Here is a 56,669-nt window from a genome sequence, read left to right on the forward strand (position 1 = left end):
CTTCCTCTGAGATCTTTGAACAAAGGTTGGGTGGTCATTTTTCAAGGGTGTTTTCGCTGTATATTTCTGCATGGCAAAGGGTTAGAGTTAGGGATGTTATCAGACAAGGGAAATTGGACGTATAATCCGATGGCAATCTGAACACAATCATGGGGTTTAACGTTATTGCGTGATAGACTTCCACACGCAATTTCGGGCAATGGGAAATCAGTCTGAACGCAATCATGGGGTTTAATGTTATTGCATGAGAGGTGATCACATGCAATTTCGGGCAATGGCAAGCTATTTTCGGGCAATGGGAAGTCAGTTCAAATGCAATTCGAATTCACATGAATGCGTTCTGGCCCCACTTTCTTTTCATTTGAAATTAAGAGACATTCCTCCCGTGTGATAAACTCATAGGTGACCCTAGCAATCCCTTCCAGTTCTCTGCTTCTATCATTCTACTTAGCCCTATCAGTTCTTTACACAATGTTCCTTCTTACTCTCTCTCTCTTTCAAGACCAACCCCATCTTCTCCCCATCTTCTCCTGTTCAGTTCTGACCTCCAAGCGTGCCTCCTTCACACACGGCGTAGTTTGCAACAACACACTTTCTTCCTCTGAACGGAAATGCATCTCTGTCCTTCTATCCAAACCCTTACGGCAGGGAATTCCCTCCTCAATATGGCATCCCTTCAAGTGTTTAAACAGGGCTATCCTATCACCTCTTAGCCTTCTCTTCTCCAGGCTAAACACCCCCAGCTCCCTCAGTCCTTCCTCATAGGGCTTCATGGTTTCCAGGCCCTTCACCATTTTAGCCGCCCTCCTTTGGACACATGGCTCCAGTTTGTATAGGTTGACTTGGAGGTCCCTCATTCACTGGGTCAAACATGACTTGATGGCAGTTGGAGACTGCATCCACACTGGAGAAATAACCCGCTTTGGCACCGCTTTAGCTGCCCCGCCTCAGCGCCAGGGAATCCTGGGAAAGGCAGAGCTCTGCAACAGAGAGAGAAGAAGGATCAATGCCTCATAAAACTACACTCCCCAGGATTCCCCAGCATTGAGCTAATGCAGTTAAAGCGGTGCCAAAGCGGGATAAGTTCCTGCAATGAGAGATTCTTCTCTCTCTCTCCTTCTCCTCCTCCTCGCCCCCTCCCTCCATTTTATCTGGGCCTGGTCACGTGATGAGGAGGGTGGAGCTAAGTAGGAAGATTGTCGGGGCGGAGATTCATTGGAGGTCGTAACCTTTTAGGGGAGCTGCGTCGGAAGGGAGAGTCGTCAGGGGGCGGGGCTTTGTAAGGGGCGGAGCTAACTCGGGGCGGAGCTTTGTAAAAGGTGGTAGCTTTTGGGGGAGATGTGTCTAGGGGCCGTCGGGGCGGAGCTTTTTAAAGGGGCGGAGCTGCGTCAGAGGCGGAGCTCCCTGCGTCAGGGGCGGGGATTTTTAAAAGAGGAGCTGCGTCGGGGCGGAGCTAATTTGGGGCGGAGCTCTTAGGGGGCGGAGCTTTTTAAAAGGAGAGCTGCGTCGGGGGCGGAGCTGCGTCGGCGTCTTCCCCTCTGCCTTTGCCGCACCAACCCTTGTCCCTTGTTTCTCGCGAGAAGCGGGGGCCCAGCTCTCGCGAGACTCCGGCGCTGCGGTAGAAGGAGCTCCTCCGCGGCTGCTCTGAGGAGAACGAAGGAGGAGACGGAGGCGTAAGAAGAGCGCGGGTCCCGGCGGCGCCCCCTCCCTGCTCCCCTCGTCTCTCTGCGCCTCTCTCTCCCCTTCCTCTCCTCCTTCCTCCGCCCAGGATGCTGCTGCTGCTGCTGCTGAGGCGGCGGTGGGCTACCGGCCCTCTCCCCGCGGCCTTCTCGCTGCTCTTGGCCACCGCGGGGAGCCTGCTCCCGACGCCGAGCGCCGCGCAGAACGGTGAGCGGAAGGCGCTTTGGGGGGGCGGTGATTGACAGGGAAAGGGGCGGGGCTTAGCCCTGAAGAGGGAGGGGCGTTGGAGAAGGGTCTCTTGGGCTTACAAGCGTCCTCCATGCCAGCCTTCTGCCCCCAAATGTCCTCCATTTGCGAGCCAGGGCGACCAAAGCGTCCTCCTTTTCCAGCACCTGTCCTCCATTTCACTCTTCTGCCCTTGAGGAGTTCCCAGATGTCCTCCATTTCCCCAGCCAAGGGGACCAAGCGTCCTCATTTTGTAGCGCCTGTCCTCCATTCTAGCCTTCTGTCCTGGAGGAATTCCCAAATGTCCTCCATTTCTGAGCTAAGATCACCCGACGTCCTCCTTTCCCCGAGACCTGTCCTCCATTTCAGCGTTTTGCCCAGGATGAATGCCCAAATGTCCTCCATTTTTGAGCCAGGGCGACAAAAACCCTCCATTTCCAGCACCTGTCCTCCATTCTAGCCTCTTGTCCAGGAAGAATTCCCAAATGCCCTCCATTTAGAGCCAGAGTGACCCAAGATCCACCTTTTTGCAGGACATGTCCTCCATTTCCACCTTCTCTTCGGGGGCCAATCCCCAAATGCCTTCCATTTCCAGCAGGACTCAGAAGCATGGCTTTCTGTCTCTATGAATGTTTTTAGCTTTGGTTTGATCATGTCCTCCCTGAGGGCATGCTTCTGACTCATGCTCAGAATGGAGGACATTAGGGGATCCCTGCTGGAGAGAAGGAGGACATGTCCTGGAAAAGGAGGACGCGTGGTCACTCTGCTGGGGGACTGTGTTCGAATCCTGACCCATCCAGTCCTCTCTTGGGAGAGTGACCTTGGGCCAGCTGCCTTCATTGCTTGAAGAGGGAAGGACTGGTAGTAATGGAAGGGATGAGGAGGAGGAGGAGGAGCGCTGCAGTGGCTGGAAAGGCGCCGGGTTCAGATTCTGCCTCACTGAATGGTGACCTTGGCACAGTGGCAGTCACTGCCCCGCAATAATAGTCATAGCGTGGTTCTTGTTCGGGTCTTTTGCTTCACCGAATCAACTGGTTAGACTTAAAAGGTGGGGACAACTGGCCCTTGGGATCTGCTAGGGTTTGGTGCCTGGACCCCCACACCCCCAAAAATCTGGATGCTCAAGTCCTGTTATATACAATGGGATAGTAATAATAATACTAATAATAACAACAACATTTGTTTTTATCCCGCTCCTCCTTGCAACACAACCAGGGCGTTTACAAGATTAAAACATGCATTCCCGTTCCTGCAATCCCACCATAGTAAAACGGGGTCCCTTATATAAAATGGCAAAATTGAGGTCTGCATTTCGGCACATATTATATTTGTGGGAGGGTATATTTCCAAGCCAGATGGTTGATAAAACAAAACAACCCCTTGATACAGATGTCTAGATAAGGAGGTCTGATGGCAGAGGGAGGCTTGGGAAACAAGGCGGGGAGAAGTGCTGCAGTGGCTGGAAAACTGGCCTCAGGGAGCCAGGTTCAGGTTCTGGCTCGCTGGGTTGTGGCCTTGGGCTGGCCACCGTCCGTCATAAGTATGATCGTAACTCTAAGTATGCTTAGCCGCACCTTTAACCGTTGTGTTTAAAAATGCCCTTGGATGAGGCGTTCACATACTGCCCTTTATTAAGAGCCATTTAAAAAAATGTATTAAAGCAATACTGAAATACTGGGTTGTTTTTTAGGGCAGTGCCATACCTGGAGTTCGTTGAGGGTACTCAGATGCTGCGCATGGGCTGCCAACTGGTGTGGTTAGAAAATTGGGCTTGGATTTACACAGGGTTTAAGTTACCCCCCCCCCCAAAAAAAAAAAAAAAAAAAAACCACCACCCATTTTGCCACAAAAGCTTTCTGGATGACCTTGGGCCAGTTTTGGTTCCTGCATCCGCAGAAGTCAAATGATACTGATCTACTTTACAGTATTGCTGTGAGGACGGAGGTGGTGGAGGTGGAGGAATAAAAGGTGTACGGTGCCCAGAGTTTCAAAGAAGGGAACGAAAATGTGTTAAGGGGAAATACAGGGATGTGAGTACCAGGTAGGTGGAGGGGGAAGAAGATCTAGGGATGTTCAGACCATCTATAGTTGTAGGTCCAGGGATGTGAAACTAATCTATAGTTATAGATCCAGGGATGTTAAAGCAATCTATAGTTGTAGATCCAGGGATGTTAAAGCAGTCTATAACTGTTAGATCCAGGGATGTTAAAGCAATCTGTAGTTGTAGATCCAGGGATGTTAAAGCAATCTATAGTTATAGATCCAGGGATGTTAAAGCAATCTGTAGTTGTAGATCCAGGGATGTTAAAGCAATCTGGTAGATCCAGGGATGTTAAAGCAATCTATAGTTATAGATCCAGGGATGTTAAAGCAATCTGTAGTTGTAGATCCAGGGATGTTAAAGCAATCTGGTAGATCCAGGGATGTTAAAGCAATCTATAGTTATAGATCCAGGGATGTTAAAGCAATCTATAATTGTTAGATCCAGGGATGTTAAAGCAATCTATAACTGTTGGATCCAGGGATGTTAAAGCAATCTATAGCTGTAGATCCAGGGATGTTAAATCAGTCTATACCAGGGGTAGGCAATCTTTTTGAGCCAAGGGCCGGGTTGCTGTTCCCTCAGACAACTGGGGGGCCAAAGCCAAAAAATAAATAATTAAATAATTTATTTTAAAAATTAAATATATAAATAAACCAGGACAAATGTAGGACAAAATGTTCAAATGGAAGACACTTTTTTTAAAAAAATGGAGGACACACGAAAAAATTTGCTGATTTTTTTAAAAAATGTTAATATAAATGCATGTTTCTGAGGCTTCTATACACAATTGCCCCCCAAAGGCCCCGGCGGCAATCAGCAGCAGGACCAGGCTGGGGCCAGTCCCAAGGCCTCGCCGGGCCGCAGGTTGCCTACCCCTGGTCTATACAGTGGGGCCTTGTTATTCGCTGGGGTTTGGTTCCAAGATCCCTGGTGGATAACAAAATCCATGGATGCTCGAGTCCCGTTAAATATAATGGCATAGCAAAATAGTGTCCATTGTGTCAAATGGCAAAATCAAGGTTTGCTTTTTGGAATTTATACTTTGCGGGGTGGGAGATATTTTCAAGCCGTGGATGCTTGAATCTGTGGATAAGGAGGGGCAACTGTAGTTGCAGATCCAAGGATGTTAAAGCAATCTATAGTTATGTTGCACCAGCTTTTTTAAAAATAGTTGTTGCTTCCCAATATGCTGCCTATAGATAACAAGAGAGGTAAGAATATAGGGAGGGAAGGGCACATTCCTTTCTGTGGAGAAATCCATGCTTGTAATTTTCATCCAATAAGCACCTGATAACCCTCCTGCAGCCTTTGGCTTTCCCCTTTCCTTAGCTCTTATTGCTTTTGAGTCATTTAAATGCAAAATTGGGAAGGCATAGCATTGGTTATCTTTAGCCTGGTCTGTGTTCTAAGACAACAGTGGCCTGTAGCTGCAAGCTTTGGCTACAGCTCTGAGTTCCTCCTTCTTCAATGAACCTCTGAGGGTGTGCTCCTCTGAATAGTGTGTGAGGTTCCTGCAGTAAAAGAACAACACCTCTGTCTGCCTACAACATCTGTTGGACATCTTTAAATGCTTTGTAATGCAGTGGCTTATTTTCCTCCTTTAGCAGCTAAAGAGATGGAAAAACCTGGTAATTTTTCTTTTCAGAGGGTTGCCAGAAGTCTAGCATGAATTTGTATCCATGGCACAATAGTTATGTGCAGATTCAGTAGAACAGACTGAAGGAAGGCAAGGCCAGCATGTCTGTAGAAGCTCCAGACATTCAACAGTTTTTGAGATGTTAGATTGAAGTGGAATGTACTTAGGGGTAGTATCACAATTTAACACCTTGATAAAATGGATGTGTATTTATATTGGTACAGAAATTCAGGATCATGCAGAATAATTTAAAAGATTATACAGTCATCCCCCTGTTTTTGCGTACTTGGGATCCGCGTCCCTCGCTTATACGTGAGTGGCAAATGGAGTGGGATAAAATGGGGTTCCTGCCTGCGGGCGCGCACTGCCATTCAAGCTAATGAGATTTGAATATTGGTGGTTTTTGTTTTTGCGGGGGGTCCAGAACGGATCCCCCACATAAACGGAGTGGCGACTGTAATTCCTTGTGGGTAGAATTCAGAAAGATAGCTGTGTTAGTGTGGAATACCAATATGCAAAGAAATCTTGTATCTGAGGAAGTAAACCAAGTCTGAAAGCTTATACTACAACTTCTTTCACACAGTTAGTCTCAAAAGTGCTACAAGACCTCTTTGCATACTGATAAAATGTCTTGTATTATACAGTATATTTTGGGGTAGTTTCCTGGTGTCAAATAACATCAAGTATACAATGAATTTCTATGTAAATGAGTTTGTTTTGGGAGTTTTGTCTCTGTTCTTAGCAATTTTTGCTTTGTACATCATGTTAGAGGCTTGCTTTAAATTACCAGGGCTAGAAAAACTGAGAGTATCAACAGAAAACATCTGCAGTACCTGAAAATAAATAATTGAAACTCTGAAATAGAGTATAGCATGCCAGATCCAAACTAGACTAAAGTAGCATTCTATAACCACTTAAGCCTCAATTTTGGAAATGGGTATAGAAATGGCCATGATATTCAGTGGGAACTGGTTTCTTACATAACATCTTAACAGTTTGGTTGTTTTCTGCTTCTGTCAGACATGCTGCCTGACAATAAAGTTCTGGACATGTTTTATAATTACCTATTATTTTGAAGCATCCATTGTTTATGACTGTCCTTTTTGCTTAGCTGAAATAAGATGCTCAGTCTTCTTGTATTTGGGTTAAATGATTCATATGCCTCTAGGCTTTGCTATACAGTGATGGTATTGAATCTGTTGAGATGAAATCAAGTATTGTTGTTGCCTGATGCATCTATATCCCTCCTTTTCTCATTATTACAACTCAAGATACCTGACAAACTAATACATATATAGTAAAAAAAACACTCACAAAGGGCTAAACTGGATTTCTGCAAACATTATTTCTGTTCTAGTGAGGTGAGAGCAAGAAAGACAGTATTGTGAAGATGGCATGAGGCTTGAGCAACTGTCATAGTAACATGATTAAAAACATGCACTTTGTGTGACACAAATCTTATACTGTTGGTGTTAAAAGATTATGAAGTGTTCATATTTTTTGCCATTGAGAGCCACAATAGTGTAGTGTTTGACCACTGGACTACAATCTGACCAGGGTTCAATCCCCGCTTAGCCATGGAAATGCACTGGGTGACCTTGTGCAAGATATTCTCTCTCATAATAATAATAATAATAATAATAATAATAATGATGATGATAATTTATTTGTATCCCACCCAATCAACAAGGAATCCGGACGACTAAATCCTCAGAGGAAGGTAAAGGTAACCCTCCTCTGAACAAATTCTGCCAAGAAAACCCCATGATATAGTTGATATAAATCAGAAATGACCTGAAGGCACAAACAAATGGTTATTAGAATAAAAATGTATACTTACACAAGAATGGCTGTATCAGAAGCAGAATTTAGACTGTTTAGTTTTTTCCTACCCCCCCCCCCCAATAGAAATTATGCTGTGATTTTTGCCTCAATAAAAGCTGCCTGTTACAGGCCTTTTGCAATGGATTCTTGATATCACATATGTTAGTGCCATTTAAAATAAAGAACGGTTGGTTATCATGATCCATGTTGTGAAAATGTCTTACAGTGGGCCCTTGATATCCACTGAGATATGGTTCCAGGACCCCCAGTGGACACCAAAATCTGTGGATGCTCAGGTCCCATTATGTACAATGGCAGAGTAAAATGATGTCCATATATAAAATGGCAAAATCAAGGTTTGCCGATTGGAATATTATAAGTATTTTCAATCTGTGGATGCTTGAATCCGTGGATAAAACATCGGTGGATAAGGAGGGCTTGACAGTATTTGGTTTATTTTAACATGCTTTACATGGGACTGCCCCTGAAAGCAATTTGGAAACCACACTTGGCAAAAATGCTGCTACCAGGATCAGCTGTCTGTGATTGTCTAACAGTGATGATGAAATGCATTGGTTGCCTGGTTATTTCTGAGCTGAATTCAAGAAAAAGACCTTGGCTTAAAAGCCCTAAATGATCTGGGGCCCGGATGTCTGAGAAACTCATCTCCTTTTACAGGTCATGCAGTGCATTATAGCATGAGTTAGAGCCTTCTCTGTAATGGCACCCTGTTCTGGAATGCCCTAGTGCCACCTGATATCAGTGTCTCATTCAGACATGTCTGGTTACGCTGGCACATAAGAGTGGTCAATTAATATTACTGAGCCTCTGGTATATACTTGTTTCTTTCTTCTGATATTGTTACTGCTTTGTTAGATGCCTTTTTTATTATGATGTGCTTTATTTTAATATTATTCACATCCTGGAATTTATATGAACTCCAGGGTATAAATAGGTAAAGACTGCAACATAGCAAAAGGAGAATGTATGGAAGTTCCAAGAAAACTTTCATAACCTGCCCTCTCCCCAAACTGAATAGTATTGGAAGGCAGGAAATTTACTAGGGCAGATTGCCAGAAGAGGGAGCTGCCATCCTGCATATAGGTGCCATCTATCCTATCTGGCTGGAGGGCATTTGTTAGGCAAGATAACTTGCTCTTAAGTTTCCATTTGTCCCCTAGGTTATATTGCCAACATTAATGGTACAAGATGGGTTACTGCATATACTTATGAATAAGTCTAGAAATTTTAGTCAAATCAACACAAAAAACTGTGTTGAATTATCCACAAGTCAATATAAAGTAATTTGTACCAAAAGGAACCATCTCTTTCTCTGAGCAGAGTGCAAAAGGTGAGATATTGGTCTTTCCCAGGGGAGAAACCTAAAACTCTCCTCCACAGTGCCTCTTTGGCACTTCTCCTGAAAAGAATGCCAGGAGAATAAATGTGTGCATTTTTTTTTAACCCTCCCATGCCTGGTCACGTCAACACACATCACACAGCCACCATTCACCATAGTTCCCTCCTCACCCATCCAGGCTTTAGAGTGAGCACAGATAGTTATGTCTACCACAATCTTGCAAGTTCTTTGGCATTACTTTCCTTTGTTTCATCCTTTACATCCATCGTTACATCCCCCTAAGTTTTACCCTGGACTTATCCATGGGCCATTTAAAAATCAGTGATTTTTTTTTTTTTTGCCCACAAACCTGTCCTTGACTTATAAATAAGATTGATTTATACATGAGTATACAATTTGTAGAAGCTGCAAACATGGTAATAATAAGCGATTGTAGGAGTTGTAGTCCTAAACTGTGTGGGGGAAGAGAATTCTTCATCCTTGTTCTGAACAACTTCATGAGTGGGTTCACGAAAACCCTCACACTAGACAAATTGAGCTTTCTCATATTCTTTGGCAACAGTTGCATACCTCCTTATGCTGACATAATCTCAGTGAAATGGAAAGGATTATTGGACCCTTTCTATTTCCCATAATTGTGTGCCTGCATAAAATTGCATAACTGTATTGCAGAGGGGCCAGTGTCAGATGCTGAAGTCTGGGGGGGGGGGGGGGAGGTTGTGCCCATGGTGAGCAGTGCTGAAAGATTAGTGTTCATATTTTTGCCTTTGGCAGTCATATTCAAATGATCTTGACTGTAGTCTTATGATTCTAGTTAGAAAATAACCCATTAAATCCTTTATTTTTATCCTTCTTGTACGTAGTTTCCATTAGATTGCACTGATCCAGATAAATGTAAATCGCACCATTTTAGAACTTTGCTAGAATCTTGGAAAGTTAATATTATTACTTAGTGATTAGAATGTATTTGGCAGTTTGGTATGACGAACAATTTGTTCAACTGTTCTGTTCTTAAGATCCAGCATACTTTTTGTTGTTTTAAAAGGCCTCAGTGGAATAAACAGAACGTAGAAACAACGGTTCACTCATTGTTCTTGGATTACTGACACAGCGTTTTAGATCTGTTTGCTATACAATGATAGTGCTTTTAATTAAAAATCAAGCACTTCCCATCATGCTATGTTGAATGGCAGTGAATTGTATAAGCAACTGTCTCTTCTAGGAATCTCTTCAAGATCTGGTGACATCTCTCAAAGAGTTTCCTATTACAGGGAAAAGCAGTAAGATACAGGTTGAGTATCCTTTTTTCCAAAATGCTTGGGATCACAAGTGTTTCAGGGTTTTCAAATTTTGGAATATTTGCATATACAGTACATAATGAGATATCTTGGAGATGGGTCTAAACATGAAATTAATTTGTTTCATAGACACCTTATACACATAGCCTGAAAGTAATTTAATATAATATTTTAAAATACTCAACCTGCAGTACTTACAATTTGTGTAAAAAAAAAAGAATGATGATTGTATTCACTGGTGCTAATGTGACTCTTTCCAAACTGGCTGACTCAGTTCAGATATGATGTCAAACAGCCATGGTGGTTTAGCATGTTGTCAGAGTATGGTTGCTGTAGTATGAAAACTAACAAACTCTAGTTTACAGTTGGTCCCCAAACCAGAATTAACAATGCTTCGTAATGTTGTTCTTTGATGTGATTCTTGAACTCACAAACAACTGTTTATTGCATCACCTCCAGATACATAGAAACTCAGATGTAACTTGCACTGTTATTTAAGCCCCTATATGAAATGTGTGTTAAATATTCCAGGTAAGGAAATCATGCTTTTACACTCTGGTTAGTGCAAACTATGGGCTTAGTATGATGTCTGAAATGAGCCATTATAATTGGGATCTTGCTGTGAAGTGTAAAGAAATCCAGGCAAAATGCCAAGAAAGATAACATATGTACAAAAAGTAAGTATGACAAATATGATGATGAGTAAGAGCTATATTTGTAAAAAGAGAAAGCTCAGTGGACTATAACTGGTCTATAAATATATTTTAGTTTAACAGCACAAATTAAGAAAGGGAATTACTTGGTCTCAGAAGTTGGTGGGAGTGGAAAGGAGCAAGGGTTGCAGGGCATGGAAAGAAGTCATTGAGATGAACATCTAAGAAGCCTTTAACACAAAAGGAGATAGAAGTGACATCTCCAGGATCCAGTTGTTGAAAAGCAACAGTTTTGATAAAAAATAAATCAGAATCTTACAGAAGTATGGAATAATAAATAATAAGTATGGAATGGCATATTTTTCTTCAGAAAACAGTAGGAAGAAAAAATGTGTGTGTATCTTCCGTTGTGGCTTAATGAATGCTTAAAATGGGTTGGCAGTCATCTTTTTTAGTAAATGGTTTATAACATGAGTGGCAAATATATCATTTTCCACCGTCTTCTGGAAAATGAAGATTATTAATCACATTGTTTTAATGTTCCTTTATATGTGATAAACAGGGTATCTTCTCATTCCACTCTTCATGCAACTTAGAATTTTTGTTTCTGGTCACTACTACCTCTTTCAGTTATTTGGGCACATTGTACTGTTGCCAGGTTGACAGCTCCTATGGCCATATTCAGATATTAAACTAACTATTTAGTATGATAAGAATGACCTTAAGTAAGCCTTGGGCTCTGGTACTTGCACATCTCCTGCTCTGCTGCTGTCATGAGATAGACTTCAGAAATTTGGTTCTGTTTTTACATAATCACAGCTTGCATTGTTAACAGAATACCAGCATTGGCTAATGTTATTACACCCATCCCTCCAGATTTGCAGCTTTGACTTTTGCAGATTTGATTATTCATGGATTTTGTTAATATGTTCTCTCTAGGAATATCTAGGTCCTCCAGCGCAACTCTCTGGTCAACTTTAACCAAAAGTCACACTGAAAGACCTAGAGAATCCGAGAGAGAATACTCCACTAGGCATTTGTAGCACCTCCAGTGCAATTCTGTGGTCAGTGTCTGGCAGATGTTGACCACAGAGTTGCTCTGGAGGATGTAGAGATTCCTAGAGAGGTGTTCTTTCAGGTAAAAACATAATGGTTTTGTTATTTGCTGTTGTTCCACGTTCATGGGGGTCCTGTGCCCCTAACCCCAGCAAATATGGAGGGACTAATGTACTTTGTGATCCCATGTCTTTCTGAAGGACATTGTAATATTCTGTAGTTATTATGGGCCAGGCTTGACCCTCCAAACTCAGATGTTTGCTTTCTGCTCTAATTCTGCAAGTAGAAAGCAATTGGATTGCTGGAGGTACCCAGTGACAGGTGAGTCATAGGGCTGAGAGAAAGAAAAGAAGAACAGGAAGAACTGGATGGGTGTGAGGAAGAGAGAACTGGGAAAGAATGTATTGTGAAACTGACCTTCCCAATTCCCAGAATATAGTGCTAGACTTATTACCTTTAAGGAAAAGTTACCTAGACCTGATCTCTTGCCACCACAGAACGAGATATAAAGGAAATGGAGAACTGCAGTTATGGCAATTCTTTCTATACCCTTGGTTTCATGTAGATATCAGCATGTTGGGGACAAGACTGAGCCAGGCATGACAGAGTTTCTCAAAGTTGCCACCACCAGAGGATTGGTGCTACTGCAGAAGAGTCACCTCATGCCAGCAGAACAACCCAGGAAGATTTAGTGGCCAGTGATCTCAACAAAACCCCTCCGAACAAGCATTGCAAAACTACCAGAGGTGCTGTCCAGGTCCAAATATAGATAATGTATTAAATGGGATCTTCGAGGGTTGTTCATACCCTATGATATCCCTGTCTTTTAAAAAAGGTTTTAATCACGTGCCCTGGTGTATATAGGAGGCAAATTTGCCATGTTCCTTAACCCATTTTATGGCCAAGAAAGGTTTTTTTCCCCCTACTTGGAAATAAATCAGAAGTCAGCTTCTAGATTATTGTGTGGATGGGGAAATGGGACTCCTTTGGGCTTAAAATAGCTTGAGAGGGGCATGGCAGAATTGCCCCTCACAATTGCATCTTTATACCATCAGTGGGTTTAGTCTCCATTAGAATTAAAGCTTTGCTTTAGACACATATGTCATAAAGATGTGGTCTTTATTTCTGCTTAGACATACAATTAAGCCTCCTTCCTCAAAGTAAGATTCTGAAATCTGCCTTTTCCAAAGATCTGTTTTTGGCCATTGCAGTAATGTACAAAAACAAACAAACAAACAAACAAACAAAAAAACAGCTATACAGTGCAACACAGACTTCTGAAAAGTTCTGTCTCATAAGGTACACACAATTGTCTTTTTGCAATGGTCAAACTTGTTAGATCGCTGTGACTATGCTTGCAAACTGTGCTTGCCTGACTTCTTAGTTGTGTCATTTTAGTATTGAATTGAAGTAGTAAGATAGTACTTAAGATACATCTACCAGACCTAAATAGTCTAGAGTTTGTAATATTTAAGCTATCCTGCTGTTTATTAGTGAAAAATAAATTGCTCTTTTCTGGTTCTCATCTTAGAAGTCAGGCAAGCACAGTTGGTGATCCATCAAGTCTTATTACTGCTTCTCCTTACCAAACTTACTGTAAAACATTTTTTGCTGTTTTTTATTTCTAAAGATTATGTAATGGTTACATAATACCAGTCAAAATACCGTATCTACTTTAATTCAGTAGGACCTATAGCTAGGTAAGTGTATATAGCATTGCATTCCTGAGTCATATACCCGGCTGACTAAAATTCTGCTTTCTGTGGGTGGCACAGTCCTCTTCCAGCATTTTGCAGTTCTTCTGCATTTCCAGTTCATTTTCTTGAATGTACTTGAATGTACCATATGTGATGTGCACCCATGCAGCTCAATAGCCAGCTATTATTTCTAATCACCCCACCACTAAGTCTTCCAGTACATGCAAAAGAATCCAGACAGGTAATTATTTTATCCTGGGTTCTTGAGAAGCTATGACAGGTTACCTTGGTGGGCCTGCTGTGCAGAGAATTGCAGGTGTATATCAGTTTGGAGATATAGCATAGCTTGTTTTCTGTTGCTCCAGAGAATAGGACCTGGAGTAATGGATTCAAACTAGAGGAAAGGAGATTCCACCTCAGTATTAGGAAGAACTTTCTGACAGTAAGAGCTGTTTGACAGTGGAATACACTCCCTCGGAGTGTGATGGAGTTCTTTTCTTTGGAAGTTTTTATAAACCTCCCCCCCCCCCCCAAAAAAAAAAATCTGTAAATGTTCTGAAATTAACCTTCATTTAGGGACAAACCTGAACGTGCTATAACTTTGTCAATGTAGGCAAACAATTCTCAGTATATGTCAGTATAGTTATGTTTGTTAGTACCAACGCTAAAACTTAAAGAGATGAGAGAGACTGATAAATATGACTAGAACGGAACTCACTTTTTAAAATGTTTCAGCTCCCTGCTATCTAGTAAGGGGTGTATACAGCAGAACCGAATTGCATTAATATTAAGGTTATGCATATTTTAACAGCTTCCGCAGAACTGACTAGGAATGGCTCAGCATGATAGTATAGCCACACAGGCTTGTATTATGTTTCCACAACATTAAAGCTATCCAGTAAGATGATTCCTTTAAGTCACATTATTTATTTATTATGAGCCTTGCTGGATAGAAATTGTGAACCACAATTAGAACGTGAATGCAGGGCTTCATATACTTGTTGAGCTTCTTCTCTGCTGCTTTTATGCCTACTTAAAACTTATTAGTCCTAAACAAATGATTTACATCTTACATTTAGCAACACCTTGGGTGAAGGTTGAATGTTTAATTTATCTTGGTGTAGTGGTAGTCAGAAACTGAATCACAGTTTGTCTTTGAATCTATACAATGTCTACAATGTGGTTATGTTTGACAAGTAAGTAAATGATGTTACAGGAAACTTTCTGCCTTGGGTCCTTCTTAGGAAGAAACTTGGGTTATAAATCAAATAAATAAATAAATATTCATTTGGATTAAAAAATAATTCTGATACTAAGGAAAGAAAAGCATCTGGTTTCAGATTATCTTGGAACACGTTACTCCACATATATAATTCTGATTTTGTGATGTCCATCCAAATACAAATATATATATATATATATATATATATATATAACCCAGAAGCTTTGCCTTCCATTTGTTGGATATTAATGCTTTTCTTGTGATCAAGGTAATGATTGTTAAACTGATTTACCTTGCAGTACACAAGTAATGCACATAAAAAAACCACATGGCTAGTGAACTTTTCCATAGTTCTCAGTAAACCTTTGTCTGTTTTTACATTTCCAGTAGTTACATTGTATTTTATAAATATTTTTCTAAAATTTAAGATACCATGGGAACCTTCCCTTATGTGGGGGATCCATTCTGGATCCACTCCCTGTGTAAGAGGAATTCCACATATGCTCACGTCCCAAGGATCACCACTTTGAGTATCACTAGTTTACCTTGGATCAAACATTGATCAGAACGGAGATTGCAGTCAAGAAATCAGAAGAAGACTAGGAATGGGAAGGGCAGCTGTGAAAGAACGAAACAAGATCCTAAAGTGTAAAGACATACAACTGAGCACTAAAGGCAGGATCATCCAAGCTATGGTATCCCTCATCACCATGTACAGATGTGGGAGCCAGACAGTGAAAAAAGTCAACAGAAAGAAGATAAACTCATTTGAGATGTGGTACTGGAGAAGAGTGCTGAGGATACCATGGATGGCCAAAAAGACAAACAAATGGGTCCTTGAACAGGTAGAGCTTGAACTCTTCCCTGGAAGCAAAGATGTTTAAATTGAGGCTGCCGTACTTTGGCCACACCATGAGAAAGCATGACTCATTGGAAAAGACAATAATGCTAGGAAAGGTTGAAGGCAGTGGAAAGAGGAAGACCACAGCCAGACCCTATTAGGGAGGTCACAGACCTGAATCTACAAGACCTAAACAGAGCAGTGGAGGACAGAGGGTCTTGGAGATATCTCATCTGCAGGGCTGCCATGAGTTGAAGTTGACTCAAGGGCAGCTAACAACAGCAGTTTATGTGACATAAATTACTCCTAGCTGATAACTAGGGCAGTGGAAGCTTCTGTTTTTATACTCTCCAACTCCTTCATAAATGGCAAATGTATTTTAATTTGTAATAACAAATTTATTGTAGTAAAATGGTAGCAACAAGGCATTTCATAGTTTTTTGTGGGTTTTTCGGGCTATGTGGCTATGTTCTAGAAGAGTTTCTTCCTGACGTTTTGCCAGCATCTGTGGCTGGCATCCAGCCACAGATGCTGGCGAAACGTCAGGATGAAACTCTTCTAGAATGTGGCCACGTAACCCGAAAAACCCACAAATAACTATGGATGCCAGCCGTGGAAGCCTTTGACTTCACAAGGCATTTCATCATCACTACGTGAATACTGACTACATAGCTGGATAGAACATAAGATATATTTAATTGAGTTAAATTTCTGAACAAAAAACCTTCCTAATTCTGATGAAAATAAATATGCAACAAACTAGGCATTTAATATTAGAAAGTTTTATTTTGAAATTGGAGTTGGTACATTTCTACTGACTCTTCCGCAAATTTCTTCCAACTCTGACTTGGCAACCCTGCTGGTAACATCCTACAGATTGCAATTGATTGTGTTTTTTCCTATTGCTTGTACATGTAAATCTCTACAGGTGCAGATCAGTTAAGAAAATGCTCTTCTTTTGTTCTATATTAAGGCTACATATTTTTGCAACAATAATGTTAGATGGGTATTTTAATTGCATGCTCATTTGTGAATATGGCCCAAATGTTAAACCTATGGGTCTGCTGAGAAAGTCAGGGGTGAGTAGGTTTGTATAGCCTTAAAGAAATGAAGATGTTAATGATGGCTGAAGGCACTACAAATGGTGGTTTCTGCCAAAGAAAAAAGGTGTTTTATTGTTCATGTTTGGAGTGTCTTGAGAGAGGATTTTCTCCCCAAAGAGATAGCCATGTTAGTCTTTTTCAGCATAGAAAGGAAAAGTAGGAAGAGGAATCTATCAACACCTTTAAGACAAAATCAGTGGTTCTCAAATAGTGGGGCAGGGTCCCTGGGGGCATGAAACTTGGAAACTTTGATCGCTCCTCTTCCCAAATGTTTTATGTGTAAAATTTACACATGTGTTCAGTTAAATATTGAATTTACTGAAATAAAACTTTTCTAATTTGAATCATGTTATTTTTTTGTAAAATGTTAAAATATAAATATGCACAAATGTGCAAATGAAAATACACACATAAACAACATATTTGTATGCTATACTATGTCAAGGGGGAGGGACATGAGACCTGCATGTAGATGTAAAGGGTGGCCCCAAGGGTAAAATGTTTGTGCACCATTGGACTAAATTTAAACTAGCATGAGCTTTTGTGGAATTCAGTTAGTTTCCTTGATGCATCTGAGGAAGTGGATTGAAATCTGCAAAAGGTCATGTAAAATAAATTATTGCTAAGGGTGCTGCTAGATTCCCCCTCCCCTCCTTTTTGTGGGGGAAAGAAAAAGCTTAAACACCTGGAAACCAGTCTCTTCATTTTTTCTGTTACTGGCTTGTTGTGAGGCATGCCTCCCTGCTCCAACTCTGCCTAGCCCCTGCCTCAGCACTGGACAGGACTTTTGTAAAAGCCATATAACTGGAAGAAGCAGTAGCTATAGCATTTTCTACCACAGCAATTTAGTGGTGTATAAATTGTTCTGCATCTCTTTCGCTTGTGCTTTCAAAGGTTTATAATAGGAGTCTGGCTACATCTGGATTAATATCAGAGCTCTATGGTTTTGCTTATCATGGCAAGTATGACAGTACTGTCTGGTAAGCGACAAATACCAGCCTTCCTCCTCCATCTCTAGCTCCAGGTTTGAGATTATCCTTGCAATTTAATGCTGATGGTCATGCCTTCTCTTTGGCTTAAGCATTGGAAGCAAACCTGGGAGCTTTCAGATTGCACATGCAATGCCAAAATACTTGGGATGGCTGAGCAATCATTGGTCAAGTCAATAAAACCTATCAGCCAGTTGTTGTTGTTGTTGTTGTTTTTTGGGGGGGGCGGGTTGGCCCCAGAATTGTGAGCTGGGAAGGATCAGCCATTGTTCCTATTGGGGTAAGGTGCAGGGTTTTTGTGATCACAGATTTTGGCCAGGCTGCGAATGATGGCAAAACACTGTGACACTCTAATTCTGTGTTTAGACCTAGTTAGCTGGGAATATAGGTAGGTGTGAAGCATGGAGGCTGGTTAAATGAGTTGAAAGGGTGACTTGTCCAAAGCTAGCCAGTGAGTTCTATATTTCGATATTTGAACCTGGAGAGATTGTGTGTTGGTGTGTGTAACTCGTTCAGAAATACTACACTGTCACACTGTTCTATAGTTTGCATGTACTGTACTCTGGTACTTGAACGCTCGCTGTTTGACAGTCTTGTTGACCCTATCATATAATAGGGAGTAATCAGGTGGCCTAGAGATGATCAGCGCCTGGTGAGGCATCTAACCTACTCTTAGTGCATTCCCTTACTGTAGTGGCTGTCTGGGAAAGCTGTTTCTTTATTCTCTCTGCCCTTGTTTATCAGTCAGTACTTGAATAAAAATGAGTAGCAGTCTTGGTGCTTAAGGTGACTTGATATAATACACTGGATTTTGTTTTTATTGATTTATGATGTGTTGTTGTTGAAACTGCTTCATATTCCATATAGCAGAAAAATAACAAAGTACTTTCCCCACAAATGTGTAGAATCAAGAATAGGTAATATTGGTTGAAAATGTTAGCTGGTTTCCAGTTTGGGGTGGTGGTGGTGGTGGTGGAAGAGTGGATGACTTATATTGGACTCTCACAAATCTCTTTCTTTGTGGGGTCAGCTACCTAAAGGAATCAGTGTGTGAAAAAAGATTTATATTGCTTTTATTTTTGCCTTCTTTAAGGATGCTGCAACACTGCAGAAATAAAGCAGTTTGACATCTCTTCAGCTGCCATGGCTCAATGCTATGGAATTCTGGGGTTTCTAGCTTTGTGAGATATTTAGCCTTCCTTGTCAAACAGCTCTGCTGCCTCACCAAACTACAAATTCCAGAATTCCATAGCATTGAGTCATGGCAGTTAATGTGGTGTCAAACTGCTTTATTTCTCCAGTGTGGCAACAGCCTTAGATAAGGATATGCTGTATACCAACCAGTTATGACAAGTTTATTGAAAGAAAGTAGTCCAGAGAGCCTAATATTACAGTACAACCGGTTGGTGTGTGTAAATGTGTGGAAAACATTGGAACATGAGAACTTTAATATCTAAACAGTCTCTGTGGAACAATTACTGTTTAATATATATAAACCTCTGCTGAGAGCACTGCACCTTAGAAGTTCTTGCAGTTGTCTGCTGCAGGAAATTTGGGTCACTTGATATATCTGGATTCTCTGCATCATGGACACAGAATAAAATGGTGGCCAACAAAGTATGTCTCTTTCTAATACTACCTTTTAAACCTCAAAAGTTGTAATGCAGGAAAATGTGTTTGCATTTAATTCAATAATTCTTGTTGAAATATAACATGCACCCAACTCTTTGTCCACACCGCCCTTCAGAACTATTATTTAGGCATTTCAAGAGGTGAACAAAACATGCATTACATTTTCCAGCTATGGCCTCTTCAAGCCAATTTCCTATGAAGGATTGTTACAGACTATGTAAAACTCTTAAAGCTAATGGCTTGTATCCCACAACCTAAGCTTTTTGCAAGGTTGCTATCCAAACTAAAGCTCTCTGCAAGCTATAAACACTGTCTTTTCTCTATAAGTCATGCAATAGCTGCTGTCTTAGATGGGCATGTCTCTTTTTCTTTCTTTCTGTAATTCATTTGCTTTCTTTATAAGATCTGTTCTTTTCTGCTGGTCTGTCACTGCATTTCTGCTGCCCCTCCCTCTAGCTGGGTTTGTCAAGTCGCCCATGTCAGAAACTAAACTCACGGGGGACGCCTTTGAGCTGTACTGTGACGTGGTTGGGAACCCCACTCCAGAGATCCAGTGGTGGTATGCTGAAGTCAACCGGGCTGAATCTTTCAAACAGCTATGGGATGGTGCTCGAAAGCGCCGTGTCACCATTAACACTGCCTACGGGGTGAATGGCGTGAGCGTGCTGAGAATTACTCGCCTTACCTTGGAAGACTCTGGGACTTACGAGTGCAGGGCAAGCAACGATCCCAGAAGGAATGACTTGAGGCAAAATCCTGCCATAACGTGGATACGAGCCCAGGCTACCATAAGCGTCCTTCAGAGTGAGTTCAGTACCCTACAGTAGTAGTACTGTAGTATCTAGAGGGAGTCGAGTGACCCTTACCCCTCACCTGTGACCCTTAGTATCACCTACCTATTGTCTTTGTTATGTTTTTTTGGTTTTGAACCCAGATGATTCCTCTAGTTGTGATGCCTTACTGTGTTTGCCACCTTCTTACTGTGTCTCCTCCTTCCTAGGATCAAAGGACTGGGGAGTGTCGGTGGAGTTGACTTGTAGTTCCTCTGTGAAAACAAGCACAGTATTGGATTGTTTGTTCCCTCCCTTTTACTTTTTATACTAGGCTCCTGCTCTCCTAATGCTGGTTTCTTCATGAGTGCCTTTTCAATTTTGCGTTATTCCCTGATCTAACCATTTCTAACCATTCTTTATTTTCTTTCGTTCGAATCTCGTGGAATGCCTTCCTTATTCACATGGTTTTGAGTTCATAGACTTTTGTAGAAAACCTTCCTGTTTGGGTTTTGTTACATGTGAAAGCCTAATTTTTCCCATTTTAGTCAGATACTTGATTGCACAAATGCTTAACAACCATCAGAACTGATTCCCTGGCCACTCTCTAAAAATGAACACCACTGCTTACTTTACACATAGAAATGATAGCCAGGAGCAGCCGCCTTCTAATTCATCTAGCATTCAGTTGAGCATCCCTACATATAAACCTAGATCATAGCTGGTTGCACAGTCTTATAATTTATATTTCACTTGGTTACTAAAGCAGTTTATTGTGTAAATCAGTTTTGCTTTCTCACAAATAATATGCAAGGTAGATTCTTAATTGTCGCATTGTACAGATAGTAGAAACAGAATTGTATTCTATTATAGAGTAACTCTACAACTTCAGACATGATGTTTATGTCTGCACCATTCAGCGTCCATTGAGCTGGCACCTCCCATAACAAATTATATTTCTTGACACAAAAATACGTTGGATTTTTACTTCGAATCAGCATGATTTAGCACAATTTGGAGTTCTTTAAACAAGGATGAAGTGGACATCTTTCAGAGTGCTGCAGTTGTGTATTCCTGCATGGCAGGAGATAGGACTAGAAAACAATTTGCAAAGTAGCATATAAATACAAAAGTGAGCTGAGATTTAGAAGTAAACTATTGAATGTTCTTCATATATATAGTATCAGGCATGGCCATTTTTGCTAAACCATTGTCAAAAACAAGGCTATTCCATTTGAAAAGAGTTTATTCCTATAGCTTACAAGGCTTAGGAAGTGGCTAGTTGCCTGTTCCTAAATATTTGAATCCAGTCTCTACTACAAGGACTACTAGAAAGCAGGGGCCAATAATAAAATGGGATTTGGACAGCTGCTCTAACTCTAACCTTTTCACATTACTGCTCATGTTATCACATACATCTACTGGCATTCTTCTATTTATTTTGAAGGGCATACATATGCTACCTTTCTTCAGCATATTTCCCCCAAACAGTTAACAATTTTAATTCAGTTTTTAATTTTTGAAATTTAATCTTATCCATATCTCTCAGATAGTTCCGGAATCTAAGTTAAGCTATAGAGAAATCCTGTTCCTGTGTTCCTATCACGCAATTCGCATACAGAGATACAACCTGCAAAAGAGCGTTGTCAGTTGACCTCAAAGGACAGGACCATATGTGGAAGTGTTCTCTTTTTGTTTGGTTTCTACTACCTGATCGTTATAGCCTCTGCTTTGTAATTTATTGTATGCAAGCATGTCGGGTACCATGGACTGCTAAAAAGACAAATGAGTCCTAGATCAAATCAAGCCAGAACTCTTCCTAGAAATTAAGATGACTAAACTGAGTCTGTCATACTTCGGCTGCATCATGAGAAGACATGACTCATAAGAAAAGTCAATAATGCCTGGTAAGGTAGAAGGATATAGAAAAATTGGGAAACCACATTACATATGGATGAACGCAGTCGAGGAAGCCATGGCCTGAGTCTGCCGGACCTGAGCAGGGCCATTGATAGTGTGACTTGGAGGTTTCTCATTCATAGGGTTGCCATAAGTCAGAGTCAACTTGATGGCAGTTATCAGCAATGATGCATGACTTGTTTGCTGACAGGATAACTCAATCATAGAAAAACTATAGTCTCAGATTTTCTGTCTTAATATAAAAATGTTCAACAAAAGAAAGTATCTAAAATTGTAACAGGCTGATTTTGTTCAGTATTACAGTTGCTCTGGAAAGAGCATAAATTGTCTTAAAATTTGGTATATCAGCATGTGTATGTTTTTTCTTCTTCTTTTGAACAGGTATGTATGGCAGGGGGAAGAAATGTAAGGGTGGAGAATATAGTAGCCTGTCTGTGCTCGTATGACACAGTAGAGCACTGCCTAAGCAGGTCAAAGAGGGGGGAAAGATTGCCATAGTATCAGCAGAACAATATAGTGTTGAAACGGGGTCCAAGATTGGGTTTTTGTCCAGGCCTTGCACCCCATGGCTTATCATCCTCTCTTTTCTTTCTCACCCTTCCTTAGTGGAAATACCTGTCCTAAATTGCTGTAGGTCCTTTGAGAAACTGAGTCAATAAAAACTAGTAGTTTGATCTACTATCAGTTCTACAGTGTTGTTATGGCATTTTAGTGCATGTCAAAAAGACACATAGGTTTTTTTAAATCCTGGAATTGTATAATATAATCTTTAGTTGTCCATTTGCTGCCTCACAGGTCTTACATGCTTTCACCCCACTGGATGCCTTCTACCTTGAGTTTCCCTGTCCTTGGAAAAATAGTAAAACAATCACTAGGAAAGTAATCCCTGCATCTTCATCGCCCCTATTTAGGCAGACCTGATTGTGTCTTTGGCAAATATTAATAGCGCATTATTTTGCAGATACAGTAGTAACTTGCTTACCAAGTCCCTTTTATATCATGCCTACCCATTTTAGCTTTATTTATTTTTATGCCTGTATAATATGCAAGAATCTTATATGGAAGAAATGAATTTGTAATACTTCGGTGCCAACGACACCGTAAAAACAGGACTGAGAGAAAATCTAGTTGCTAACTTTCTATTCCTGCCCTCCATTCATTGTGAGATTTCATAGTAATCAGGCTGGATTAGAAGAAGTACATTGACTTCACATCATGGTCATGGTCAATATAAAAACTATATCTTCATAGGACCTTTCCTGGACTTCATGAAGAACTGCATTCTTGGGATTTGTTACACTGCTAATTTCTCAATCTAAAGTAAAACTGACTTTAAGTTTTAGTGATGTTCTATGTATACTTATAATTCCAGGACACTAGGAGTATGTACTTAATCTTATTAATTTTATCAGTTATGTAGTTAGTAGTTCATACGTAACAAGACATGCATAAATGTCTTAAATTTGCTTTGTTCTCTATTGCAGTAACTACTGTTTTGTTCTGTTGCAGTAATTTTTCCCCACAAGTTAGCATGTGTATTAAAACAGCATTTACATTAAATGAAACCCTCTTGATCAGAAGTAAATTACAATCACCTTCTGAAATTCTTGTATGTTGATTTTAATGTTCATAGTATGTTTTAAAATTATATGGATTTATGTGTTGTATCAGACACTGGATTGGGAAGCAATGATTTGCTGAAGAGTTTTTAAAAGAAAAGGATTCAAATAGCTTTGCTGTGTGTGTTGAACATAACCCTTTCATGAATAGAGGAACACATTTCATTGCAGGAACGGAGTTGCAATGGATTATAGCATGAACAGAATTTGTGGAAAAGACTGAAACATCCTCAAAATCTTCAGTTGCTGTGATTAAACTTTATTGGGTTTGTTGCTGAAGAAGGGAGAATGGTTATGGGTATCTGTGTGAAAATTAAACCAGCTAGGTATGGAAAATGGTCCAGAAAGGAGAAGGGCATAACCAGGAGTCAATACAAGATTCACGGTGGATATTAAAGTAGTAAAGTTTATTACTATAAGATGGCAGAAATGACAAGTATCAAATGTAAACAACCATCAGAACAGTTTTCTTCCCTTTAGTCAGTACCTCTATCTGAGAATGTTTTTGCAGATTGGTGTTTGTACAACTTCAGACTGTATGAATACATGTATATTTTTAAAACAACACTGATGATATTATAAAACCATCCAGGATAAATAGGCATTCTTTCTGGTAGTACTGAATATTTAAAAAACTGGGTGAATATAAAATGCAGCACAGCTATGAAAAAGAGAGCTTGGTTTATTGTGCATAATTTTCTCTTTTGTTCTATAAAGTAAAATGCCCTTGCTTCCTGCCTCCAAGGATTGTGCAGTAATATGCTCACAGAGAGTATTTCTTCATTTATGCTTTCTGTGTGCCTCATATGGAAACCTCAGCTAACAATGAAGAAGAGCTTTGCTGAACCTATGAGTTAAATCCTAACTTCTTTGCTTCTTCTAGATTTCTTGTATCTGCATGTTTGCCAAAATAGATGGGGCGACGGCTGAAATTTACACTGGGAAAATAAAAAGGGAGGGTGAAGCCCCTCTTCTCCATGGGCTGCACCTTTGATCATTTGCAGCATCTTACATTTAACAGGAGACAGATCGATAAACATTTTGGTAACTGGTTCAGTCTCCCTGATCTCAAACTTCTATGAGGGTTCAAGTGCCCAGCAATGAAAAGAAAGCTATATACATTTCCACTGTCATGTGTATATCAGCCTTGCAAATGTAGTGCAGTGATACCTACAGATAACTTACTATTGAAATGCTTACATATAGTAGGAGTGTGCAAAAGGGGTGGGGTGACCAGGGCTTGTCCTAGAAAACTATTCATATATTATCAGTGCTAGTTTTATGTTAAATATATTGATATACAATGGGGTATGTGTGGTCCTTCAGCTATTGTTAGATTACACTTTTAATCTGCCTTGTCCAACAAATCTAGTGGTAGTAGGGCTGATAGGATGTACAGTTGAACAACATCAGGAAGGATATACATTTCCCATGCTTGGTTTATAAGCATCAGTTCTGATTGTGCATATCACACAAAACAAACAAAGTACAGCATGGATGACCCCAGATTTAAAGCGAGGGAGTTAAAAGTAATCCAAATTGTAATCCTGGAATGCAGACAGGATGGTTACATTTTCTGTCCTTTTAAATTAATATGATTGGGACTATCTGTAATGGGAGCTTCTCCCTACTGACCTCAATATACAAGGGGCTAAATTCAGTTATTAATGGCAATTAGAGTGGATCCATTGAATCAGCGGCATTTACATAGTCATTGGCATTGATTTCTTGTAGATTCAATGGGACTAGTCTAGTTGGTACTGGCAGTTGGATTTAGGCCCAGAAAGTTAGAGCAATAGATCTGTTGCATATTTTTGATATTGGAGGGGTTTGTGCTTCTTACAGAATTACTTATTTTGATACAGTGTGTTTTCATTCAAATATTTTCACTTTCCTCATAACTTGTATCAGAGTCTGCCACGTCACTTTCCTTTTTAAAAAAAAGTTTCCACATCTATGGCTGAAATAGGAAATTGGTTCCTTTTAGATTTCTTTTTATAAGTTATGTGCAAATTGAAGTATCTAATGGCTTCATTTTCTTTGCTAGCTTCTTAGACAATTGGAATTGGTAATTCAATTTGGAAAAATTCATTGTATTTTAGTAGGGTCGTAAAACATGCTAGGTTTTACTGGGATTTGTTTCTCTTGCAGCAAGAGTTTTAGGTCTAGACAATGGTAGATTTATGCACAAAGTAAACTGTAATTTAGGCCCTATAATTATGAAGGGCATCTATATTTTAAAAAAAAATTGTTACAATAATACACATTTTATGGAGGTAACTTGGATAGCTCATGTTTCAGCAAACATTAATCTGGCTCTGGATCCAGAATTGTGTGAGAATATCCAGAGAGTATCTTTTACTAAAGTAGACGGGATGGAGGGATGGGTATGTGTGTACACACAAGGTTAAATTAATACAGGCTTTGAGGTGTTTGGTATTGTGGTTGGAGCTGATCACACTTGCACAGCTCCTCAGTGTGTCTCATCTATTATAAAATGCCAAAACCATTATTAATTTTCATCTTGATTGTGGCCAAATTAAAGAGCAAGAGTCCCAAAATGTATTTCATTATTCTTTTCTCTCTCTTTTTTCCCTTCACATAGGGGAACTGGTCCTTGTTGCCTTCCTCTGCTGATCAGCTGTTGACTGTATGATTTGATGTCTCTTAAGCTAGTGAAGCTGTGTTTCATGTGTAGTTCTCTTCCCTTTCCCAGTTCCTCATCCCTTTAGTTTTGATGTGCCACCAGCATTTGTGTCTGTAGAGTCTGACCACTTTTTTTAATGTGCCCTCTTTTTCTAGAGCCCAAGATCCTTGCCAGTAATGAGGTGACCATTGTTATACCTTCACCTCCCATCACACTGCAGTGCAACCTCACAACAAGTCCCAGCATCCTCTTGAACAGCTACTGGTTGAAAAATGGTGAAGAGGTTGCAGACAGTAGAAAACTTACAGATTTTGCAGAACTCAAGTAAGTTCTTAAAAAGTAGTTTTGTTACGAATTCTAAATTCTGTGAAGCTGCAACTGGAGTAGATAAACACTGTCTATATTGTAGAATTGCCTTATTCGTGTTTTTTAAAGAGCTAGAATATATACAGCTTTCCTAAATACATTGCATCTTTCATGTTCTCTGCCAATGTGACATATTTCCTTCTTCTAATCCAAAGCAAGCAGGAAAGTATGTTTGTACATTGGCAATAAGGAATTGATCAAGTCTAGGGATAGTTAGTTGTTCAGATTCTCTACTTTACAGGATGTGTTTCAAGTTTTTGAGGGATGGGGGGGAGGTAAAACTTGCAGAACTTTGTCTCTTGTTTCTACCTGAGAACCTAGAAAAGAGATGTACTACATTAGATGGTGCTCTGGAGGCCACAAGGAAGTTATTTTTGAAATTCAATTTCAAAAATATTTCAATTGTCATCAGCTCAGATTTTTGTGGTTATCATATGATCCAGGGACCTTGAAGGCCTTCAGCTGGTATCCTAGGGTTATGATAGTCCAGATGGTACTTGTTAATTAATTAAATGCATTTAAAATATATATCTCTTTACGCCTAAAGTTTCAGGAAAATGGCCTGTTCTTCATAGATTGCCCACTGCATGAAGAACCTGATGCTAAGTCTAAATATATCTGTTGGCTTATTTTGCTCTAGCTGTACTGATGGCAGACATAACAAGAAATGTGTGTTGCTTTATTTAATCAGATTAAGATGTTAATTTTTCTTGCTGAGGTACAAGGGCTTTTCATGACAGTTCAAGCTGTGGTAACCTACAATGAATCTGATGTGAAGAGGTTGCTAGGTGGACTTGCTTTTGAAAAGTTTTTCATAAACTGCAGCTATTGTGAATTTTGTTGCTGTCTGAGGACACAGAATCATAGAAAGCTTTTTTCTGCTTTGCTGAACTCCATGCCACATATTGTACCAAGATGTTGCCAGTTGACTTATCAGTTCAGCTCTTTAAGTGATTTGGGTTGCTTGTTTCTTTGCATGTTATCATTTCTTTTTCTCAGTCTGAGAAGTGCTAGAACTTGTAAGAAGGAATGGAGTTTTGTGGGAATGGACATGACTAACTGAAACGTGGTTCAGTTTTCCACATTTCAACTGTTTGTTTCAGGTTCCACTTTGAACTATTTAGAGATCTTGCAACAGTTACAATCAGGAGAAGAAGCCTTAGAATTCCATCAGTATAGAATTATTAATTCTGTTTTGCATGAACAGGGCTTTCTTGGTTGCAGGACTGTACTTCTTGGAAGCACATTGTTTGTTCATAGGGGTCAACCAATGTGATCTCTACATTGCTGGTGGGAACTATAACTCCAGATCTAGTTGGCCTCTCCCACTACCCACTGAAAGTCAAATGTGGAATTGCTTTAAGCTGTTTCTGGTTGGATACTCAAGAAGATTTCTGAAGCTTGGTGAATGAATCCAACGTTTCCCTGTCACAGCAAGTATAGCAATAGCACGTACATTTCTATACCATTTATCAGTGCGCTTAAGCACTCCCTAAGCGGTTTACAAAGTGTAAGCTAATTGCCCACAACAATCTGGGTACTCATTTTAGCGACCTCGGAAGAATGCAAGCCTGAGTCGAGCTTTAGACCTTTTACTAGTATTGAACTTGCAACCTTATGGTTTGTGAGTGATTGGCTGCAGTACAGGCATTTAACCACTACACCACCAGGGCTCTGGTTTGGATTGGATTGTCACCACGTCTTTGTCCTGTCAGCTGTTCTAATCTATGTTTCTTCCCTTTGCAGAATTTCGAAGCCCAGATTAGATGATTCAGGGGAATATTTGTGTGTGTTTGTATTCGAGAACTCCCCTTCAGCAAATGCCACTATTGAAGTGAAAGGTACTACTTTATTTTTCCTTTCCTTAGTAGCTGTGTTCTTAATCATTTTTTTATTTATATCATTCCTCTGGAATCCCTTTTTTTAGTTCTTGCCATGTCACAGTTTTCTTACTACATAAGTAGTTGTCTCCCACACTTTTAAGTAAATATTGGCTCTTGTAATTGGTTAACTTGCTAAGAGAAAACTTAATATAGGCACGGTACACATGGCGTGCGGTCCCTAAGCCTAGTGCGGCACAGCGCCATAACAATGGCGGCGCCTTGTGTACACAGGCACCACCATTGTTACGTAAGCGCCGCGTGGATCTGCACGTTGTTGTGCGGCACTTATGTAACAAGTGCACCACTGGCCCACTTGTTATGCCACCCCTGCAGCTTTAAAAGAACCTGCTTTTTTGCGGGTTCTTTTTCCTCTACAGGGAAGGCGCGTGGATTGGCAGCTGCGGCTTCCCTGCAGAGGAAAATACGCTACCGCCGCTCCGGACAGATTCTGAGGTACGTACGGGCCAAAGTTAAGTACTTTTTACCATACTGTTACACTTTCCTTAATGCCTCCAAATATGTTTGATCAAACACTTTAAACAAACTCATTACAACCATTAAAAACCAGTGTTTCCAAACTGCAACTCCCTAAGGTTTCTTAATCTCCCTAAAGATGAAAATATATTTCTCACCTTACAACCTAGCCCTGAGCTGTGCCTTGTGGATAGCTCAGGAGATGATGTGGAAATTCCTGCTGGACACTCAAGTATATCTCCTTGGCCACAGTATACAAACTGCTGCCTAATTTTCTTTCTTCAGCCTGGAAAAGAGCAGTGCAGTGCAAGTCCTGTGGTTTCTGTTCAAATGCCAGGGTCCTTTTCTCCCTCCCTCAATCCATTTTTTACTCTTTATCAGCCAGTTGGTGCTCTGCATCCATGTTGTAGCCCACTTCAGTTGGACTCTGGCTGAAAGACTCTTATGTAGTTAACTGCTCTTTATTGACCAGTTGTACTGCTTTAACTACACTTACTTCCTCAGCTTTCCCTGGGTCCTCAATTCATTCTGACCCCAAGAGTGATGCCATTAGGACTGGGATATTATTTACTTGACTTTCCGCCCCTGCAAACATAATAGATTCCACTCTGTAGTTATGGAATATGTTACACTGGCAACTAGTTTTGATGACTTTAAAAGGTGGTTGAATTAAATCTGTGCTTACTCATCAAAATAGCTCTATATTACCTCCAGTGTGAGAGACATTGGATAGCAGTTGCTTGGGAATACAACTTCAAAAGTACTATGGCACTTGTGTCCTGCTTGTGGGTTTCAGTAGGTAATGTATGCTTCTTGGAAGAATCTCCATTGGCCATTGCATGAACAAAATGCTGGGCTGGATAGACTTTTGGTCTAATCTAGCATGGATGATCTTACGTTTTCTTTGCAGCTGGGGCATCATAATTCTGAGCAAAATAAAAACACCTACATGTTTGCTTGGTGAGGTGAATGTGTATGAAAGTATATCTCCATTTCAGCTCTTTCACATAAGTTTGCCATTATTATTTCTTAGGGAGCAACAAAACCTTGTCTTGGTTAAGTGAAAATTACAATTTGAAACTTTCAATTTAAAATCTTTGTTATCCTACAGAAAAGAGGGAGAGCACAAGTTTGACCCTGCTTAAAAAAAGTATCAATCAATATGGATATGCTTATTGATACATTAAGTCAGCGCAAGGCTGCTGCTCAGTGGTGAGCTATACTGCCTAGCTAACATAATAACAGAACAGAAACATACTGTGAGGGAGCTAAAATATACATATTCCTGATACTTTGGGGATTTCAAGTACTTAGAATAGAGTACTTCAAGTATTGAAGTATTTTGGAGGATGGGGGATCATACAGTATGTTGCCTGACCCAAGACATCTATATGATGGTCCAGTTGTTGAATCACCCTTGAATGCTTTCTTACTGAGGATGAACTTCCTAATAATCTTCACGGTGTTGAGAAAAAACTCATTTTAGACAGGCAGAAACTGCTAAAACTATTAGTCTCAAAATTGATTAGTACTTTCTAAGTTACACAAATATGTAGCTACCTCCATTTCTGAATATGAAATTGTGTATATGAATTGTGTGAGCTGCATGTTTCCAGCTAAACCATGGATGGGAAACATACAACATGCTGGTCACAATATGATGCCCAAGGCCATTTTTCCCCCTGCAATCTTCCCTCTCCGTTGAAAAAGCCTTGCTATTGAATTTTAGTTGCAACTTGGGACATTGCCAATTAAAGGAAGCAATACATATTTCTTTAAAAATACAAAAACATAGCTGACATTCTGGGGATCTTGTAGCACCTTTGTGTTTATTTTAAAATACAGTAAACCCTCCATATCCACATAGTGTTTATCAATGGATTCAAGCATCCATGGCTTGAAAACTCCAAAAAAACAAAAAGCAAACCTTGATTTTGCCAATTTATATAACAGACATCAGTTTACTATCCAGTATATTTAATGATAGTTTGAACATCCCTGAACTTTGGTATCCATGGGGGGGGGGGGGGTTTCCTGGAACCAAATCCTAGTGGATATCAAAGGCTCACTATATTAGGACACTTCCTGTTCTGAAAAAAAAAGTCTCATTTTGTTGCATTTTTTCTAGGTAGGACCTAGATTGGATTGACCTCCTTTAAAGAAAGAATATGAGAAGCTGATACTCATATTTAGAAACCAGTTTACACACAAAGGGAAGCATCAGAAGACAGTGTCTCCAGTAGTACTGTCCTTGCCCCTTATCCAAAGCCTGACTTAGAACTATAATAAATCATGCATAATACATGACTCCCTTGATGTACTTTGCAATTCATTTCATACTTTGCAAAACCCAGATTTTGCTGTCTAAAAGTACACAAAGTAAATAAAATATTGGGGGTGGAGAGCTGCATACAGTATTTCAGGAATTTCACAGGGTGAAATTACACCTTGGACAGATTGCGTCTCCCTTATCCAAAATGCTTGGAACCAGAATTTTTTTTAGATTTCTGATTTATTTTAATTTTGGAATATTTGCATACAGATAATGAGATACCTTGGAGATGGGACTCAAATTTAAATATGAAACTCATTCATGTTTTGTATACAGTGGAACCTCGGGATACGAAATACCCGGGTTACGAATTTTTCGGGACCCGAAAAAATCCAATTGGAAATTATTGATCCGGGTTACGAACGTTTTTTCGGGTCCCGAAAAAACCTTTGGTGCTTTTTGCCGCGATTTTACACCAAATCGCGGCTTTTCCCCATTAGCGGCTATGGGGATTCGGCTTGCGAAAGCCGTTCGGGTTACGAAAGCGGCCGCGGAACGGATTACTTTCGTAACCCGAGGCTCCACTGTACATCCTATGAATCCCATTTGGAAGAAAAGTGGGATCCCATAAATAAATAAATCCCATAAATAAATAAATAAATATACATATATCATGAAGGTAATTTTATACACAATATTTGTAATTTTTTTTTTTTGCATGAAACAAAGTTTGTCTACACTGAACCATCAGAAAGCACTGCCCATTTGAGCAACTTCAGATTTTAGAATTCCAGATAAGGGAAACGTGACCTCTAGACTGTTGTTCACCCTTTGTCTGTCTAGATTCCTTTTTTTTAACCTGCCAAAGTAATGGTGGGGTGTATGCATGCATGTTGTATGGTTGAGAGTATAGTCCTTGGTCTACCATGTTCCCAAGGGCAAGGTATATGAGTGCTAAAAACAGACTGTAGGCTACAAGAGGTCATAAGTAATCAGAAATGGCCTGATTTCAAAAGGACCTTCTAGTTGTCCAGATTATTAGAATTCTTCTCTTCCTAATCTACAGCCAATTAATCCAGAAATCATAAGAGTACAATCAATTCAAGCATTAGCCTCATCTAAAGCATAATGATTGAGTGATGTCTTAAAGCAGAAATCTGTATCAGTGTTGGATTTAAATTTTGGAGTTGTGGCTTGTAGTATCTGGCTTGCTTGCTCATCTTTCTCAGAAGCTTAAAGGAAAGCTAAATCCAGTGTTAGAAGGAACAGCTTCTTTCTCTGCTTATCAAACCTTTGTCTCATCTCTGGCTTTGGAGCAGAAATGTGTAAAAAATCCTTAAGCTAGATCGTATTAGGGGGAAAGGTCTTGGATTGTTGCTTGATCGCAGTAGAGATTAACAATTGGCCACAGGCTTGCTAAGAGGCAGTGAATGCCTTCAAACAGCATATATCTTAAAATCTATTGGAATTAAGGGGTCCAACTACACTTAGGAAAGTATAAATACAGATTTCTATTAGTCATCCACTCCCTTTCTCCCCACTACTTGAGAAGAAAACTTTTCAAGAAGTAGAATCTGATAGTTAGTGAAGACCATTGCACTGAAGAATGGAGAGCATGCGTTGTAATATCTCTGATTGCTTGGGTTAACTTGAACAACCTCTCTTTGTAACAGAATTTATAATATATGTATAGAAGAAAGATAGATCACTTTTTCAGCCATCCTAAAAACTGGATTTTAAATATTATTTATTTATGTATGTATGTATGTATGTATGTATGGCCTGACATTATTTCTTAAGTAAGCTGGCATTAACAAAGTCAGTCTGCAGTAGCTACTGCCTCCATAGGTCTGACCTTTTTACAGCCATGTTTTAAACAACGTGGACAGATTATGAGAGAGTGGTGTGAGGCTGCAAGGCAATGAACACTATTTCTCCAAGGAATAGAATTCAGAGACATATCTAGTTTAGTCTGAAATATCAGTATGCAAAGGGATCTTGCAGACAGTTAGTCTCATAGGTGCTAGTGATGATGCTGGCCATGTTAACACGCTATATCATATAATGTCCGTTTCCATATTGTCTCTGGTCTGTTAGATCCTTTACCTGAAATAGAAACTAAACTTGGGCATCCCTCTTTGACACAGAACTTATATATTGGTCTAGTTCAGCCACTGTGCACGCATTCCAATTGGCTAAGAGACCCATTTATCCTCCTCCACTCCCCTGGCAGGCCACAGCAGCACTTCTGGAAATGATGCTTTGGGTGATCAGAAGTAGGTTTACGTCACCAAAATAACCCTCTCGTTTTAAACATGCACAAAAATTGTTGGATTTTTTTGGGGGAGGGTGATTAAACATTTTTTTCCCACAGGAAAGTTTTAAGAAAAATAAAATCTGTAACAAAGAAGGTAAATTTGACCTTAAAAGATCTGTGGCTTCTATGTCTTGTTTGCAAATCATAATGTAACTTAATACAGCAAAGTGTGTAAAGCTTAGTTGTAACTTCTAGCCTGTGACCTTAGCACTCCCCTTACTCTGTTTTTCATGTCTTCTCATTGCTGTATTTTTATGTATCTTTTTTAGTGAACATGATTTCTTGCCCCCCATGTGAATTTCCCTGGCAATTCTGTGTTCCTTTGTGTTTAGTAGCGAGCAAGTAGGCCCTTGAATAACTTCCAGTGCCTGTGGTCTGTTAGGCCTCGGATTGGACTTTGACTGGATTAACAGATCAAGGCTCAGCAGTCGCCTAGCAGGACACGTGTGACATAATTAGCTGCCTAGAAAGCGAATGAGTTTCAGAGGTGGTAACTGAAGCATACCAAGCCATCTGCTAAGTGAAGGTTCATCTCAGGCAGTTCATTGATCTCATGTAATCTCTCAAAGTATTACACTGCAGCAGGACTTGGAAGTTACACAGATGGACAAGTGAATGGCCCTGGCACTGCTTAGCTACTACTGGATGTTCAAGAGAAATGGGATTCTCTTCTTGAGTACACTGACCCTCACTTTCATCTATGTACAGCTTCTGAACAAGGTCCCTGATTTGATTCTGGGGGAGGGAGAAGGAAATAGAGCTTTCAAACAACTATTTTAAAAACAAAAGAATTAATAAGTGCCATTCCATTAAGGCATAACATACACTTGGAAAACATAGGAAGCATTATAGTAAGTCAAACTATTGTTACCAACTAGCTCGTGAACTTCACTCCAGGAATACTGGACTTCTCACCCAACCAAGGGTTTCCTCTTCCTTGGCTCAGTTATGTCCATTTTCACTTGCTGCACCGTATTCCTGCAACAGCCGCCCAGTAGATCTTCAGATTGCTTCTTCGCTAACTAGTTTTAAATCCGAGCTAAAGACATTTCTGTTTACATATGAAATACTGATATTGATTATAATATTAATATTGATAATATTGATATTGTCTTAATAATATTATGATTTAATTTGTGATTATATTATAGCTGTTTTCTATTATTGTTTTATTTGCTTAACTTACTATAACTGTTTACATTTTATATCATATCACCCTAGATTGTACGCCGGTGGCAGGATTTTATTGTTACTTGTTTCTGGAAAGGGCCATGTAAACTTATGGCCCTGTACAAAATAGTAATAAATTCACCTAGCTCAATATTGTCAACTCTTGACTGGCAGCAACAATTCGCCACAGATTCAAGCAGATTCCCCCCCCCCCCCTCTTTACTCTACCTGGAGATCATTGGTTACCTGATGTCTTTCCATCTAAGTACTACCCATATTTAGCTTCCACATCTTTGGATATCAGACTCCAGATATGACTTTTCAAATGTGACATTTCAAAAAAATAAATGACCGGAATGCTGAAAGAGACCAAAAGATTACTATCTCAATCCTCCTCTCATCTTTGCTCTTCTTTCTGTGAAGACTGGATAATTGGGCGAGTTATTCAGTTGTTTCAGAATTGTATGTTTTCTTAAGTATGAATCATAGATGTGTGATGTCATGCAGATAGTACATGGACTTGTATAGCAAAAAAAAGTAATTTGTTATCAATACTCAGTAGGTTTTACTGAAGTGACAGTTTTCTCTAAAGGAACAAAGGATGTTATGAGTAATTCTTCTAAATTAGAAATATTCAGCTTTTATATAGTCTTTTCAAGCCTAAATGTGTCCACATTTTCTCCATGATTGCTCTGCATTGATGTTTGTTGAGCAGGCTTAATACTGAGACGTAAACAGTAGATAGCATCCAAGAATAGAAGGAAGAATTATTCAGCTTCTTCTTTGAATCATTTTAAGTGGTAATCACATTTGGGCAATTCACTATGAACTAAGGTAACTGGGTAGCAGAAACATGCAAAAGTCTCGTAGCATCATTTTGCAGGAATCCTTTGCTGTATCAGAAAGCATGCGCTATGTGACTGACCTTTAAATTGTCCTTTTTAAAAATTCATTGAAGTTTATTCATCTTTTGACAAATAAATAAACTTTTTTGTAACTAAATGTTATGTGATATAGTGCTGTGACTTAAATATCTGCATGCCTCTGAAACGTCTTCAGAAGACATGGAATAAATTTTTCAGCACACCCTGTTCTTTTCTTTTGCATGTCTGTATGTTAGCTGCTCCAGATATTGTTGGGCACAAGCGAAGCGAGAACAAGAATGAAGGGCAAGAGGCAATGATGTATTGTAAATCTTCAGGCTACCCACACCCTGACTGGGTGTGGTATAAGAAGGTCAATGGGCTTTCTGTGGTGAGTATAAGATGCAACACCACTAGGTAAGCTTGAATAATGGTTGAAGTTTCTATGGAGAAGTATTTTCCAGTACTGTTTCTTCCCAGGGAAAGCAAGTCTTAAGGGCCTGAACAGACAGGCCAAAATAAAGCTGCTTTGGGTCACTTTGGAGGTATGCTGTTTAAATGATGCATGCATCCTAAGAGGCCAGAAGCTGTGCCAAAGCCACATTCCAGTCCTAAGGACTAGAGTGCAGCCTGTCTGTTCGGCCTGTGTGTTCGGGCACTATGTTCTCAAGCAGATATTTTCCTTGCCCTGCTATTTGTTCTCTTACAAAATAAAAACTAAAGTAAAAATAAAAATAGAGATTCTACGAACCACACCTGGGATTAGCATGTGCTTCTAGTACAGGTAACAGTTTACTTATCATGTGGCCTATGATAGGTCATGATGAGATTACCATGTCTCCTTCCCACATCTCTGGTGTTGAGCACAACAGAGAACATCAAGCATAGTTGATGTTAAAATAATATGTAGTTGTTCAGCAGCTTGTCTTGTGTACAGTGCTTGCTGAAATTCTTGTTTTCACCTGTGTTCCTCTGCTTCCTTCTCATCAGGGGATTGACAACAGTTCTGGTCGCTTCTTTATCACCAATAAAGAGAACTATACGGAACTGACTATTGTGAATCTCCAGATTAATGAGGATCCTGGCCTGTATGAATGCAATGCAACAAACCCGATCGGCTCTGTGGCAGAAGTTACCATCCTACGTGTTCGCAGCCACTTGGCTCCTTTGTGGCCCTTCCTGGGGATTCTGGCAGAGATAATTATTCTTGTTGTTATCATTGTGGTTTATGAGAAGAGGAAGCGGCCAGACGAGGTTCCTGACGGTAAGTGTTGTCTAAACTACTCTGTTCCCTGGAAAAGCCCGTTTCCTCCTTTGTTTCAAGAACACCTTCTTTCAAATGCTAGACCCTTGTATATCAGTAGCTCAGACATCTATGCCTCAGCAGGCTTGATGAAAGATCATTCCTCTCTTCTGTCTTAGTAATGTATGAAAAGCAATATTTCATCTTTGTAAAATGTGGCTGTAGGACACAGGATCTGCTGGCTGGTTGTGTATTTGCCTTCTCCAGAACAATGTTACATACAGCAGAGATCATACTGAAACCTATGGTCTTGACAAAGAGCCCTAGTGTTCTGGGCTGTACGGAGGGAAAAAGTTTCCTGTTAAGTAGGATGATTACTTTTTCTCTTCTGAAACACTCCTAAGAAGGAAATCGTTGTTTTAAAAGTAACCACTGGGAAGTCTGCTATTCTCAAATGCAGCCGCCTCTGTTAGCTGCGTATGTAAGAAAGTCTTTGCATTTCATGATCAAAAATATTTGCCAGACTGCTGATGGCATAAATAACAGAAGGGCTCTTTTACCTAATCTGTATACTTAGAAAGTTATTTTTACTTTCATATTAAAAGAATATTGATTTGTAAGCACCTTTGCAAATAAATACTTCTGAATAACACACTAAAAACTTAGAATAAAAACTGAATAGCTTCTTCTTTTTAGGGCAAGGCAAGTTATTCTGGGAGGATGGCAGGTTGTTGGCATTGTTCCTGGCATAATTCGAGTTGATGGGTCTTGTACACAATATTGTGATTGCCTCATAAGGACTGAGTGGTATTAAGTGTTTCAAGTTGGTTTTGAAAGATTGAGAGGGGTGTGCAAGGGCCAATCCTGCCTATAAAATGTGATAGTAAACCAGTTCAGCATTATCTGTGTATCACAAAACAAAAACAAAAGTACAATCCTGGTAGCAACCAGTACTAGAGTTAAGTTTTCATAATGGATTCCATCCTATAGTCCTGTCGTTGCATACCTGACTTGGCAAAAATATTCATTTGAGATGATCATGTCTGCTCAAAGAGAAGCTTCTTGGGTAAGTTTGTACAAAAGTGTAGTTGTTAACATTTCTTATCCAACAATGGAAGTTTTTCTTTCTCCTTCTTGTAAGATGTGTGTGGCTAGCTTGATACTGGAGGACTGACATACTCAGGTGGAGTGCATGTTTTGAGATGGGAGGAAAATATTCTAGAAATATGCAAGTATATGTTTAAATACACACATCCCCATTGTAATTCTTATTTCTGCTCTGCTTCAAGGTGCAACTAGCTATAGTATTTTTAGGCATGTGAGTGTCTGTATGTGTAGAGCTAACACTGCAGGATGGCTCTAGAACAGCTGTGGGAAGATTGCTTGCTTGTATGTATGCATACTAATGTGGGGGGAAAGTCTTTTTGCAACTTCTTTCCAATTAGCCTAAGATTCTGTGTTGAAAAAGGTTGTGCCTTCTACTGCCACTTCCTCTGCAGATGGCTACTCAGTAGGGAAGAGCTTGATGAATGTTAAGCTCTTCACCATCTCTAAGAAGACCAAAGCAGGCCTACAGCCAAATTGATTGGCTGCAGCTTTCTGTCGAGCATGGGAAGAGTTGTGCATGGCCTTACTTAGAAGATCCTGGTTACCATTTGATTGGATTATAAGCATTTGTCAATGCTGTGCTTGGCTCATTGTAATGCACTCTTGGAAAGATGCATGTTCCAGGAATTAAATGTATGGAAATTCCCTTTCTTTTCTTTTTCTTTTTCTTTTCTTTTCTTTTCTTTTTTTTGGTTCTGAGTTGTTTAAGAACCCAGGAATGCAAGTAAGTGTGGTTGTTCCTGATACCATCCTGGTATTTTTGGCGAGGTGACTCACAACTGAGACTTTACTGCAAGTTAGCAGTATTGTTTTAACCATGAAGATTCATGCTTCTTTCTAAGCTTCATAGAAGTTGTGAAACATCAAGGTTGCATGTTGTGAAAACACTCCAGTTTCATCCAAAATGCTCTCTTGAAAGGGAGATGGTTTCATGTTGTACGCCTGTCAGAAATTGATAGGAACTTATATAATTATCCCTAGCCCTATATATGTAAGAGCGATCTAATGAAGTGGGTACAATTGCCTGATTGATAACATGAGCTGGCCAACATGCTCTTGAATAGCAGTTGTGTGCCGTGGTTAATTCAATGCTCTGTTAGAGTGAGCCACTAGCATCTTCATCCATCCCAATTGCTGTTGAAGCTGGTTTCATGTGAAGATGTTAATGGTTAATTGCCGTGAGGCAATTAAATTGGATTAACTACAAGTATGCAATTTTAATTGGCTATGGATCACAGCCTAATCGAGCCCCTTCCTGTCTAACCTTTTTCTGATTCCATCCATTGTAACATGATGCTGTAACTAGTGTGTCATACTGTCTCTTCCTCAGGTGATGCCCATGTATTTTCACTTTTAGGGTTGATTCTGTCATAACTTTATACTATATGAAGGCATGTCACATCTGAAAAAAGCTATGAAAGGCAATATCCTTGTGTTCTCTTCTCCCTGAATGTTCAGTGAGAAGCAGAGAGTGTGAGATCATTTTCTGATAAATGTACTAAAGCAAAAATAAAAATACACTGACATGACTTCTTATGTCATATATTCTTACATATGAATACAGGCTTGTGCATAGCAATGTGCAATAAGATTTATCCTTAGGGTTTTTTCCTTGTGCATTTCTGGCAATGAGCGTTTCCACAACCTTACCTCTCAAGATGTCATAAGATACTATTAATTGCGTTTCACCTTCAGGATTTCACTCTGAGAATCAAAATCACTTCAAAAGTGGAATCTAGGGAGGTCTTAAGATATTGCTTTAGAAATATAAACAGACACTAATATATATTGTCTTAACATTAGCTATAGAGATTGCATTCCAAAGCAATGGGTTAAGAATATGTATTTTCTTTTCTACCATTTCATTACCTGATGTTGTCCTGTCATATCCCTAACAATATGGCCACTTTGGTTGAAGAATTGAATCATGGGGCCCTCCAGTGATTATTCAGTCTTTGTTATTTATCCACATTAAATTAATTTTCATGGTTACTTAAGTAAATTGCACTGATATCTATGTCTTGGTTGTCCAGTTACTAACTCAGAAAAGGGCATTTTCTCAGAGACTGTTCCCATGAGCGTTTTGAGAGGAGGAAAACATTTTAATAGGTCAAGCCCTGTTCATTGAGGACCAAAGTGAGCTGTTTACAGAAAGATGAGAGAGAACCATATGCACTTGACTCTCCTCTTCTGTAGTTGGGGTCCCTTTCACACTGCACAGTTATAAGAGTTCAAAAATCAGAATTGGAATACTGGAAACTTTCAAAAAGGCAGCTCCTCACAACATTGAAGACTTTCAGTGAACTGGACATATGCCACATGTAGGACACTATTGCCACATTCCACCTCTTACTGTAAAGAATGGGCTTGTGAATCAGGCCAACATCAGCAGAAATCTTTCCTTCTCTAATAATAGGCAAGGCAAGTTACTAGTTCTGTCCAAATACAGTGAGGTGTCCTATTTCATGTGTTTTCAGCACAGTTGGTGTTCCCAATTGCAGATGTCTAAGCATTCTTTGTCTTGGCACTTTGATGCCTCCAAGTTATGCATGAACCTTATGTGTGTTTGCTCTGCTAACAGAGAAGAGTACCTAGTATTAAAACTGCATTGGTGTTCGACTTAAATTAATGGCAACCGATCAGCACACATGTAGCTGGGGAAATAATATCCATACACCCTGATAGTGTGTTACAGACTGTGAGAATGGTAACCTGGTCTAAATGAATGAAGTATGTGGACAGCCACTATTTTTTTAAAGTCTTCTCTTGAAGTAAATGGACATTGTGCTTGTTTTAAGTACAGCTCTCCATGGTGACATCACATCATGGTAGTGATCGCATCATTCTATTATTTACCACCGTCCTATTATTTCAGCAAGCACTGTAACTGAAGCCTGACAAGGCTGCAGCTTGCTGCTGTGCCTTGAAGTTTGCTTCTAAATGCAGTGATCCTTTTTTACTTGGACACTTTCTGATTTTAGGTATCCCCATTGAGTGGAAACAGCTACACACATGCTTGAATCCTCATGATAAATTAACCAGGTGCCTCTCATATATAATATGGCCAATTTCCAGTACAGAGGGAGTGAGGAACCTTTGAGCCTCCAGGTATTTGGGACTACACTTCCAGGAATCCTTTTGACCATGACATTTATACCTTTTGAGGGTTGAAGTCCAAAATATCTAGAGGACCAGCAGTACTCCACCTTTGCTTATGACACCACAAATCATATTTCTTATTGGTGCCATTAAAAGGTATCGAACTGGAGACAAATGATTTGGTGTCTTTTTTCAAGTGATAACAACGTAGTTGCAGTGAGCCACAATGATTGTTCGATAAGGGGCACCATTTTACAATGCAACTGTATATAATGGGGCTTCTGCATCCATAGATTTTGGAATCCAGGGGGGTCCTGGAATTAAATTGCAGTGTATATCAAGGACCCACTGTATCTTAATTTAAGCAATGGTAACATCCCATTTTATCATTTTTTCTTAAGTTGTGGATTTAATATGGAGCTGTAAAAATCATATATGCATTTTGTGCCAGTTCTGCAACAGTTTTGCTTTACTGATGTACTTTTGTTCTAATATTATTTTCTTTGTATAAAGTTACAAAGAAAAAACCTAGGTGGCTTTCTCTCCTCCTGCTTTTTTCTCTCCATCACTTCTATACACATCTAATCTGTCTAGCAAAAGATAGAAACACTTTGCAACCAGAATGAAAAGTAGTTTGTTGCCTGCAGCTAACAGATACTGGTACACAGCACAGAAAGCATAGCTTCCTAAGCAGCCTAGTCTGTCAGTCTTAAGTGTTAGGTTTGATAGATGTGGTTTCAAATCCTGTTGGACTGACTGAGGCCAAATATTGCTGTCACCAGAAATTGGTCCCTCCATTCGTTTTCACATAGGTTACATTAGTTGGCACTCGGTCATCTTCATCAAAATATCATTTATTTCTCCTAGACACTTCATTCTTATGTAGCTTGGCTAAAATATATGCTGGCAAGAAAGATTTCTTTTCACAGCTTTTACTTCCAGCTGTGAAATCCTGTGGGTCACAGACCGAAAAGAGTGCTAATTTTCAAATAGCATCTCTTGCAAGTTCACAGCCTTACTCTTTTATTTCCATTCTCTGCTGAAGGGCAAGGCTCTTTGAATCAAACAGAGAAATGGGTTGAAAGATTTTCTGCAATTTGGGATAGAGTGCAGAACTGAATGCTAATCTGGAACAGACTTTGCTGCCTTTTCTGAAAATGAATTCAGACTAGTTCTGTACTACAGTATCTACTCTTCCACTGACATATTTAGATTAGGACTATTGCTTATGAAATATAATGGTGGTTGTTGATAAAATGGATCTTCCATGGCTTTTCACATTACAAAAATCTGACATGGAAGCTTTACATTCCTGTAATCATTGTGTATAGCAATGAGCACATATGTTGTATGTTTTTTAAAAAAAAATGTGAAAGGCTCTTGTGAAGGAATTAAAAAGTTACACATGTGTGCCTTGTAGCATACTGTAGTCATGGCCACATGTGTATCAGTCACTTTGCATTCCATAATTTTGTGATGTGGGATATAATAGTAGCTTCAAAGACAAAAGTGCACCTCGATTACCAGAAATATTTCAGGCCACTGAAATGTTAATTTAAAAAAAAAAAGACTCATCAGAATATCCATGTCAGTTCTTACAAACAAGCTTGTAAAATGCGGGCTTGACAAGGTAACTGTTACATGGATTTGTAATTGGTTGTCCAGCCGAACCCAAAAAGTGTTCAACAATGAGAGACGTGACCAGTGGGGTCCCACAGGGCTCTGTCCTGGGCCCAGTGCTATTTAACATCTTTATCAATGACTTGGATGACAGAATTGAGGGCATACTTATCAAATTTGCAGATGACACCAAATTAGGAGGATTAGCTAATAGCCTAGAGGACAGGATCAAAATTCAAAATGACCTGAATAGACAAGAAAGTTGGGCTAAAGCTAATAAAATGAAATTCAATATGGAGAATTGTAAGATACTGCACTTATGGCGGAAAAATGAAATGCATAAATATAGGTTGGGGGAGACCTGGCTGAACAAAACTACATGTGAAAGGGATTTAGGAATCCAAGTAGACCACAAGTTGAACATGAGTCAACACTGTGATGCGGCAGCTAAAAAGGCCAATGCAGTTTTAAGCTACATCTATAATAGTGTCTAGATCAAGGGAAGTAATAGTGCCACTCTATTCTGCTTTGGTCAGACCCCACCTGGAATATTGTGTCCAGTTCTGGGCATCACAATTCAAAAAGGACATTGAGAAACTAGAACATATCCAAAGGAGGGTGACTAAAATAGTGAAGGGCCTGGAAACCATGCCCTATGAGGAACGGCTTAGGGAGCTGGAGATGTTTAGCTTGGAGAAGAGAATGTTAAGAGGTGATATGACAGCCCTGTTTAAATATTAGAAGGGATGTCATATTGAGGAGGGAGCTAGCTTTTTTTCTGCTGCTCCAGAGACTAGGACCTGGAACAATGGATGCAAGCTAGAGAAAAAGAGATTCAATCTCAACATTAGGAGGAACTTCCTGACAGTAAGAGCTGTTTGACTTTGGAACACACTCCCTTGGAGTGTAGTGGAGTCTCCTTCCTTAGAGGTCTTTAAACAGGTGGCCATCTGTCAGGGATGCTTTGATTGTGATTTCCTGTATGGCAGAATGGGGTTGGACTGGATGGCCCTTGTGGTCTCTTCCAACTCTATGATTCTATGCTATAGTTTCTAGGAGACTTTATTGCATCTGCCACTCTTCTTTGTCTTCCCTCCCTTACAAGCATTTACCTATAACACAGAATTTGATTTTGTGCAGAATAACATAAATATTCATTTAATTTGAACTGAAGACAAAGCAATAGGCTTTCATAGTTTTCTTGGCAGCCCGTGGGGGGAATAATGTGAAAGTCCTAAAAAGCCTTCATAATGTAACTCCATGAATCCATGTGTCTATGAAATTGAGATGGTAGGCTAGATCATACCAGTAAAATCAAGAAACCTCCTCCTTTTGCCATTTGAGTTCCCATTCTCACCCCTATCTTCCCATTAGGAAAGATTAATGCCAAGAGCTGGATATGCCAGTAAGGAAAGAGCAGTTCTTTTTCTGTTCCTTTCTCTTGCTTCTGGCTTCTCTTTCCCCTGATCCAAGTTTGGGAGGCAAGGGACAGGCCTATGTAAGTAAGCAGGATGAGTTACTGTTGGGTTCTGAAGCTCATGTGCTTGTAAAATTTGGCACAAGTTCCTCTTGAAGATCATTTGAAGCATCATCTCAGAAGTCACTACATCTTTGCTCTGGATGATTTTAAAGGGACCTTTTTTTAAAAAAATGCACAAGTGCCTCTCAAACTTGATCAAAAAGTGCTGTATTTTGTGTCTGTGTACTTTGCACCATTTTGCAAAAAGTATAGAATGAGAAATCAAGATTGCCTGTTCCATTGCTAAAGGTACACAATATAAACTTTAATTTTGGAAACTTAAAAACTCCTGAGCATAATAAATACCTTTCAAATGCTTATAATATCTTGAACTTGCAGTTGTTTTGTGTAGTATACATATCTAACTTGATAAAGTCAGTGGAACTCCTCCAGGATAGATGTGCCTATGTTGATTCAGAAATAAAATCTTGGGACGTCAGTATAAAAATGGACAAGACCTGTTAAATCTGGACTCTTCCACCCATCAGAATGGAATTCAGAGGAATGTCTTGTCTTGTGTGGCCACCAGCTCAGATATTAGCAAATAAGATTATTACTAGATCATGCTGTTTTCAGTTGTATTGTTATTTGTCAGTTACTATGACTTCTTTTTTTCCCCCCTTCAATTGCATCATTCCTTTAAAAAATGGTGGTAAGTGAGAGATCTGCATGTTTTGGAGTTTGTTTAACCTCTGCTTCAGTCTATACAATGCACAGTTCATAATGTTAACACTTTCCTTAGTTTTTCTCATTCACATTCACAACTAATTTGGGTTTAAGTTTGCTGTTGAATCTTCATTTTCTAATTTGTACCATTTCTCTGTAGTTCTGTCCCTCCCTTTTATCGGTCAACTTTTCTAGGTTCTGGATTCTTTTGTCTGTCACGTATTGTACCGTGCTGGGACTGATTTTGCAATGGCTAAGCGGCTGGCCCACAAGCTAGTGACATTCTAAGGCTTTCTATAGTAGCCAGATTTTTTTCTGGATACAGAAAAGAGGTGATGGCAGTCCTGCCAGTCTGGGATATTGTTGTATGCAGACAGTACAGGCCAAGCTTTTGGCACCTAACTAATCAGCGCTAGAGTGCTTCTCTGGCTGCCGTTTGTCGAATGCAAAACTGTTTGTAAAACATACATTCAGTAAAACCATCATTTATCAGCTCAGTCTTATACCACTTGATATGGTTTGAGGATCAGCGTGTGGAAGAGCTTGCGTGGTATAAGGCAGAGCTTGCAAAGTGATGATGAGAAAGACAAGGGCCTGCATCTTTTCAGAACTGGTTAGCAAAACACTCCCAAAGTGTCCTTTTTGTTGTAGACTGCTGTGTCTGAAGCAAGGCTTTATGTAGAATGATTGCTTTAATATGGCACTACTAACCCTGCTAATCTCTAGAAAAAGACAAAAAAACTAAGAACTCTCACCAATGTCTCTCAGGCTCCCAAATGTACAGTTTATATAATGTAGGGTCTCTAGCATAGGCTGCCTCTGAGGTCTTTTGGGAATTGAAAGATGTTCGTTTGAGGGGAGACTTAGTTTTGTTGTAATGTGCTTTATGTTTCAATACCTGATGTGTCTCTGTATATCTCCACTGTATATACAGCACATTGATGTCTGGTCGTCTTTACTAGTCCTAGTTCTCTCTGTACCTTGTTCTGATAGTTTGCTGTTAGTAACAGACTTTTGTGGACACTGGTGTGTCGCTAGTGTGTTATTTTGGCTGTAAAGCTGTTGGTTTGTGGTTAGCTTTTTTTTATTTTGAATGTTTTACTTTTTTATTTTTGTTCTGGTAACTGTGCTGGGGTGGCTTTGCCTATCCGTTGCCTCGAAGGTACAGGTGGAGTAATGTTCAGCTTCAGTCAACATTACTCCTAGTGTGTGCTCATGCGGTTGCCTTACACTGTTTTAAGACTGTAGTTTCCATAACTGCTTTGTGTGCCCTAAGACCCCCTTGTGGAATCCTGCTGAGTTCAACAAAACAAAACGAAATGAAAATTAAGCTTGGAAAAATGATATGACGAAATGCCGAAAAAAAATGTTGACAACTGTACAAGTTCTACAGCATGAGTTTGTGGATTGGGTTTTTCATTGCTTAAAAGGTGCCTTTTCTTTTTCACTCTTGCATAATGTACTGCAGCCTTTTAAAGAATAAATGAAATGTCCATAAAGATGCCTGTGTGAAAAGCCACATGTTGATTAGGTTTTTTTTTCTTCCATTTTCTAAAAACAAAAAATGGGGGACAACTTTCTGGCTCTCCCACTGACAAGCTGAAGTTTCTGTGAACTGTAACACAAGTATAACCTTCAAGCTATTTTATCAGAATTTCTTTTCTTACCTACATATGTAATCATTAAAGCTTGCTGCTATGTTAGGACTGCCTCTTATTTAATGTCAATCAAAACTGCATCTTCCACTTTCTGAAACATAGCTTTATTAAGACATCAAGCCAAAGTGTGTGAAAGATGGTTCAGGAGAGAGATGTATATATACACTTGAAATCCTATACAAATGTTTTGCCCGTTGAGAGAGAAGGGAAAAAACCTATAAATTTTAGAAACTTAACAGCAGGATTTTACAACTGAAATGTTGGTTTGTCTTCTCATCTACTTTGTAAGATTGAACCACTGGAACTTGGGGACAAGATGAGTATAACCACATTGCAACAATCTGTCCACTACAGTTGCAGTTTTTCATGATTAGCATTCAAAGTGTTAACGGAAACCATTTTGAACAACATACCTTGTCATCTAAACTCAAATCCAGCAAAAAAATAACATCACGAACCTTTGCAATACCGAATGGAATGGCTTTATATAAATGCCATGTGTAGATGATAACTGTGTTCTGTCCAGTGAGAATTTACAACAGAAAATAACTAGATATTTCTGTCTTTCTCTCTCCTCCTCCCTTGGATCACAATGAATTCCTGCTGCAGATGATGAACCAGCTGGACCAATGTAAGTACTTCTTAACTAGTGCATCTTTTATCTGTTTCCTAGTTCAGTGGTTCTCTAATTTTCCTATCTTTTGGAGAGCTTGTCCCATAATAATTCGTCTTGCCATGGAGCTTGTGTACATCACAGAGAATTCTGGGACATGGCACACTCAGAACATAGTTTGAGAAGCATCATGGTACCGAATCAAGTGGCCAGCATTTTGCCTGGCATATATTCTTTTCAATCTTGGAAGAGTTCTACTGTGGTATTACTTGCTTCCAAAACAAGTTCAAAGTAGCATAGTTTAACTTTTTAAACTCCATGCAGCATGGGGGGGAAACTTGCATTATGTGAGCTATGGCTTATTTTCTGGCTGCAGTGAGAATCCTAATGTACTGCAGGGTATTTCTCTTTAAAAAGTGTCTGTGTGTGCAGAATCACATACATTCTGCCCAACATGGAGAACCAGAAAACAAAAGATGGAATAAAGGTGAAGCTAAACCACATAAAATCAGAGGAGATTAAATAGAATGTAATGTGTATTATGGGGTATTTCCTGATTCCAGTGAACTCGTGCCATCAATAGGCACACTAGCAGACAGGCAAGTATACCAGTTCTGCTTCATTTCACTTCAGTGAGGTTCAGCGAGAAACAATATTAGAACTTTTTGGACCCACTATATTACATTGACTATGGGAGGAAATAACCTAATGGCTAAAATGTCCCATTCTAATGCATGAGAGTTAAAGTCCTAAACTGCTTTGGTCCCAAGTACTTGTGGAAGCTTCTTTTTCTTTCTGATCCTGTCCATAGTCTAAAATCCTCTGCTAAGGCCCTTTAATTAATTAAATTAAAACTTTTTTTATACCCCGCTTTTCTGTAAAAACAATCAAAACGGCTTTCCCATAAGCTGCCCTGTTAGAGATGAAGCAGATGTAATGCTGGGAGGGATCTGTTTTGACTTTGGCATCACAGTTATAGAGGGACCCTCCCCAAAGCAGTCCAATGTTATTGTTTTTTGCAGTAGGCAAACATAGTGATGCATTTGGAGAATTTTTTTCTGTTATTGATGTGCTTTATTAGTAGTTTTATCTGCATTATCATCATCAAAAGATCTCAGGGTGGCGTACAGGTAAAGCTAATACAAACAAGTTAAATAGCTGATAGAACAGTTGTTAAAATAGTTGCTCTCTTGCTTTTTTCGTATTTTTTGTTGTATTATGCCACTGTGAGCCAATTTGGATTTAGGCGATGAAGAACTGTACATAAATATTATAAAAGAATAAAAATTATAGTTCTTATATTATTGGGTAGCTCTTTTTATGTTTCATTACCACTCCCCTGTGTGAATTCAGTGTGCATCTTACACCCAATGCCTTCACCTCCACACTGGTGATGGTAAACAGTCTGTCCTTTCATGGTCTTTCTCTGTCATTACTGATCTTCTTCTTGAAGATCCCTAATAAAGCATTCAAGGAAATCCAGCGACTCAAAATTACAACTGGAAAATAATGTCCTTTGTGGACATATGTATCATTGTTGTTGATCCCATGGCCTAAAATGAACATGAATTCAGATAGTACAGAAGGATTTATATCAAGATTGTGGTAGGATGCTCTCTGAAAAGCAGAGGTCATTAATTCAGATTGTGGCAATTCTCAGGAGTTAAGCTGGAAGCGTCTTATGTGGGACTCCCCTAAACAAGGTTTAAAAATCAGTGAACCAGTGTTCTGTCCAAAAAGTTTTGAAACTCTGTATGAAAAGGATTTTATAGAAGAACATAAAATAAGTACTATGCACACTTTTTGGAGGTGTACTTTTTCATACAATGTATTTTAAAGTTATATTTATGTTGACATTACTTTTCTATAACTTTAATTCTGGTGGCTTTCTCCCCCCCAGGAAAACCAACTCCACAAACAACCACAAAGACAAAAATCTACGTCAGAGAAACACAAATTGAAAGTATTGCTTATGTAAGTCCGTCTAAAATGTGGGAGTTTTGTTCTGTTTTGTTTTTAAAACCAGAGAAAAAGCCCTAAGAGCTAATTGGAGAGACACAGCCTGATCCATCGTATCAGTAGATTTGAGCATGACTATTAAAATTGTTAGTTTTAGGCACAGTCTGAGTTTGTAGGCTTGGGATACATGTGGATTTTAACAATGATTTTTTTTAAAATGTGAAGAACTGAAAAACTAGCTTCAGAGGCCCTTTTCTCCACATTATTGCATTTGTCTTGCAAGCTGGAATTATTCCTGGAATTGACCTTAATCCTGCATTTTGAAATTTGGAATTGTTCTTGCACCTGGTCTTGTTCCTGCATACTCAGATTGTAGCTGTGCCAAGGGGTATGCTTGCACAGATCTGGCTGGTAGGTCAGTGTAGATCTGGTCATTGCCATGTATGTCCCGGGCACATCTGGATTTAATTCTTCTAATTCACTTTCTGAAAAAGCATTTAGCAACATTAACTGATGCAGAATATGATGGGCATGTTGATGTCTTAAGCCTGCTTTTCAGATTGATGTTCCAGTAGTTTAGTCTGTCTGCACTGGCTTTCAGTTTAGAGGTAAGAACTACACCTGGAAGCAAAAGTCCTAAATGTTTTAACACCTGAATATCTGGTAATTTTTCTACAATTGGACCTTCGTATCCATGAGGGATCCATTCCAGACGCCACCACCATCACAGATACGAAAAATGTAGGGCATCAAGTCCCATTGTCCCTAGTGGCAACGCGATGTGCTGGCTACATGCACACACCACCATTTGCGACAACAGGGCTTGCCTTCCTTGAGGTACCAATGTGTATGATCTGGCCTGCTCAGCAGTATACGCAGCATCAAAGTCCCTGCTCTATATCCCACCAGTTTCAGAAGAATGACGTTTGGGCCGTCTTTATTGTGAGACCCAGAGTATCTAACTACCTGTTTCAATGTGGTTAGCTTCTCCTTTCATGAGCATCAGGCATGCCCCCTCCCCAGCTCCCATTGTGGTTTTTAATCTTCATGCTTTTAAAATTGTCTTAACCTGCTGAATTTTTTTTTTGAATTACTGAATTTATTGTTATCTGGACATTTTGTACACCAAGTATATATCCACTCCGTGTCTTTGCAAATATCTCAACAAACATTGGATATTTTTGGCAGCCATCACCAAGTGTTTCCCTTGCCACTTTCCTAGATGATAAGATACTGATAGAAAACAACTTGTGCAGGAAGATCTAAATGCAAGTTGACTTCAGATGTTTTGCCGATGCAGGTCTACTTGAAAGAAAGCCCCATTGAGTTCAAATAGGTGCATGTAAGATTGCTCTCTGCTACAGTATTATTATGTTATATTCAAGATCCAGTTAACCACTAATTGTTCTCATTTTTCAGAGATTTATCTTTGAGAGACTGATGACAACTTCATCTGCTAAACTGAATAATTGGAATGGTTGGTTTCCACACTCCGGTCCTATCTCTGATGTTTTGGGTTTTTTTTCTTTCAAGTGAGCAACAATGACTGTCTAAAGCATGCCTTATTTAGCCTCTCCTGTAAGGATGACCTAGCCGATAACATTTACTAATGCTTCAGTATAGAGGGTGTAAACTATTTTGGGCTTGATGTGCTGTGAATGTTGCTTCTTCCCCCCCTTTGAGAATATTTAGGTATTATGAGTAAAAAAGAAATTCCAATCATGCATGCAGCATTTTTTACTTAATGTAGCTGTTAAAATTAGCAAAGCTCTAAGATGCACTGCTGCCATCTAGTGATAACTTTTTGTAAAGTACAGCAAAACCTAAAATATATACAGTATATATTTATATTTTGGGGGCGGGGAAACCAAACTACAGTAAATGTTTGATTTTTAAGCTGCTAAATTCATTCCTTGTATTGTATGTCTGAGAGCTGAGAGAATTATGTCCGATATATAAGAAGAGTAATATAAATTGAACTTTATCCTAAGGGCTTTATCTATATAGAAAGACTTAGATATCTTATAATCAAAGACTGCAAGAGCTGGAACAGTCCAATAGGAGGTGATGAACTGCAGTAAAACACTTTAGTTTATAAATATTATGATTGCTTTATAAGTGACTATTTTTTTTGTTAAATCATGTAAATTTCTCATCCTTTTGCACTGATGTGTTCACATTCTTGTACATTCAATTCAGGCAGAATTTTATAATTTTTATTTTATTTTGTTTTAATGATGTTGAAATGTTACAGCATGGTGATACTCTATGCAACTGGTTTGTTTCCATTTGACATTAATTTTTCATGTTGATTTAAAGACTGATTGTAGAATCACAGACCTAGCAGGATTCTTAGACCATGGCATACCTGTAGATGCATGAACTTGTGGTGTGTGTACTTGTTGAAGTGCAATGATGTGGATAAAAAAGTGGATTCACTTGTTTTTAAAAATAAAACACTGATAAAAGCTTGCCTTGGAGATTGTTTCCCATCTGTCCCATGAGTAGAATTTTGTATTCATATCATATTTCCAGGAGTGATCTTAGTCATGAACACATGAAACTGCCTTATAGTAGACTACCTAGCCCAACAGTCTCTACCTCAGGGAACTTGTAAGTCTTTAAATGTTGCTAGATTTTAACTCCTATCATCCCTCACCAGTGCTATGCTTGTTAGGACTGTTGGAAATTGCAGTAGACAATATCTGATGGGGCCAAAGTTTCTGCAGTCTGATGCCGCACATGACAATTCTTCCTAAGGTGTTTTAACTGTAGCCCTGCAGATGTCCTTGGATTGTGGCAACTTTAGATTCAAGCCAGTTGTGAGGAACAATTATTGTTGTAATCCGGAAGCATCTGGAGGGGCAAGCATTGTCTACCCCTGCTTTAAGGGGAGATGTTCAGGGTTGAACCTTGAACCTGTTCCTTCCAAAGCATGTGCTATGGCCTTCTCCACTGTCTTGTTTTGCAGTTGTTTCTCAGCATCTCAGAGAAATGCTCAGCAGCTTTTATCCAAAAGACACATGCTGTTAATCTGTCACCCTGTGAACTACTGAAATGCAAGAGTTAGCTGTATTTAGTGTCAAATACATATTATTTTTAAAAACAGGTGTTAAGAATTTAAGATCTCTAAAATTATATTTTTCATCATCAGGAGAGTGTTAATTTAATTCTTTCTCTTAATGAAATTGTAATGATGACAATCCATTTTGAGTATTTGAAATTTCCCCTTCAAATAACAAGTGGTTCAGAATACAGTCTAGGGGTTGACAGCACAACCTGTTTGCTCCATAGAAAGTTTTTCTCTGCCCTTTTGCCAAACACCCTGCCTCTTTGAATAGCACTGAAGTATAACCATTGATCTTAAGCTGTAAAGATTTGTTGCAGCATACTTCCCTCACCACTTTCAGTGGGGCAAATCCAAACTTCTTTGCTCCAAAAGTATTACTCATGGGGGTCACAGACTGAAAGCATACGAAGGAGATCATGAGCCTTTTTCTGCCATGGCAGGAACACCTGCTAAACACCCACATGTTTAGCCTATGTGCAAAATGAGCTATGGGTGAATACTGATGTTTGCAGGTAGAGATCTCCACATGAAGAGCCTTGGCTGTGATACAGGGAGCCACTTTCAAATGGACGATCAATATATACCTGTACTAAGTTTCAGATAAAGCCATTTCTCAAAAAGATCTAACAAAGAGTTATTGAAAATTTACTCCATGAATGTTATAGAGGGAAGGTTAGCCAGAGAAGCCCCACCCCCCTCTCCAGTGCTTTTCTGATTTATATCTTTATTGAATGGGAATCTAAACTCTGCCCTTGTCCTGCTGCCAGGTTTTTGCCCACTATATTGCACTGCCTCTCTAATTCTTGATTTGCACATACCTGATTTCCATTGTCAAGCAGCAGGCTGTGACCTTGTTGCAGTTGTCATGCTGCCACCCTTCCACGAACTGATGCACACTCTGTAAGCTGTTACACACAGCTGCAGCCCTGTTTTTTCTGCTAGTGCCAGGGAATCTCCTGAAAATAGAATGTGAAACGCAGGTTATTGGTGCAGTTGCAAAGCCACACAAAGGAAAACCAGACATCTTTTAAGTTTCTGAATAGACCCAGCATGCACCAGATTAAAATTTCTCTTCTGGATGTTTTCAGGTGCATTTTTGAAAGGCAGTGCCAAAGCATACACTTTAACAGCTGTCTGATTATGCAACAGACTTCTGATAACAGGGTATATTGCTATAATAGAAGCCTTCTAATGCTTGCTTTTCCTAACAGCCTTTCAGACAGACATAAGCTGTTCTTTCATTTTTCTTGGTGGTACTGATGTGCTTCCTTTCAGAAGCAAACTATAAGAAAAGGTATCTAGTCTTATAAATGCATTGCATATTTTAATTAAAAATATCTACTTTTTAGCCAGTTAATTTGATAGCATAGTTCCTCCAAATGTCCCTATATGCTGGGACTCACACTATCACTAAATTCCTTATCAAGGGGTTTCCATGTATATAAAACTGTTTTTTGCTCAGTCTTTTACTGGACTGTTCTTTGTTTTGCAATGCAGTCCAAATTAAAAATAAAAGAAGCATAGAGTTCAAGTAGACATACTCAGAAACAAGAAGATGGTTTAATACTTGTGGCAATCCTGAGGATAGAAAAGGTGTCAGGAGAGAATCTGTATCTAGATTCCTTACAGTTTATATTATTCTGTAGGCCAGCATTGTTGTCTAGTATCCTGCACAGACACACAACGCTCCTGTTAGGTTGGATGATGTGCTGTATGTCACTCTCTGGTTCAAGATTCACTTGTTTTGAAATATCTATGTTAAAAAAAAATCCTACCGGACATTTTTTTTACCATAATATGTTTTCCTTGGCCATTTGAAAAGCAATAGTTCTAACCTATTTCATTTTGTTGTGTCACTTGAAGTGCACTTTAAACTGAGTGAGCATTAACAGATTGGTTTTCATAAATCTTTTCCTAAAGTACATAAGCCCACTGATTTATCTCTGTGTTTCTTTGATGAGGTTCATTCTTTTGGCACAGGGTGGGGTTCAACTGCAAGCCTAGATGACAGAAAAAAGAAAATAAAGCACAAATGCAGGGAGAGAAAAACAGCTAGATATTTTAATGAGAATGAGAATTTGACCTTCCCATTCTGCCCTCCCCGAAACCTTTAAATTCCATATAATGTCCAATTTGCACATGCTCCAAAACGACACAATTTAATAACATGAGTTGAATAGTTCAAGGCAGTGGTGCTAAAACATTTTACTCTTGGGATCCCTCTTTGCATCTATACGCAGAGGTCATGTACCCCCCCCCACGTACTATATGAATAAAAATATTTTGTTTATTTAGTGTGTCTATTTTCATGTATGTTCATATTTGAACATTTTATAAAGAAATAACATTGTTCAAATTAGAACAGTTTTATTTAAGTAAATTTAATATTTATGTGCAAATTTTGCATATAAAAAAGTTTAGGAAGAAGAGAAGCAGGGGGAAATCAGGGCCTCCAAGTCTCATGCCCCCCTTAAGCAATTCTTGCCCCCCCCCCGGGGGGGGGTCCCGTTCCACCATTTGAGAACCACTGGTTTTAGTAGTTGAATCAGATGAAGACTTGCAGAACAAAAGCTTATTTTGGGTGCATACACCTTGCATTTTGATTCGGTATCAATCTACTATATGGGGGAAATAGCTTGGGTGGAACCACAGACCAGTTTTCCACTTTTGGGATCCTTGGGTGGCAGGGCTGTACAGAATGCCAAAAACCCTGGTTTTAAAAAATTAGTATTTTCAAAAACTCTGTTAAACTCTTTATGATTATGGCTGGGGGCAGATGCTATTGGTTGTCCCATCCTCCATTGTTTTGGCCTCACAAGGAGAACAACAGACAGATACACCTCCATTATGTCAGGACTTTGCTGCTGACCTTAAACTTTTTTCCTCTTCCCTCCTCATCCTTTTTCTCCTTATGTGTTGCCATGTCTGAATTAGATGTAAGGTTGTGTACTATATTTATAAATACTCCAGGAGCCTGTTTAGCTTAAAGGAAGGAAATGATATAGGTACATGTGACAGATACAAATGATAGTTGTGTGACCTATTTAAAAGGTTAACAGCTGCTGACAAAAATGGCCACAGATGATTTACATGACTCTAAAAGTAAACTTTAAAAACATTGAAACGTTTCAAGATTTTCCATATCTTGTCTCAGTCATTAGTCAGAATGGAGACTGCTGTCAAGAAATCACAAGACTAGGACTTGGAAGGGCAGCTAGGAAGGAACTGGACAAGATCTGGAAGCATAAAGATATACTATTGAATACTAACATTAGGTTTATTCATGCCATTGTGTTTTCAGTTTCTATATATGGTTGTGAAAGCTGGACAAAAGAAAATCAACTCATTTGAAATGTGGTGCTGGAGATGAGTTCTGTGGATACTGTGGACTGCTAAAAAGACAAATGAATGGGTCCTAGAGCATATCAACCCTGAATTCTTTCTAGAAGCCAAGATGACTAAACTAAGACTCTGGTACATTGGACATATGAGATAAGACTCACAATTTTTGGTAAGGTAGAAGGCAGTAGGGAAAAAAGACTGCATTCCAGATGGGTAGCCTCAATAAAATAAGCCACAGCTGATGATAAAGTTGACTCAGTGGTTTCTCATTCATAGGGTTGCCATAAGTCCCAATTGACTTGACAGCAGTTAACAATAGCAAATCTGCTTCTGGGGAGTTAAGAGAAACAATTCATTTTAATTGACTAGGGGAAAGGGTGGGCTGGACCAGAGATGCTATCCATCCCTGTTATGTAGAACAAAGCATAGAGAAAATTGTGTCTACTTGTTGGCGATGGCCTATGAAGTTGAGCATAGGGATGTAAAGAATATTCTCCAAAATTCGAAAATTAGGAGAAAAATGGCAATTTCGAACATTTCTATTACAATCTGGAGAGGAGAAATTCTGAATAATTCTCTATCAATGAGTAAGAATATTGAGGCTAGTCATTTCGAAATGAGAGGGAGAGAAGAATCCTTCATCTGAATCTCGATAGCCACTATTGCATATTTTGTGTAAGCAAAGCTACCATTCATCCTGGAGGCTATTTCTTTTGTTAGGGTGATTTGCTCCAACTTTGCTTAATCACAGCAGCTTTGCTTTGAAAAACAAAAGATAACAAAAGGTGAGGCTTCTGCCCTTTATGCCATGCTCTGACATCATTTAAATAGCATACCTCCAAAGAGACCCAAAAGCTTTATATTGGCAGTTGGTAACAGGCCAATGTCACCCTGTGGATTTATATGGCTGAGCAGGGATCCTCCCAGTTCACAATAGAAATTCACTGGCTGACCTGTATTACTTCATAGCAGAAGGGGGGGTTGGACTGGATGGTCCTTGAGGGTACCCCAACTCTAGCCTCCCAGTTCACCATAGAAATTCACTGGCTGACCTTGGGCGAGTCACATCCTCTCAGCTTCAACTCCTAAGTATTCCTTCCTGGTAGGCTTTATTCATGGCAGAACTCTTGCCATCTCCCCCCACTCTGCTCCTTCTTCAGGATTCCTGCTTGGCAGAAGAGCATTGCCACTTGGCACCCGACCCCTCCCCTT

The 56,669-nt window shown here is 39.5% G+C and overlaps 1 protein-coding gene across 1 annotated transcript; it reads left to right on the forward strand.

Moving 5' to 3' along the window:
* The first annotated feature begins 1,547 nt into the window (after positions 1–1,547).
* NPTN (neuroplastin) lies at positions 1,548–51,518 on the forward strand. Its single transcript, XM_089538682.1, has 9 exons — positions 1,548–1,887; positions 19,717–20,064; positions 26,372–26,540; positions 28,329–28,423; positions 35,819–35,952; positions 36,552–36,825; positions 47,083–47,104; positions 48,987–49,060; positions 50,465–51,518. Exons 1-8 carry the CDS (start codon positions 1,770–1,772, stop codon positions 49,045–49,047), a joined length of 1,221 nt encoding a protein of 406 aa, XP_089394808.1. The 5' UTR covers positions 1,548–1,769; the 3' UTR covers positions 49,048–49,060; positions 50,465–51,518.
* Positions 51,519–56,669: the final 5,151 nt, after the last annotated feature.

Source organism: Sceloporus occidentalis, unplaced genomic scaffold, assembly GCF_023333645.1.
Source record: "Sceloporus occidentalis isolate IW3139 unplaced genomic scaffold, rSceOcc1.0.p SCAF_9, whole genome shotgun sequence".
Taxonomy (NCBI): Eukaryota; Metazoa; Chordata; class Lepidosauria; order Squamata; family Phrynosomatidae; genus Sceloporus; species Sceloporus occidentalis.

What these genes read in the sequence shown, in the direction of transcription:
- NPTN (XM_089538682.1), top strand. Translation starts at nt 1,770, where the DNA reads ATGCTGCTGCTGCTGCTGCTGAGGCGGCGGTGGGCTACCGGCCCTCTC. An exon ending in TACCATAAGCGTCCTTCAGA is followed by an intron (nt 20,065 to 26,371) that starts GTGAGTTCAGTA and finishes CTCTTTTTCTAG; the next exon opens with AGCCCAAGATCCTTGCCAGT. An exon ending in ACAGATTTTGCAGAACTCAA is followed by an intron (nt 26,541 to 28,328) that starts GTAAGTTCTTAA and finishes TTCCCTTTGCAG; the next exon opens with AATTTCGAAGCCCAGATTAG.